The sequence below is a fragment of the Fulvia fulva genome, chromosome 13 (genome assembly GCF_020509005.1).
Source record: "Fulvia fulva chromosome 13, complete sequence".
NCBI classification, from domain to species: Eukaryota; Fungi; Ascomycota; class Dothideomycetes; order Mycosphaerellales; family Mycosphaerellaceae; genus Fulvia; species Fulvia fulva.
Genome location: NC_063024.1, coordinates 1,936,203 through 2,006,057, shown reverse-complemented (window position 1 = coordinate 2,006,057; position 69,855 = coordinate 1,936,203). Strand labels below are relative to the sequence as shown.

At 47.8% G+C, this 69,855-nt stretch overlaps 12 protein-coding genes across 12 annotated transcripts in view; 7 read left to right on the top strand and 5 right to left on the bottom strand.

Moving 5' to 3' along the window:
• CLAFUR5_14608 (Mitochondrial intermembrane space cysteine motif-containing protein) overlaps positions 1-391 on the top strand; it is a gene marked incomplete at both ends in the record, with an annotated part of 538 nt that extends 147 nt beyond the window's left edge. The window contains 2 exons of the mRNA XM_047913756.1: positions 1-65; positions 121-391. The exon at positions 1-65 is cut by the window's left edge and continues 147 nt beyond it. Of these exons, the coding sequence (XP_047769593.1) occupies positions 1-65; positions 121-391 (336 nt within the window). The remainder of the gene's footprint in view (positions 66-120) is intronic.
• A 32,811-nt stretch (positions 392-33,202) lies between these two features.
• On the top strand, positions 33,203-33,866 carry CLAFUR5_14607 (uncharacterized protein; the record flags this gene model as incomplete). Its single annotated transcript, XM_047913755.1, has 3 exons — positions 33,203-33,460; positions 33,553-33,667; positions 33,739-33,866. 3 exons carry the CDS (start codon positions 33,203-33,205, stop codon positions 33,864-33,866), a joined length of 501 nt encoding a protein of 166 aa, XP_047769595.1.
• Positions 33,867-34,580: 714 nt separating this feature from the next.
• CLAFUR5_14606 (uncharacterized protein) lies at positions 34,581-44,032 on the bottom strand (the record flags this gene model as incomplete). Its single annotated transcript, XM_047913754.1, has 2 exons — positions 34,581-39,296; positions 39,671-44,032. The coding sequence occupies 2 exons, from the start codon at positions 44,030-44,032 to the stop codon at positions 34,581-34,583; spliced, it is 9,078 nt and encodes a 3,025-aa protein (XP_047769596.1).
• A 648-nt stretch (positions 44,033-44,680) lies between these two features.
• On the top strand, positions 44,681-45,730 carry CLAFUR5_14605 (Integral membrane protein sed5; the record flags this gene model as incomplete). The annotated part of the gene is made up of 1 exon (XM_047913753.1): positions 44,681-45,730. The coding sequence occupies one exon, from the start codon at positions 44,681-44,683 to the stop codon at positions 45,728-45,730; it is 1,050 nt and encodes a 349-aa protein (XP_047769594.1).
• Positions 45,731-48,069: 2,339 nt separating this feature from the next.
• Positions 48,070-49,089, top strand: CLAFUR5_14604 (uncharacterized protein; the record flags this gene model as incomplete). Its single annotated transcript, XM_047913752.1, has 2 exons — positions 48,070-48,635; positions 48,693-49,089. The coding sequence occupies 2 exons, from the start codon at positions 48,070-48,072 to the stop codon at positions 49,087-49,089; spliced, it is 963 nt and encodes a 320-aa protein (XP_047769643.1).
• Positions 49,090-50,008: 919 nt separating this feature from the next.
• On the top strand, positions 50,009-51,683 carry CLAFUR5_14603 (uncharacterized protein; the record flags this gene model as incomplete). The annotated part of the gene is made up of 4 exons (XM_047913751.1): positions 50,009-50,122; positions 50,174-50,399; positions 50,453-50,865; positions 50,937-51,683. The coding sequence occupies 4 exons, from the start codon at positions 50,009-50,011 to the stop codon at positions 51,681-51,683; spliced, it is 1,500 nt and encodes a 499-aa protein (XP_047769640.1).
• Positions 51,684-52,248: 565 nt separating this feature from the next.
• Positions 52,249-52,758, bottom strand: CLAFUR5_14602 (uncharacterized protein; the record flags this gene model as incomplete). The annotated part of the gene is made up of 2 exons (XM_047913750.1): positions 52,249-52,522; positions 52,592-52,758. The coding sequence occupies 2 exons, from the start codon at positions 52,756-52,758 to the stop codon at positions 52,249-52,251; spliced, it is 441 nt and encodes a 146-aa protein (XP_047769641.1).
• A 611-nt stretch (positions 52,759-53,369) lies between these two features.
• On the bottom strand, positions 53,370-54,218 carry CLAFUR5_20388 (uncharacterized protein; the record flags this gene model as incomplete). The annotated part of the gene is made up of 1 exon (XM_059463224.1): positions 53,370-54,218. The coding sequence occupies one exon, from the start codon at positions 54,216-54,218 to the stop codon at positions 53,370-53,372; it is 849 nt and encodes a 282-aa protein (XP_059319209.1).
• A 463-nt stretch (positions 54,219-54,681) lies between these two features.
• CLAFUR5_14601 (Glutathione S-transferase-like protein) lies at positions 54,682-55,541 on the bottom strand (the record flags this gene model as incomplete). The annotated part of the gene is made up of 3 exons (XM_047913749.1): positions 54,682-55,264; positions 55,321-55,402; positions 55,463-55,541. The coding sequence occupies 3 exons, from the start codon at positions 55,539-55,541 to the stop codon at positions 54,682-54,684; spliced, it is 744 nt and encodes a 247-aa protein (XP_047769389.1).
• Positions 55,542-56,113: 572 nt separating this feature from the next.
• CLAFUR5_14600 (uncharacterized protein) lies at positions 56,114-57,289 on the top strand (the record flags this gene model as incomplete). Its single annotated transcript, XM_047913748.1, has 1 exon — positions 56,114-57,289. One exon carries the CDS (start codon positions 56,114-56,116, stop codon positions 57,287-57,289), a length of 1,176 nt encoding a protein of 391 aa, XP_047769639.1.
• A 471-nt stretch (positions 57,290-57,760) lies between these two features.
• CLAFUR5_14599 (uncharacterized protein) lies at positions 57,761-58,043 on the bottom strand (the record flags this gene model as incomplete). The annotated part of the gene is given in 2 exon segments (XM_047913747.1): positions 57,761-58,006; positions 58,026-58,043. The coding sequence occupies 2 exon segments, from the start codon at positions 58,041-58,043 to the stop codon at positions 57,761-57,763; spliced, it is 264 nt and encodes an 87-aa protein (XP_047769506.1).
• A 2,184-nt stretch (positions 58,044-60,227) lies between these two features.
• Positions 60,228-61,319, top strand: CLAFUR5_14598 (2-oxoglutarate-dependent dioxygenase; the record flags this gene model as incomplete). The annotated part of the gene is made up of 4 exons (XM_047913746.1): positions 60,228-60,350; positions 60,441-60,605; positions 60,658-60,888; positions 60,939-61,319. The coding sequence occupies 4 exons, from the start codon at positions 60,228-60,230 to the stop codon at positions 61,317-61,319; spliced, it is 900 nt and encodes a 299-aa protein (XP_047769507.1).
• Between the last annotated feature and the right edge of the window lie 8,536 nt (positions 61,320-69,855).

The window sequence follows — 69,855 nt, the reverse complement described above, 5'->3', positions numbered from 1 at the left end:
CAGGCACCACCCCAGCAAACCAGCGGCGGCAGCGGTCTCTTCGGCCAGATGGCCAGCACAGCAGCGTAAGTCACATCCCCCCATCCCTTTCCCACAACTCCTGCTAACCCATCGTCTCAGCGGTGTCGCAGTCGGATCCTCCATCGGCCACGCAGTCGGCGGCTGGTTCGGCGGCGGCAGCTCCGCGCCAGCCCAGCAAGAGGCCGCACCGATGCAGGCGGCAGATCAATCCCAGTACGGTGCTGCGCAGATGAACAGTACTCCAAGCGTGTGTGGGAATGAGGTGCAGGGTTTCAAGAGGTGTATGGATGAGAACCAGGGCAATTTGACCATTTGTGGGTGGTATATGGATCAGCTGAAGGCGTGTCAGCAGGCGGCCAGTCAGTACTAGATGGAGAAGAGCGTGGAGAGAAGGGAGTGGAAGGTGGAAGGTGGAAGGTGGAAAGTGTACATATTCGCATGAGGGGGAGTTGCGATGGGAGGGGTTCTGGGAAGATGATAAGGTCGACCTGGGGTGCATAGATTGAGCAATACAGCCATCTCTCCTCTGGCCGCTTGGGCAATTTTCGCGTTCTCACAGCGTGATGTCTACCGAGCAACACGTAGGGCACCAATACGGCAAGTGAAGCTGCGCACATCAACCCGGCGGGCACAAATACGGCAAGTGAAGCTGGAAATCTCAAGCAGGTGTACTTCGCGCCAGCCTACACCCCGCTTCGCCCCTACCACAGCCGACCATGGCACCTGCGGCGCACGCCATCAATCGAAGAAGCGACATTGCACCGCAGAGGGCTCTTGTTTACGCCATTCGAAGTCGTCGAGACTTGCATCTTTCTTCCGACTTTCTTGTTCCCTTCTTTACACCATCCATCAACATACAACTCCAACATCCAGCATCCAGCATTCAGCATCACCACCAACAATCCATACAAGATATCACCCACAGCCGACATCTCACGCGACAGGCTTGGACTCATCATTCACCGGCCGTGTTCACCATGAAGCTCGCGGTTCTCTTCCTCGGTGCGCTTGTCACTGGATCGAATGCTGGCCAGATGCGTTTCAGCTCCTTCTCCGCTACCGACTCCTCGCCAGACGAACACAATGTTAAATTCTTTGTTGAATACACGGATGAACCCTTCGAACCATCCTATGATTCCAGCTTCAGGCATTGCGAACTCTCTTGGTCTGGCAACAACCCTTCCTCCTGCTTCACGCGGTGCAGCGACATACCCCTTTCTGGCTTTACGTGGCAAGCCCGGGTGACGCCTGGATCTTGGAAGAGTGCGAGAGACTTCAAGCTGGACCTGCAAGAGCTTCACAATGCTACGCTCAGTGAGATCACGAATTTCGTTATCAACAAAGGTTCGCCCGTACTATCGAACGCCATTGTTTTAACCCTAATCGTATTAAGCCCGAGTACCTTATTACTTAGGGGGGCCTAATTAGATAGAGCTACGAAGCCTATAGGCGTGGATAACTCCGGCCGGTTATAGTAAAAGTCTATAATAGCGGCGGCCGCGTGTTTAAATATGTTCTTAGCCGGTTACTAGGTCTTACTATCCTCCTTATTCTAATATCTAAGCTATTTTACCTTATACTAAGTGTCTACTTTACGCTTCTGCTCCTTCTTCACTTTACCTACTCGCTTACGGGTATATATATCTAAGATCTTCTCTACCTTATATATCTATATATATAGGTATTACGACTATATTAGCGACTATATCGGCTTCGATAGTATCGGGCTCGATAGTTATCGGCGGTAGTAGTACTAGATACTAGCCTTCGAGTAGTAGGAAGTCGGGATGATCGGCTCGCTAAAGTAACGAGGTATAAAAGCAGTTATCGAGTCCTACTATAGCGTCCGATAATCTTAGTTTATATAAGAGCTTAGCTAGTATAACTTCTATAATCTAGTACGGGCTAGCGTACCTTCTATCGAGCTTCTTAGATAGTCGAGTCGTACGGATGTTCTTAGTACTTAGGTATACCTAGCCGCCTACTTTATAGTCTAGCGGGATGCTTCGGTAGCGGTTTACTACTTTAGCTTAGAGAGCTTATAATATCCGTATATTTCCTTAAAGGTGCTTATAAAGGTCGCAAATCCGGCGTATAAAGGCTTTAGCCGATCGCGTATCTAGTCGCTAGAGAGTAGTTAGTCCTCCCTCTTTTCTAGCGCTTAGGTCTACGCGCTCTATAAACTTAGGGTTATAGCCTAAAGTAGCGTAGAATAGCGACATACTAGTAGTTTTAGAAAGGTGGTTATTAATCGCAAACTAAGCTAGACAAAGCTATTCTACCTAGTCATCTTGTACCTCGTAAGTAAATATATAGAGATACTATTCTATTACTTAGTTAGTACGTTCCGACTGTCTATTAGTTTCTAGGTAGTATAAAGAACTTAGCTTACGACTTATACGAAGCATCTTATAAAGTTTCTTCTAGAAGGTAGCAACCTATTATTTGCCGCGGTCTAAAGTAATAGTATTAGGAAATCCGCGTCGGGAGAATATATACTTAAGGAAAAGTCTTGCCGTACTCTATATAGTTATCGCTCCGATCGGAATCAGCTCGACTTCCTTCGTTAGCCTATCTATTACGGTTATAATATTGTTATAGGTTATACTATCGAGGGTACTATTAGGAAGTCCGACTACGAAGTCTACCGCGATATACCTCTAAGGTCGGTCCGGTACTAAAAGTAGGTATAATAATCTAGGTAGCTAGGAGTATAGAGATTTCGTCGTACGGTATATACGGTAATTCGCGGTATATCTACGTACTAATCTTACTAAGCTAGGCCAGTAGAATTCTCGTACTACGAGTTTATAGGTTCGAGCTCGTCCTAGATGTCCTACTACTAGAGCGTTATAATTTATTCTAATAAGCCGAGTCCGTAGGGCCTAGTTATCGGGTACCTATAGGCTCTAACTATCGTACTAGTCTCGTATATATAACATATTACTATCTACCTTATAGTACGTAGGGTGTATCTTCGCCTTCTATAAGAGTAGAGGGATAGTACTATCTTTCCGTAGTATCTCAATTGCCGCCTTAAGTTCTTAGTCTAGGGCGTAAGTAGTCGTTATACGGTACTCGAGTTTAGCTTCGACTTCGGCTTTATTCGTAGTCTATACTTCCTAAGCTAGTACTAGCTATGTTTATAGTACCTGTTCTAGTTCTAGAATAAACTCGATTGCTTTAGGATTTAGGGGAGTCGTCTCTTCTTCTTCGGGCGTATCTTGGATAGTAGCTCGTATAGAGTCGATCTTAAGGAATCGCTCTAGGGAAAGTAATATCTAATACTAGTACTAATTTCTCGGATCGTCCACCCTCTATAGAAGGTCCTAGCTACGTCTCGTTAGGCTGTCTAGCTTCGTTCCTTATATACCTAGGCGGTATATAATCTAGAAGTTAAATTGTAATAGAAATTCTACCTATCGCGCTTATCGGCGATTTAGCTACTTCGTAGTTATAAAATACTCGAGGTTCTTATAGTCTATAAACACTTTGACTAGATTGCCGTCCTCGTCTACTTTATAAGTAAGCTCCGGACGCTACTCTTCGAATACTTTAATAATCGCGAGGAGTTCCTTATCGTAGATCTTATTAAACGTGTACGAGTTACGTAGTAGTAGAAGACGGCGGATTATACGAACGACGAAGAAGGACCTAATAGGATAGCGTGTATCTATATATAGTATCGCTAGTGTTAGTAGAGGTAGATGCTAGGTATCCGGATGTTTGCTAGCCTATAGGCTAGCAAACCCTAGTTACGTAATCTAGTTATATAATATACCTACACCTATATACTTGTCCTACGGCCTATATGTTCTCAACACTCCTACTTAGGCTATATAGTCTCCTAAAATCCCTTTACGTAAGCTAGAGCTACCTTATAAAGTTTTAGAACTACTAGCTATTAAGGGGCTTTATTAACCTATTAGTAGCTATATCCTTTCTATAGTAGTAGTCCACTATAATCTTTATCTACCACTAGAGATGTCTAACAGGGTTATATATAACATCAATATGCTTTGACCTTTTATATATATAGGTATCTTTAACAAGCGTTAAAGCGGCTTAGTTATTACCTATAAGCTTAACTAGCCTTAGCTCGTCAATAGTACCCTTGCTTGCCCTTACACTCGGCTAGAAAGAGCTCTTTCCTACTAGTTCTAGGCACCCCATTTCCCTAAGGACAGTAGCAAGAAATTGTGACTACTTTACGGCTATGTTTATAGCTATAAACTTAGCTTCTATTATTAATATTATAATAGACTTCTACTTCCTACTTATCTAGGACATAGGTGATCTATAAAGGAACTATACGTATCCTAGAATTGAGACTCTATCCACTTTGTCTATAGCGTAGTCAGAGTCCGAGTATCCCTAGAGATTGCCCCCTCCCTTTCTATATATAAGACCTAGGTCTAGGTACGACCGTAGGTATCGGGAGAGCTTCTTTAAAGTCTTTATATACTACTACGAGGGATCAGTAACATATAAGCTAACTCTTCTAAGGGGGAATACTAAGTCTAGCCTTGTTATTGTTATTAGCTATATCTAGGTACTATTATAGCTCTAGTAATCCTGTTTGTTATACCTCTTATCTATAGGAGCCGTAGGCACTAAATACTCGTAGCTCTCTATAGGTAAGTAGGTTAGCGTAGCCTTCTCTCTAGCTATGTTTATCTTAGCTAAGTTAGCGTAGATATAGTGTCCTTAATTAAGCTTTAAAGTGCCTTAGGACCTGTCTCTTATAATCCTTATTCTAAGGATCTTTGTAGGTTCACTAAGATCTTTAAATCTTAAACACTTTTCTAAGCTTAGCCTTAAACCACTAAACATCTAATAGCTTCGGAGCTGTAATAGGTATATCATCTATATAGGTAAGGACTATAAGGTCTCTATCCGTATAGATAAGTAGACATAGATCTACCTAGGACTAGGTAAATCTAATCTTCTCTAGCTTTGTAACACAGAGCTTATTCTAGTCTCTAGCTGCTGACTTAAGCCTATAAAGGCTTCGTAGGACCTTAAACACTATGTTTAGAGGTACTTTAACTCCTAGGGGTGGGATTATATAGATGTCTTTAAGAAGGCTACTTTAGGTAAAAGCATTATTTATATCTACTAGGTGCATCTCGAGATCTCTCTTATACACTACTGCCATAAATACTCGGAGAGTATTATGTCTAACAGTAGGTGTAAAGGTCTCTTCGAAGTCAACCCTATATTTCTATAAAAACCCTCTTATAACTAGTCTTGCCTTAAACTTCTTAATAGCTCTACTAATCATTCTTTTTACATTAAAGACCTACCTAGAAGTAATTAGATTCGCACCCTTTAGCGGTACAACTGCTTCCTAGGTATTGTTGCTTACTAAGGTAATAAGTTCGTTCTCGATTGCCTCTCTCTATATATGTCCCTATTTAGGGTCTCCTACGGCTACCTTATAGGACTTTAGGATTAGTACTTCCTACTAATAGGCTATGGCCTGCCTAACAGTAGCAAATATATATTCTTCTACGTCGTTTAGAATCTCCTCTACCTAGCTTATTGTAGTGTCTAGATAGAACATCTAGGCGATAAGAGCCTTATAGTGTTTAGCCTTATACTCTTTATAGTTATTATCTCCGTCCCCCCTTAACCTCTTATTACCTACAACCTAAGGTAGCGCTAGGTGTTTAGATAGGTCGAACTAAACGACATCTTCTTTTTCTTTTATTAGAGTACCCTGATCTCTAAACTTCTAGTATTCCCTAATGTCCTTTAGAGGAGGGGGAAGTTATATAAATAGCGGTTACTATAGTGTTAATGACTTTGGTAGGTTCTGTATAGATCTACCGTTATCGGCCTTCGACAGTATTAAATCCGCCTTAATATTTTCTCCTAGCCTTCGTAACGGTGTCTTTGATAATCCCCTATCGGAAAATTTCGCCCTAAAGGGCTTCCTCCTAACAGGATTGCGCTATAGCGCTCGACTCGGCTAGTTAGTAAAGGTGATACTAAGATCTATATCTCCCCCCTTCTTATTCTTAAACTAGTCGACGTGACTATATGCTTTTATAGCTTTTATATCGGGATCCTAGAACAGCTATTGTTTTGTAGTGTTTTCTAAGTAGCCTATAAACACGGCTTCTTTTCCTCGGTTTATCAACTTGTCTCTCCTTAAGCCTTAAGGTTAGGCTCTTAGGTCTATATAGACTATAGCTTTATATCCCTAGACGCGGAAATAGTCGACTGACGGTACTTAGCTAGTAAAGGCTTCTTCTAGTAAAAGAGCAATACTATTAATAATCGGACTATTAGGCAGTCTGTTTCTAATTATAGTCTATACTTATAAAGCTTCTAGCCAGAACTTGACTAGTATACTAGAGTCTTTAAGTATAGCCCGGACTGTGTTCTTAGAGGCTTGAATTAACCTTTCTATAGGTCTATTTTGAAGAGAGTTATAGGGATCAGTTATGTCTATCTAAGTGCTAAACTCCTTCTCCTACTCTTTTAGTAAGGCGAGAATTTCCTTTATACTATTACTACGGATCGTAGACAGAAAGCACCTTGACTACCGTTCTGCCTAGACCTTCTAATCCCGTAGGGCTATAGGAGCGTCGCTCCTAGCCTTTAAAGGGATTACCTACTTCTTCCTAGAGAAGTTGTCTACAATCTTAAGCTAATATTTGTATCCTAGCCTAGAGACTACGCCCTAAAAAGGCCTATAGATGTCAATAGAGATGAGGACTAGCCTCTCCCCTTTCCTCTCTATAGTAGGTCCTTTGAACTTCCTTATTTTTATAAGGGAGCAGACCTTACAATTCTAGTGTTTAGAAGGAATAGGAATAGGATCTTTCTTATTAGTAACTCTATATAGGTTTCTTAGCAGTCCCTTACTAAGGTGTATATATCTTCTATACTATAGCTCCTACTAATCTTCGGACTTAGTGTTAGCTATAGCGGTACCGTCACGTTCTTAAGAGAGTATACTAGTATACTATAGCTTAAGAATTTCCGAGATCGAGTAGATAAACGGTACTCCTCCTCGAAGTTTAGTCTAGACAACGGGTTTACTAGACAAGAATTTTAGGGTGAAACTGGGTAGTTAGACAGCAAACTGTTAGCTAAACTAATTCCACAAAACAAGACTAACTCTAAGGCTAGGAACAAATAGGACATTTTCTAAGACAATTTGCTTTTTAGAAGGACTACCTATTACTACACTTCCTATATATATAGCTTGTAGATAGCCACCTCTAACCTTGATCCACTTCCTCTTTTAAAGAGGCTTTAGTGTCCTAAATAGTGAATCTTAGTCAGTTATATATAATGATGTATAAGAGTCAAGTAACTACTCGGACGAGGGGTACTTCCCTTTAGCTTCTATAGTAGAATAGGCAACCTTATTAACATCATTATCTTCTAATAGTATCTTAGAGTTTAATACGTCTTCCTAGGTTATATAGGCCCTTGTAGGCTTCTTACTAGAGGAGGACTTTGGCTTACAGCTCTCCTTTATCTACTTTATAAGGTCCGTTATTACCTTAAGGACATTACGAAGGTTTAGTAATAATGACCGCCTACGAAGTAGTGACGGTTATCTCTTAGTAGGGTAGGTAACCCTAGCTAGTTTATCCTTGTTCCTAATAGCCTACTAAGCTATAGAAAGGTATAGGCACTTGCTTATAAAATAGTCACTATTATAGAGATAGTACGTAAGCTTACCCTAGAAACCCTTCTTAGCGAATATAGCTGTCCCTTAATAAATTATTGATTCTTGCTTCTCCCTAAGAATTACAAGAATGTCTTATAGTAAGAGATTTACCTAGGTATCAATTATATTGCGAATTGAGCCAAATGAGTCTAGTAGAGCTACTAAGAGTTACTAGATCTTTCTGTCCTTAGTCTTGATGTCTTAGAACTAGGACGAGATTAAAACAGCCCTCCTTACAATTAAGCTAAGCTCCTACTAGGCGTCATCTATTAACTAGTCCTCTATTATTACAAAATTAGTGTATTACTAAAGTAAACTTCTTCTAGTAGCGAGAAGTCTTCTCTTATATTTAGCTTTAGCCTATTCCTATAACGCCTTTATATACCGGATCTCGTATATTATCTCTTAGTTATCTGTCGACAGACAGATATACATCTTATATACTAACCCTAAGCTTAGCTACTATACCTAGTTTTGTTCTCTATTTTTGTAAGTTAAGGGACAGGTTAGCTACCCTTAGGTAAAAGGATGTATTCGGTCGTACGCGATCGGATCGAAATGGGATAAACCGAACGCGAGGTTAATAGCGGAGAGGATGGCTATCCGCCGGGAAGAGAAGGAAAGTCGGTCGGTAGGGATCGTGTTTCTAAGACACTATCTCGTATTAGTACTAAGACACTATAGCGTAACTCTCTTAGTAGAGGGGGTTTCTAAGACACTACGGCTCTCTTAGAATAAACAGTTAGTCGATACGAACGCGATGTCCGGAGAGCGACTCTTCTTAGTAAGCTCGCCTACTTATCTAAGGTATTAGTATAGGCTCCCTAACTCGGAGTCTAATAGTGCCTTACTAGGCTCTTTTACGTCTTATATATACCTATAGCACGGCTATAGCTTCCTATATAAGGCGGGTGCGGCCTCTAGTCTGCCTTCCTTTTGTTCTAAAGAGGAATAACTCTAATACGACTTTGTCGAGGGTAAAACACCGAGTTACTAACTCGGGCTTATAACCTATTAAATAGGTACGAGTTACGTAGTAGTAGAAGACGGCGGATCACACGAACGACGAAGAAGGACCTAATAGGATAGCGTGTATCTATATATAGTATCGCTAGTGTTAGTAGAGGTAGATACTAGGTGTCCGGATGTTTACTAGCCTATACACTAGTAAACCCTAGTTACGTGATCTAGTTATATAACACACCTACACCTATATACTTGCCCTACGGCCTATATATTCTTAACAGATCTCGTAATTATACTCCTAGGAGCTTAGCTTCTTCGAATAAAAAGCTATAGGATATAATACTCCCTACTCGTCGTATTATAAGAGTACACTTATATTAATAAAGTCTAAGGAGTTAGTCTCGACGACGGTCTACCTACCCGGTATATAGTATACTAGTATACCCGCCTTACTAAACGCTACTTTTAACGCCTCGAATGCCCTCTAGCAATTATTAGTCTAATTAATTCTACGGTTCTTATAATTACTAGGCCTATCTAACTTCGTTAGGTTAGTTAATAGGGATTTAATACGAGAGAAGGCCTCGATAAACCTGCGGTAGAAGTTCGCGAATCCTAGGAAGGCTTAGACATCCTTAAGATTAGTAAGTACTTCCTAGGTCTATATATATTCCAAGTTCTCCGGGTCTATCTCGATGCCCTAGGGTATAATAATAAGGCCTAGATATTTTATACGTTCCTAGTAGAACTCGGACTTATCGATATTAATAGTAAGCCCGGCATCTCGTAGCTTAATTAATACCTTTCGTACGTATTCGACGTGCTCCTCTAGAGTGTCGCTAAAGATAAGGACGTTATCTAGATATACTAACACAAAGTCATCTAGATGTTCTTATAGAACCTTATTAATATATAACTAAAAGGTTACGGGTCCGTTATAGAGGCCGAACGGTAATACGAGGCATTCGTATATACCGTAGCGTATTACGAAAGCTATTAGCTACTCGTGCCTTTCCGCGATACGTAACTTATTAAAGGCTACTATAATATCTAGTTTCGTAAAGTACTTCTTTCCCTATATACGGTTAAGCGTTTCCTATATCAATAGAATAGGATAGCGATTCTTAATAGTAATAGCGTTTAGCCTACGGTAGTTAATATATACTCGTAGCCCTCCTCTAGGCTTTCTTACTACTAATACCGGTACCGGTGACTAGCTTGTTTTCTAACCGGCCTTACGTACCTTGTCTTCTAAAGTCTCTTCGAGTAATTATTTCTTAACGGCTTTATTCTCCTTCTCGGCTAGTCCGTATAGCTTTCGATATAGCGGTTCTTAAGGTCTACCGGGTTTAATATAAATCTCGTAGTCGACACCTAGTCGGTAAGATAGGAGTCCCTCGTAGTCCTTTACTAAGAAAGCATCTATAATGTCGTAGTATATAGATAGATAGATTTGTCATTCCCCTGTTCTAGGACCCTATCCGGCCTATATAGGTATATATCTATTGTTATATACAAAGGGAAACCCGAATAGGTGAAAACCCTTCCCGCCCCCGACTACTCCTTGTCTAGATTAGCTTTCCCTCTGAACGTACGTAGTCTATGTCACTACCCCGTTAGCCCCCGCTCCTAGCCGGTCTCGTCGCGCTGCGTCGTGTCCTCTCTTCCTACACTGCTCCTACTAGGCGGTACTGTTCTAGCCAGCCCTTCTCTAGTATCTAGTTCGTAATACGCCGTAGGTCTTTAGCGTTGTTAAGAAGTGCCCCAATCGTCCGGTTCCTCGCCTTTGCTATCCACTCCCCCCTTCCTAGCGACTACCTCGGACAGACGAGGAGTGCGTACCGTACGTTCTAGGAGCGATAGCCGTAGGGGCAGCTAGTATTCGTGTATCCTAGAACCTTCCTCTATAATAGGTACCCCTAGAGGCCGATGTGTTCGCTTCGCAGTTGGGTTGCTATGCTACTCTATGCCCTCGTAAGGCGGTAGTGGATAAGCTTCGGGGGGTACTTGACCGCGGATTTTGTAGCTAACTATTCCTTAGGTTGTCCCGCTAGCTAAGGGCGTCTACTATGCCCTATAACCTGGTTGTTCTACCTCTCTTTCTATAGTTGCTCTATAAACGATTTCTTACCTTCCTATTATATTGCTAGCTGTTCGTCCCTTACCCGGTAGTTCGGCTCGTTTCCGGGTCGAATACCCTTATACGCTAGTACTGATTCGCGGGCCCTTACGACTATACTAGCGATGACCTTCTATACTAGGTACTGTGCCGACTTGCCTAAGTAGGAGGTCCGTAGTCCCTAGATGTATAGGTCGATCGGCGGTATAGCGGTCTCGTACTTAAGCATCCTCGTTAGTGTCGACTTATATGCCCCGGTGACCTTCCTTAGGCATTGGTTTTGGATCTTCGCTAGCGGCGCGACGAGTCCCTTCGATAGGTAGGCCCTCTCGCCTAAGGACTACACTTGGCTACTATAGGTAAGGACTGGCCGTATAATAGCCGTATATAGAAGTCGTGACTACCGGAAGTCCGCCCCCTATATAGACGTAGTGAGCCTCTAGTATGATGCTATATTCTGTTCAGCTTTCCGTAATATTGCCTATACGTGCTTCCTCTACCGTAGCGCCGGGTCCACCTATAGTCCGAGGATCCTAAGCTGATTTGCCGGGTTAGTCGTATGCCCCTATATCTAGATAGAAGCTTGTATATTGTGGAACCGTGGCCGGCGCGTAAAGTGTATCAGATTGTACTTTTCTAGGGCAAACCGAGCCCCGTGCCTCCTAGCCTAGTCCTCGCAGATCTTGTGCTTCTCTTCTAGTAGCCTATAGTTCTCCTTAGTCGAGGAAGACCACGCTAGGATGTTTGTGTCGTCTACGAAGCCGCTCGTAGCGGTGTTCTAGGATTCTAGGGCTGGGAGCAGCGTCGCTATAAAGAAGAGGAACAGAATAGGTACTAGCGTTAAGCCTTACGGGATTCTAGTATAGACTGCTTAAAATGGGCTTCTGTACTAGCCGACTAGGATCGACGTACTACGGTTTTAGAGGTAGGACCGTACGAAGTTAACAAGCCACTTAGGGAGTCCTTTCGACCTTAGGATGTAGAGAAGCCGCGGGTATGACACGTAGTCGAAGGCTCCCGATATGTCTAGTAAGGAAGGAATCGTATTTAGTAAGCTAGCTACGAGATAAGGTGACAAGTCTTAACCGCGCTTTCCTACTCATCTAGCACTACCGTGTAGCCTCGTTTCGAGAGGTTAGCCCGGAGCAAAAGCTTCCCTCTACGCCCTCCCTCCCTGTTTGCTCCTTAAGCCAATATCCACCTCTATAGGCCTAAGCCCTTTAGTGCTCTCTATTGACCGACATGCGCATCCGTCCTCTCGGGCTATATAGACAGTATTAGCCGTCGCTACTAGTGTATACTACGCCCTAGGTTTTGACGCCCTTCGCGTTACCGTAGCCTATCTCTAGAAAGCGGCCGTCTATGCCTCGCAGGTTTGCTCGGGGCATACACTACGCCGGGTAGCGTACTCCTTGCGTTTCCACCTACTAACCAATATGAAGTTCCTTATCACCCTGCCCTCGATCCTCCCCGATTATAGAACTAATCCACTTGTATTGTACGTCTTTTCCCCGTCCTAATAGCCGTCTTTTCCTTGCTCAGGCTATCGTCTTTTCCTCGTCGCAATCTACTATGTCAGACTAGGTACGTTGTGTAGCGGGACAGGCAGTGCCTTAGGCAAAACCCTCGTTCCTATACCGGGTGTTTAATAGGCCCTTATAGGCTTCGTCGCGTATCTACCTACCCACCGCATTGCCCGCTAGCAAACACTAGATTGTTTCGTAGTCCGCTCGACGCCGTTGCATAGTCCGCTTAGTTGTTGTTCTATAGTCCGCTCGTCTAATGTTCGTCGCTTAGCCCGCTCGGTTTGCGGTCTCCGGAGGTGAAAATTCTATACTTATACTAGAGGTGTCCTGTCGAGCGTATAGGCCACGGTTCCGCGCCCTTCTTACACGTAGAAAGAAGAGGGACTCGCTCCCGACACGAGTACACGCTCGTCGGATGGTTTTTATACCCGTTTTGCTAGTAGTCCTCTGTTCGCCGCGGCTTCGCCTACGTTACGCGCCCGTCGCGCCTACGACGCTCTAGCGTGAGAATACTTGGCTCTCTCGTAGCTAGACGAGAGGTTCGTAGCCGACACCACGTACAGGTGATTCTCGTCGTCGACCTGTCGTAGTATATAGGCGGGAGCTTCTCTTTAGGATTGTAGTTAAACTACTTATTTAAGAACTGATCTAGGTCATTAGCTACTATCGCGCTTAGTTTGAGGCTATTATCGTTATTATCGTTATCCTCGCGCCCCGTAGGTATAATATAGAAGTACTCGGCCCTAGGCCGATACGCGTACATCTCCTATACGCGCTACGAGACTTCCTAGTAATCTACCTCTTTATCTACCTCTAGAGCGGATATATTTAGCTCCGCCCCTCCGGCTATAAATCCTACTAATTCGCTAGTAAAGGGCTTTAGTCTATATTTCGTTTACTAGGTTCTACCGATATAGTTTAGAGATTATACTATTGTCGATGTCTTATTATATAGATAGTGACCGAAGTAGTAGTCAGATCTAAACGCCACCTCGCTAGTTTTCTAGAAGATGTACGGGTTATACACGGAGAGCTACGGTAGTCTAAAGACAATATTGTATTCGAGGTCGGTAACGTAGTATAGTATTAACTCGTAATAACCGCTAATAACTACGTCTATAAGGGCTATATATATGATCTGACGCGCTATAGCCAATCTATCTCCTAGTTTTAATCGTCTATTCTTCGTTAAAGGGATTAAGGGGTTTATATATTTACGTATAAATTTCTAATTAAGAAAGAGAGAGGTAGAGGTAGAATCTATAAGGCCGCGAGCCTTTTTATATTATATTATTACGGGTAATACTATATAAGGGTATATAGCTAGTTATTGTTTATCTAGTATATATACCGATATCTTAAGCTCCTTACTATAGTCCGTCTCTTATATTCTATATCTCTTAATCTTATACTCTTTCTGTCTTAGAAAGTTCGGTTACTAACCGCTATCTACTACGCTTAGATAGCGGTCGTACTATTTCCCTGTTACTATAGGTCGGTAGTAAGGGAGCTAAGGTTCGGGTTAGCGTTCGCGTTGTTTCGTAGACGTAGAGGGCGGTAGTCGCCGTCGTAACTATATATCGGGCATTTGGGTTTCGTTAATATATACGAGCCTATACGGTAGCGGTAGTACTTACCCTACTTCTTAAGGTCCTTACGCTACTTACGGTTTAATAAAGGTAGGTTCTATAAGTGAACCGGTAGGTCCTCCTTCTTCTTTATACCTACGTATTATAGTAGTCGCTAGACGATTATAGCGGTTATACTAGTAGCTACGGCGCCTACGGCATTACTACCGCCCTATACGCCGTTATTGTTCGAATTAGGGTTGCTATATAGGCGCTCCTTCTATAGATATAGCCGGTCGGTCTCGTAGAAGCTCTTATCTAATACCGTGTATTCCTTAATAATATCCTATATATCGTATAAGCGTCTGTCTACTTCCCTATCGCCGAAAGTCTTAATAAAGTACTTACGGTTTAGGCGGTTACGAAACATTATTAGCTTAGTCTCGTCGGTCTACTCTATCTAAGTACGTAGCTTCGAGTAGCGAGCGTAGAAGGTAATAAAGGTCTCGCCCTACTCCTACTTATAGGTAGCGATATTAACTATAGCCTTAGTTCCTTCGTTACGGATACCGTACTAGCGCGTTATCTAATCTAGTAGTTCTTTACTAGTCTTGAACTCGTTAAATAAATATTGTCTAGGTACGGGGATCCTCGGCTTAATACTTCTCTAAGGGTCACCCTATGTCTATCTATATATAGAACGTAGGCCGTCTACCTCGGAGCGGAAAGTAGTTATAGTTAGCTTAAGAAGTACGCTACTATACTAACTGTCGAAGTTAGGGTCGTTATCGTTCTTAAAGTACTTTAGGTTAGGTACGCCCTTACTAACCTCGATACCGCGTATTAGAGTACGGTTAATAGTAAATAGGCGTTCTAAAAGTTCGGTTAGGGGAGTCTCTATACGGGTGTTACGCGCTCGAGCCTCGCGACCGTTATTATTATTAGGTTCTAGACGGTTTCTATTACGTCCTCGGTCATTATTACTATTACCGTTATTATTATCATTACTACCGCCTCCGCCGCCGCCGCCTCTACTAGTAGCTTTACGATACTTACGTATTAGCTACTCGAGTAAAGTCTCGCGCGGAGGTAAATAGGAGGGTCGGCGACTAGAGCGGCCCTTACCTCTATTCTATATAGTGTCTTTAGTAGCTTAGAGTCGAGTCTTTAGATCGTTAACCTCCTTCTATAGAGCCTAGTTCTTAGCTTTAGCATCCTATACCTTCTTCTTCTCCTTTTCGTAAATCTCGCTAAATTGCTTATATAGGTTGTTAGCCTCCCTATACTTCTTCTCTACCTCTTATAACTTTGCTAGGTTATAATCCTTCTTACTCTTTAGGTCTATAGCCATCTTCTATATTATAGCCTCCTCGCTTCGTAGTATCTTATATATACGGTTATACTCGGTATATAGCGTAGTATACTAGGTGTTCTAGAGGTTATTAGCTCGCTCTATTATATCGAGTTGTCTGCCTTTAGTGATCTCTATATTCACTACCTATAGTACGAAGTCGTAGGTAGTCTTCGGGTACTAGGATACGAGGGTCGTAAGTTTGTCTAGTATAATATTCTAGTATTCGGATACGAGAATATACTCTACCTCGTCGAGTAATAGGTACACCTCGTCTAGGTCGCCGCCTAGGTTCTCTTCGAGCTTAAACTCGAACAGTTCTATCAAGTCAATCTTACTACCTTCTTCTCGCTCGAAGGCTTTCTAGTAAGCTTTATCAATTTCCTATTATAGCGCGACACCGGTATCTACTATAACCCGCCGGTTATCGTCCTATATCTAACTCCGAGGAAAAGAGGAGAGGTCGGGGAAAAGAGATATACGCTACTTACCTTTACCCTTAGGCTTTAGTAGCGGTAGTATACCGCCGTTTGTCTATAAAGTTATATTGTCTAGGTTCGGGGGAGGCGTAACGATGCCTATTTCCTAACTGTCTACGAGCGCGCGACTACCTCCTAATAATGTCGCCGCGTTACGTTCTCTAGGCATTTACGCGCTATACGCCTTACCGTGTTCTATATTCTAATACGACTCTACGCGTTCTTCGAGTTCTATAGTTCTGTCTATTCCTATTATTACGCGTCCCTTACCTAGATCCGCGATCTAGGTAGGGTAGTAGAATAAACTATAAGGGCGCGCGTACCGTAGGGTCCGAATAAGAGAGTTGTTATTCTACGAAGCTACGAAAGAGGAGCGTAAGGCGCGGCGAAGTTATAAAGCAAAGCTAAGCCGCGCTAACCCGATACGGAAGGTCCGCGGTTCACCCGGGCCGACGTAGCTATAGTAAGGGGTCGCGGGCTACCCGTAATATTAGTATCGCTAGTATTAGTATAGGTAGATACTAGGTGTCCGGATGTTTACTAGCATATAGGCTAGTAAACCCTAGTTACGTAATCTAGTTATATAATATACCTATACCTATATCCTTGACCTACGGCCTATATATTCTTAATAGATCGGACTATTAGGCAGTCTGTTTCTAATTATAGTCTATACTTATAAAGCTTCTAGCTAGAACTTAACTAGTATACTAGAGTCTTTAAGTATAGCCCGGACTATGTTCTTAGAGGCTTGAATTGACCTTTCTATAGGTCTATTTTGAAGAGAGTTATAGGTATTAGTTATATCTATCTAAGTACTAAACTCCTTCTCCTACTCTTTTAGTAAGGCGAGAATTTCCCTTATACTATTACTACGGATCGTAGACAGAAAGTACCTTAACTACTATTCTACCTAGACCTTCTAATACGGGTCTAGGCTGCTCTCGGTAGGTGAAAGGGTGTCGTAGCTAAGTAATCGAATAAGTTCTACGGAGAAGAGAAGTTCTAGCTAAGGCGTATATCGAAGATAAGCGCGACGTTCGCCGAGCCGAGGCGTTACGTTATATTTACGAAGTTACGTAACCCGAAGGCCGTAGGCCGTAGGGCTATACCGTAACACTACCCCCCTTCTCAAATCGCCTTAAGCGCCTACGAGGCGGTATCTATTAATTCAAAATAAGTAACGCTCTATAGGGTATATCTATCTAACTCTATAATCTAAAACTCCGGTATATATAAAGATACGACTATAGACAAGCCTAAGCTACGAGTAAAGTAACGTTACTAGCGGTAGCGAGTCCTAGGCGTAGATCGTAGAAACGAAGTGACTGTTTATTATACCTTAGTTCGCCTTAGGTTATATTATAACGAGTACTTAGCGTCGGCGGTACCGGTCGCGTCGTTATTAGTATTGCTAGTACTGTCCGCCGAGTCTATTAGCTCGGTTATATTAGGCTCTAGTGCTTACTATCCGCGTAGAGGTCCTAGAGCGCGAGGGTTCTTATAATAGTAGTCTACTACAAGTTCGTCTATAGTGCCTTTTAAGTTAATATAAGGTTCTTTAGTATATAACCTATCTACCTATTTAATAGTATAGCTAATACTCTTCTTTACTTTTCTAGTCTAGCGACTATCTACTACTACTACGGTATCGTGCCATTCCTTAACTTCGCTATCGACTTCGGTAAGCGTAGGTTCGTACGTCTATAAAGGGAACGGGTCTTCGGCGGATAGTCGTAGTAGGTCGGTATAGAACACGTAGTATATTCTTATACTTATAGGTAGGTCGAGTTCGTAGACATCGGTCGCTACTTTCTTTATAATCGTAAAGGGGCCTACGTTCTTATAATTAAGCTTCTTCGCTAGTCGTTTAGTACGAATATTACGTAAATTGAGCTAAACCTTATCTCCTACCTTATATAACCGCGTAGGTCTCGGGCTATATTTCTAATAGTCGGCTTTAAGCTATACTTATATATACTTAAGTAGCAACACAATAGGAAGGTAAGAAATCGTTTGTAGAGCAACTATAGAAAGAGAGGTAGAACAACCAGGTTGTAGGGCATAGTAGACGCCCTTAGCTAGCGGGACAACCTAAGGAATAGTCAGCTACAAAATCCGCGGTCAAGCACCCCCCGAAGCTCATCTACTACCGCCTTACGAGGGTATAGAGTAGTATAGCAACCTAACTACGAAGCGAACACATCGGCCTCTAGGGGTACCTATTATAGAGGAAGGTTCTAGGATACACAAATACTAGCTGCCCCTACGGCTATCGCTCCTAGAACGTACGGTACGCACTCCTCGTCTATCCGAGGTAGTCGCTAGGAAGGGGGGAGTGGATAGTAAAGGCGAGGAACCGGACGATTAGGGCACTTCTTAACAACGCTAAGGACCTACGGCGCATTACGAACTAGATACTAGAGAAGGGCTAGCTAGAACAGTACCGCCTAGTAGGAACAGTATAGGAAGAGAGGACACGACGTAGCGCGACGAGACCGGCTAGGAGCGGGGGCTAACGGGGTAGTGATATAGACTACGTACGTTCAGAGGGAAAGCTAAACTAGATAAGGAGTAGTCGGGGGCGGGAAGGGTTTTCACCTATTCGGGTTTCCCTTTGTACATAACAATAGATATATACCTATATAGGCCGGATAGGGTCCTAGAACAGGGGAATAACAAATCTATCTATCTATCTATATATACTTAAGCTAGTTGATATAATGTGTATATAAACGGCTTATATAAGTTACGAAAGCGTCTATATCTTACTAGCTAATTTTCTACGTAGCTAGTAGTACGTCCGTACGGGTAGGTCTATTACGTTAGAAGTGTAGGAAGTTATTATACGGGCTTATATAGGGTGTTTCAAAAGCAGGTTGTGTATTATATATGTCTATCTAGAATAGACAAGTGTTGCTCTTAAAGAGGCTATAGGTGACTAATTAGTCACCTAATTCTTAGCGTACGTAGCCTTAAGTTTTGATAATAGGATGTTACCTATATATACGCTCGGATCGCGATACACCCCCTTAGCTCGTGCGCTAGAGTGAATGAGCTGATTCCTATATGATCGCGTACACCCTGTTATAACTACCCCCCCTACCTATAGTAGTAACGTTAGGCCCTCGGTATTACTACTACTATAGTAAGGGTAAGTCAGCTGTTTCAAGTGAAGTGAGCTAAGGTGAGTAAGGTGAGCTTTGTACCCCTTCCCTCATTCCTTACTTTCACTACTACTATTGTTACCTATATAATAAAGCATAGAATATATAACTATTACCGGTAAGATAGCTTAGGTAATAGTCCCGTTATACGGACTTTTACTTAAGTATACAATCATCTTACCTACCGGCAAATATTAGAGGTCCTAAGTTCAATCTAGGGGTAGCCTTAGTCCTATCGTATGCTTAAACATATATTGTCGTCCGCTTAACTTATTAAATTGTCCGATAATTGCTCTATACTAAGTCATTTTGCTCCGGCGAATAGTAAGAGAGCTCGCTCTGCCCCTAGGGAGTATAAGATACTAGTTAGTGGCGCAATATACTAGGCTGTCTACGATAGAGCTTGTACTATATAAGGTGTAATAGGGCTCTAATAGGTAATACCGGAGTAACGGTATCGGAAAGTTAAAAAGGTACCTTCGGGGTGCCTTACTTTCTACACTTTTAAAGGGTATATAAGGTGCGAAAGTAGCGGATAATGTAGTGACAAGGTGGTAGTATTGTTACTAGTAGCAAGTTAGAGGCGTTTCTCGCTTTCTAATTAGACGCGCTACTTTTATCGCGCGCGTACGCTACTACTAGTAATAGGGGTGTTTCTCGCCCTTACGCTATTAGCTAATAGGAGTCTAAGAAACACCTATTAATAATAGTACTAGGGCCATACCGGTGAATAGTAGATGCTTTGCCCTAGCTTCGTTATCGTCTATAGCATTAGTAGCTACTAGTAGCCGTGTTTTACGCCTACTAGCGCTTCTAGAGAGGTGTCCGTAAAGATAAAGCCGTTCGGTGTTCGTTTCGAGATAAGGTAAGGCCGCTACTACGGGCTTCTTAGGCGTCTATTAGCCCGTTACCTCCTAATACGGCTATAGAGGGCACTAAGGTGCGTAGGTCTACGCCTTCTTTAGCTATATTAAGTAGCTTAACGAAGTGCTTGTGCTTCTATAGTAGAAGCAGCTTAGTCAGCCCGTCTATAGGCATGTCGTTAGTACTAAGATACTTGATCTTAATGTCTCCGTGCTAGTCTCGCTATCGGAGCTAGTAGTAGTAGATGTTAACGTAGCGTAGCTTTGTATTAAGCTTTTGCCCTTATTAGTTAATAAGGCGGATGGTCTACGTGTTGTCGTAGTATAAGTAGGTACGCTAATTGAACTAAAGGTCTATCTTAGCAAAGACTCGTTCCTACTATATAAGCTCTAAGGCGGCTTACGAAAGCCCGAGTAGCTTAGCCTCTATTAAGGACTTAGTGATAGTGATTTGTTTAGATGCCTTATAATCTACTAGTCTACCGAACAGTATAAAGACCTAGCTATTTAAGCTAGTCCTGTTATTATTTATGCCGTAGGACGCGTCCGATACTCTAAAGAACTCGTAGTTACTACCGAGGTGCTCTAGTTAGCTATAAAGGCCAGTAATATGTTTACTAGCGCTATATATAAGGTAGAGGTTCTTAGTCTCTAGGAGATAGCGCAAGCACTAATCTATAAGCTTGAGGTGTGTCTCAGTTAGCTTAGTTAGATACTACGATAGTATAGATAAGGAAAAGGCAATGTTAGGCCGCGTATATATAGCGGCGAAGTTAAGGGATCCTTTACGTTATTAGTACGTAAGGATAGCGATAGAGGTGGGTTAATAACCCTCTAGAACGGTCTAATCAAGGTGTTGATCTACTAGTACTATCGTTTTGCGTACATTCGTAGATATACTAAATTTGGCGGCTAGCTTCTTAATATAGTCTTCTTAAGAGAGCTATAGTAAGCGCTTGTTTCTATCGCGCGTAACCTTGATTCCTAGGAACTAGGAGAGATTACCGAGCTCGTATATCTCGTACTTAGTAAGTAGCCGCTACTTAATGTTAGTAGTATAGGCCTTATACTTACGGTAGTAGAGTATAACTAGGTCGTTAACGTAAAAGAAGAACATAACCTTGTTGTTATAGTAGATATATTCGGAGTCCGATAGGGGTACTAGTCTAAGGGAGGCTAGCGTCTCGGTTAGGGAGTTGTACTATAATAAAGGGGACTCCTTTAGACCGTAGAGGGCCTTAACTAGCTTAAGGGCGTATCTATAGGATGGCCTATCGATTCTAGGAGGTGGTTATAGATATATAGTATATAGTAGGTCCGAGTTTAGGAAGGCGTTAATAACATCGAATTGTTCGGCTTCTAGGTCGAAGCTCGCGGCTATAGTATAGTAGAGGCGGAACATGCTTACTAGTAGTATAGCGGCGTATATGTCTAAGTATGTTCCTTACAAATCGCCTCTTACGTATAGCCTAGCCTTGAAGCTCTTTAGTATACCGTGCTCGTCTAGTTTATATTTATATACCTACTTAAACGGTAGTAGTAGCTAAAGTCCCTCCTCTTACTAAGTATCCTAATCCTTCTCTTCCTTTGTTACCTATCTAAATGTGCCTATTGCTAGGGCTTTAGCAAACTCCTTAGCTATAGCTTCGATCTACTATTAGGAGAAGCGGTGTTTTATAGCGGCTCGGTAGTTAGAAGGTTCGGGCGGAAGGTTATCGCGGTATATAGAGGTAGTGGTCTTAACACGCCTTAGAGGGCTGTTACCTCTTCGTGTAGGGCTTCGATTGCTCTTATCGCAATAGGCGCGTATTCTAGGTCGTATACCGGACATCTAGCCGATAATTATATTAGCGACTATAATCTAGTATAGTATATAGTAGAAGTAGGCCGTTCGTAGGCGCTTTCTATTCTCTATAACTATATAGTTAGACTCCTCTAGTGTGTAGAGCTCTAGCTCTAGGGGGAAGAGTAGTATATTAGACGCGTTATATATTAACGCGTCTTCTTGTAGTATAAATATGAATAGATATAGCTCGCGATTAGGGTCCGTGTTACCTATGATCTCCTTACGGTCTTCTACGGTAAGGGCATCTATTATCTACTGCTATAGGGTGTCGTAGTAGTTAGTAGTGTTAGGTACTAACTACTATATATTGTCTTGAGTTACGTGATCTATTACGTACTCGATTTACCGGTCTTTTTAGTTATATATTACTAACTCGCGGTGTTACGGCCAGTATAGTTCTTACCTAAGGAGCTTTTAGTAGGCGTCTCGAGGTTGTTAGGTATACGGCTACTAAGCCTATTCTTCCACCCCCTCGGCCTATACTATATCTTACTCGTAATAAGCGATATATAGGTCGTAGTATTATTTAGGCTCTTTAGCCGGTTCCGCTATTACGATATTCTCGATAGGGGTCGTGTACCCTACTATTAGGCGTAATAGGTTATAGAACGTAGTCTTATCGAAGAGGACGTCCTTGACTCGTATAACCCTATCTTTTAATAGGTCCTATACGCGGTAGATATTAGTAGAGTCGTATCCTATAAGGTAGCCTATAAGCGCTCTCTCTTAGAGTTTCTCGCTCTTACTAGGCTAATCTAGTCTATAGATAAACACGTATACAAGGGAGCTATACACTACTATATAACCTACGTTTAGAATTCGTCACGTTGCTAATTCGAATAGGGTCTTCTAGCCCTTTAACTAGATAGGGGATCGCTAGAGGATATATACCGCTACTATAGTACATTCTAGCTAAAGCTTTTCCGGCAATCGTACGTAGATACAAATAGTTCTACTTATAGTGATGATCAGAGCTCTAGCTCTTTCTACTAGGTCCTACGTAGGCGCGTATTCCGCGGTTACGTGCTATTTAATCTTGTTATTATTAATGACTAAGCGAAACACCTTCCTAATAGCGGGCTCGTTATCGCTATAGAAGTATACGAACCTACGACTAATAAAGTTGATAAAGCTTAGTAGGCTATTAAAGCAAGCTAATACCGATTACTAATCCCTGTTCTTAATAGTAAACTAGAAGTGTCTATAGGTATCTAGATCGTAGAAGTAGACGAGGTACCTATTACCGTTATAGGCGATAGTGAATTCTACTAAGTCTATAGCTATATAGCCGTATAGGGTCATTACCCTAATAGGCTAAGACCGATTATATACCTTATAAGCTTTACTAAGCCTATATGCTCTATAATATATAGTAAGGGGTGCGCTTGGACTATTGTTAATGATCACCCCCTTAACTCTAAGCGGCAACTACTTAATACGTTTAGCGCCAATATAACTAAAGATTTGATGCTACTAGCGGCTAGAGAGCTTTCGGTGTTTAATAGGCGTCCTACTAGACGTAGCTATACCTTAAGTACCCCTAGTACTGTTTATGACTACAAGAACGGTGCGGTTACTATCCTCTTAAGTAGTTAGAGATGCTACGCTATTAGTAGGTTCATCGCCGATGTTTGTACCCCTACTAATAGTACTAATGAAGTACGCGTTACGTATCTTTTTAGTGACCTTCGGTAGTACTAGGCCCTCTTTTATAGGCTATTAGTAAATGATAGGTGACTTAGGTGGTATAACCACCTTAAAGAAAGGGATTGTACTAGTAGTACGGTATAGGTCTATCAATTTAGTATCGTTATACTATATTGAATTGCTACGTCCGTGCTACTAGAGTCCGGCTCTTTCTATACGTATGTAAGAGATGACGTTTATATAAAAGCCTAGGCAGTAAGCCACATCTAGTAAGGTGAATAAATGGCCCTCAATTAATATATAAACACGCCCTAACGCTACAATTAGAAAGGTGGTTGTTCTAGCCTAGATTTCTAAGGTAGTAAGGCGCTCTACAATTAACTCTACACCCTCCTAGTCATAATGATTGATTATATAAGTGTCTAAACAGTTATTATATACCTAGCAATCCCTAAAGTTGACGCTTAACTTGCTAATTGAGCTAGAAAGAACAGTAAGGCCAACAAAGCCCTTATCGCTTAGTAATGCCTTCTTCGCATTAGTAATAGCCTTGTTACGTTCCTAGTCCTTGCGATTGTTACATTCAACACGCTAAGTAGACGCTCGCCGTCGTCGCTTAAGCAGTAGTTAATAAAGTTTTTCTAGTACTTCTTCTACTACTCTAAGCGCTAATCCTTTACTAGGCGCTTATCGGGTTTGATCATATCGTATAAGAACAGGCCCTTATAACAGGTGTCCTTAGGCTCGCCGGTAATGTTCTAGTAGCCGCTTGGCCTATTGTTGTCCTTATCCTTATTCTTATCGCCGCGGCTACTACTACGACCCTTATTACCGCGGCTATTACTACGGTTGTCACTACGGCTACTACCACGATCACCCTCCTTTTGACTAGCACCTATAGGTGCTGTTTCATCCTCTGCTTCTACTAAGGTATCTCCGGAGAAGGTTACGAAGACTAATCGACCGTTAGTTATTACTAGTATAGTGTCGCGTATCTATTCGAGGTAACGCTTAGTAAGCTTTTATAGTAACATTTTGTTACGCTTCTACTCGTTATATAGAGAAGCACCGTAGGCTAGAGCCTACTTCTACTAAATAGTAAGTAGGAAGTGTCTACTAAGGTCGTCGTACTCGGCGTAGTTATACTTAAGCATCTTAGTCTATAAAACTAACTAGTCTAAGTACTAGTTATCGATTCTACGTACGCTAGCCTTCTAAAGCCTAGACAGCTTAAGCGTAAGCTACCGCTTACGTAGTATATCGTCTAGACTATACTGATCCTTAAGAGCCTAGTATTTCGCTCTAAGGGTATTCTAGCCGTATATTAGCTCTTACCCTAGCTCTGTCGTCGTACGGATAAGGTAGGTAATAAGCTTTAATCGCGTAGTAGTAAAGATATCGTATATCCGTTGCCTTCGGTCTACGTCTATTTATCGTAGCTTAATAAGATCTCTTAATATAGCGTCTCCTACCGTGTACGCTTATTAGATTTCCGTAAACGTTAAGTAAGTAGGCTCTATTAGCTCGTTACTTAGTCAGTAAGGATCTATATACTTCTAGACATTCAAAGACTCTACGTAGAGCTCTAGCTAACGGTCAAACTTGTCCTATTAGTCATAGCTCTTTAGAACTACGGTACCCTAAGGTAGGGCACCGGTAGTTACCGGCGTCTCGGTAGTAGCCATAACTATAAAATAGGTTATAGGCTAGTAAAAGTTCTACGCGGGTTCACTAGGCCTAGAGGATACTACTGTACTAGTTGTAGTAGTAGTGCTATAACGATATAAACTCTGCTTTAGGGCTTCCTTATCGTAGCGAATATTAGTAAGCGCTAATCGGGCTTATAACTATCACGTTAGAAGTGTAGGAAGTTATTATACGGGCTTATATAGGGTGTTTTAAAAGTAGGTTATGTATTGTATATGTCTATCTAGAATGGACAAGTGTTGCTCTTAAAGAGGCTATAGGTGACTAATTAGTCACCTGATTCTTAGCGTACGTAGCCTCAAGTTTTGATAATAGGATGTTGCCTATATATACGCTCGGATCGCGACAAGGTCTACTAAGAACTTCTATTCTTAGGTTTCTACCTAAGGTTACGAAGAACGGTAATACGCCGGTAGTACTTTTTATGTTATTTAAAGTAAACTCCGCTATTAGTAGCTAGTCGTACTAGTTGTCTTAGGCGTAATTGATGTATATACGTAGGTACTACTCTATAACTTAGTTCGTACGTTTGGACTAACTATCGGTCTAAGGGTGCTATACCGTCGACATCTTATACTTAATGCCTAGGCGTTTATAAAGCGTCTTCTAGAAGCGACTCACCTACTACGAGCCGCGGTCTAAGTAGATAGAGCGGAACAGGCCTTAATCCTTAATAACGTAGCGGATAATTATATCTATAGCTATCTCGGGCTCTATGTCGACGACTAGTATAAGGTACTTGCGCTTTATAAGACGATATATTAAGGTAAGGATGTTGTTATACTTAACGCCCTCCGGGCTATAGCTGTCTAGAAGTACTACAATATAGTCTAGGGCTACTTCCTCGAATATACCGTTAGGTATTAGGATTTGCTTAAGGTTGCCCTAGTACGTATTATAGAAAGCCTTAGTTCTAGTATATATATAACAGTTCTTTATATATCGTACGATGTTAGCCTATATACTAGGCTAATAGTACGTACGAGTCATTAGCTCGTATATCTTCTCGCGCCCCGGGTAGCCGGCTATAGGGGCATTATAACAAGCGGCTATAAGTTCTTCGCGGATGTTACTACTATTAGGTACGTAGAGGCGGCCTTAAATATAAATCAGGTCGTGCTCTAGTTCGTACTCGCTAAGATTAATATACGTGTTTAATTTCTACGGTAGCCGACTATTACTAGCTTATAGGCCTTTCTTAATTACTACTACGAGCTCGTCCTAATCGTAGGCGTTCTCGATCTCTTCCTTAATAGACGCCTCGTTCGCGTTAAGTACGGTAAGCGCGAGCTAATATTAGTCGCGAGCGTTCGTATACGTTATTATTACTAACACTCTAAGAGACTCCTATACCTTAGGGGCGAGGTTACGTTCCTTTAAGACCGTTTGTTGTCTGTTCTTAACATCGTCTATTACGTCTATGTCCTAAGTACGGCGTATTAGGGCATTAGGCTTACCGCCTAGCTTACCTAGTCGGTATTCGATCTAGAAGTCGAACCCGGACAAGAATTTACTCTATCGTACTTATCGGCGATTTAGCTACTTAGTAATTATAAAGTATTATAGACCGCGGTGATTAGACAATACCCTAGTCTTACTACCTATTAGCTCTAGCCGCTATTCCTTAAAAGCTCGAACGATAGCTATAAGCTCCTTATCGTAGATCTTATAGTTATACTTAGCTAGATCTATCTACTACGAATAGTATATAACTAGGTAAAGCTGTCCGTCTTCTCCGATCTATAAAAGAACGCTACTAGTATATCTATTAGAGGCGTCGTATTCGATAACGTAAGGCTTGCTTAGGTCAAAGTGCTATAGTACTAGTTGCTTCGTAAACTCCGCCTTAAGCCTATTAAAAGCTTACTAGTACTCTAGTGTCTAGTTCTAAGTATATTTCGTAGGTCGCTTTGACTTATCCTTACTACCGACCCCCTTTGTAAGAGTAGTTATAGGTAGTACGATGTTCGAGAAGCCTTCTACGAACCTTTAATAGAAGTTTACGAGGCCGAGGAAGGAAAGGACGTCCTTTACGCTTCTAGGTATCTCCTATTCGAGGATCGTCTTGATCTTCTTTAGGTCTATCTTAATACCTTCGGTAGTAATAATTAGACTAAGGTACTTAACTACCTTCTAGAAAAACTTGCTCTTTGCGATGTCTAATAGTAGTTTAGTATCGATGAAGTAGTCTAGTACCTTAAGTATATATTCTATATACTCCTCTCTTATACTACTAAAGACGATCGTATTATTAAGGTATACGGTGACGAAGTCGTTAAGGTAAGGCCTTAGGGCTTTGTTAATATAGGCCTAGAAGACGCTAGGAGCGTTATATAATCCGAAGGGCACTACTAGGTACTTAAAGGTCCTATACCGTAAGGTGAATATAGTTATCTATTCGTCGTCTACTCGAATACGTAGTTTATTAAAGGTAGTAATAATATCGAGCACGGTGAAGTATTAGCACCCGCTTATTCGCTATAGTATCTCTCGAACCTACGGGATAGGGTATCGGTTCTTAATCGTAATAGCGTTGACTGCTCTATAGTCTACGTAGACGCGTAGTCTACTACCTAGCTTTCTAATAATAATGACTAGCGATATAATACGTAACGTACTTTCTCTAATTTTGCCTTTCGCCTTTAAGTCGTCGATATACTTCTTTACGACTTCGAGCTCCTATAGGCTTATTAGATATAGTCGAGCAAAAGGCAGCTTAGTACCTAGGTCAAAGTCGATAGCGAGGTCGTCTCCTTTACGATAAGGAGGTAAGGCATCGTCTCCTATACGTAGAACGAAGGCCTTACGTCGCGACTTAAATTTACGCGGAAGCGATATATCTAGGTCTACTTCGTCTTTGCCTTTTATATATTGTTAGAAGTCGGACGCTACTATAGCGCTAAGCTATATACTAACTTCTTCTATAGCCTCCTCCTTAGTTATAGGTAGCGCGTCGTTATTCTACTCCTAAATTAGGTAGCCTTCTTATAGTTATTAGCCCTCTTTAAGCTAATCTTCTAGACATTCTACGGCCTCCGTAGTACTTATAGACGAGATGTCAATGCCTATAATTACCGCTACGTCTGTCCGATCGGTACGCTATTCTTACCGAGCTTGTTTTTCTAGTTAAGAGCGTACCGTCGTTAGTATTCTTTCGTAATAGTCTCCGTAGTAAGACGTAAATATAACGGTGTTCGTCTAGTTCCCGAAGTCTAGTAGGTACTTCTATACCTACGGTATACTAAGAATGAAGTTATACTTAATGCCGGTAACAAAGTAGTTTAATTCTTCGACGTGACCGTTTAGGTCTAGAGTCGCTTTTACGTACTCCGTAGCTTCGTTCTTCTTAGACGGGTCTACTATACCGATTCTAAATAGAGTAGGTAGCTTTGTCCGATTATAATCCTTTATAAACTTCGTGCTACAAAAGATCGACTATACGCCTAGATCTACTAGGTATCTAGTAGGCTTGCCTTTAACGGTGCTATATATAATAAGACGATTACTACGTAGCGGGATGTCGACTTTAATTACTCCGACCTTTATAGTCTCGATATCTATAACCTTAGGTATATCTACCTCCGAAGTCTACCGCTATAGTAGGTTAACCTTTTTGTTTCGTTACTAGGGTATCGGCGTAGGTTCTAACATCCTTAGCGGGCCTTTGCCTAACGGATATATACTCGGTTCTTCTAATATAAGGTACTCGTAGATGTTCTTAGGAGGATCCTTACTAGGCGTAATGTTAGCTATAGTAACAATAGCTATACTCTAAACTATACGCCTTAGTCTAGAGTTGCCCCGTTTCTCTATTATTAGGGTTCGAAGTCGATAAGGTTCTAGTCGACCGTAGTAGCTACGTTACCTCTAGTATTACCCTTACGGAACTAGAACTATTCGTAAGATCGGTACTACTAGTTATAGTCCGGGCTCTTATATACGTAGTAGAACGTCTTGTCCTTCTAGTACGCTACTTTATCCTTCGTAAGCTTGCGATATATTAAGCTAGTACGCTTAGCGGCTACTATATCGTACTACTAGTATACCTTCTCGTCTATACGCTCGCTACGCGGCTTACCTATAGGTCCTCGACCGCCGCCGCCGCCTCTAGTACTACCGGAGGAACCTAGTCGCGCGTTATCTTAGCTACCGGTCTAGCCTCCTCTACTTAGCTTCTTACTAGGTAGTTACTACTACTAGCGTAGTATATCGTCGAGGTCGATCTCGATATTACGGAGAGTATCTTCTATCTCTATTAGGCTCCTAAACCGTATACCCGCGATCTTCGCGCGTAGACGTAGAAAAATCTTCTCCTTAAGGTTCTCTATTAGTTCTTCGCGCCCGTCCTTAGTAGTATATTTCCTAAGGTAGTACGTATACTCGGAAAACTTCGTATAGAAGAGGTTAAACTTCTTACCCTACTTCTGTTCGAGTTCGTAAAAGGTCTTACGGTAACGACGCTTCTCGAAGTAGTCGCTATACGATAAGTCGAGGATCTCGAGAGCCTTATTCTAATGCTTAATAGTGGGCTTATAAGGTCGGATACGGCCGAGAGCGTTCGTACCTACTAGGCCGTATAATATAATATATAATTCGGTATCCGATCGATTAGGTTCTATAAGTAGGTACTTGCTAACCTTCTTATACTACTTAATATAGCTGACCTTGTCTTCCTTTAGGTCGGCGTAGAAGACAGGTAGAACCTTAATAGGGTTCTTCTAAGATGTGTTAATAGACTTTATAGACTACGTACCTAGAGTTAGGGTAGGGGTAAAAGGACGCGCGTATAGATTAGGCGTATTATTAGCGTCGCCGAACCTACCGAGACCCCCTAACATAAACTAGTATAGAGTCGATGTGCGTATATTACGGATACTATCGTCGTAAGCGGTCTCGAAGTTATTAATACCTATAAATTCGACTTCTTACCTACGCCCGCCTAGCGCGCTAGCCGTACGTTATAGTAGCGTAGTTCCGAGCCCTCGTAGTAGGACTTTCCCTATATACGTATTGACGCGAACACCTAGAGTGTTTCCTACGTCCTTCTTTCGTAAATCTAGGAGGGCGTATAGCTTAGAGGGCTAGCGAGCTAGTGTCGTTAGTCTCTCCGGCTATTACTATTGCTTCTAAAGTGCTTCGAGCTCCTTAATACGCTACTTTAGACTCTTGACTAACCTACGCTAAGTGTTGTTATCCTCTTATAGGCTCTCGATTTCTGCTATAGCATCTTCCGTATCGCCGTCCTTAGTCTATACCTTAGCTTCTAGTTCTTGAATTCGCCTATCCTTTTCCTCGTTCTAAACGGTCAGACCTTTAATAATGTCCGCCGCTTCTTCCGAGTCCTCCTTTTCTTGTAAAGAGGTTGACTTTCTTACCCGTTAGGTTAACAACTCGGTCGCGAGAGTTCTTAAGTAAGGCCTTACTATAAGTATATATCTATATCCTAAAGTCGAGGACATCAAGCCAAGCTTCAGGTCTCTTTTTAAATAACGCCGCCAACTCTTCGTAGGTATATAGCTTGAATACTTATAGATCGTATTAGAACTGAGCGCCTTTGCTATCTTCTATAGGATCTAGGGGCATAGTATATAATAGGTCGAGCGGCGCGTACTAGCCTCCCTACCTATCTACTCTCGACGATGTACCCTATCCTCTATCTTGTTAGTAAATGCGCTTACGCCGGTCGTACTTAGTCTTAAGAGTCGTATACGTAATTTCCGTCTTCTACTATTAACCCGCCGTCGCTTATCGTATCTAGTAGGTCTGATCTTAGCTATTAACTACAGTCTAACTTCTATTATTCTATTAGGTCTACTACGGTTACGGTTCGTAATTATCGGTAGCTATAGTCGCGGCTATCTCGAATCCTCGACGGTTCGGCGGATATTAATATTGATCCTACGTGTCTCGACGAACTCCTACGAAAGTGTCTACGACTGACTATATCGTGTCCTCCTCTTCTATACACTTCCTACGTATATAGGACACCCGATTATACTACTATAATCTGCCTCGAACTCGGGGTCTTGTTTACTAACTCCTACTAAAGTGTTATAAACCGGTCGGTAATATTGCCGATAATACGCGTACTTACTATAGAGGGATTTAGAGTAGTAGAACTTAATAACACGGGTCTAGGCTACTCTCGGTAGGTAAAAGGGTGTCGTAGCTAAGTAATCGAATAAGTTCTACGGAGAAGAGAAGTTCTAGCTAAGGCGCGTATAGAAGATAAGCGCGACGTTTGCCGAGCCGAGGCGTTACGTTATGTTTACGAAGTTACGTAACCCGAAGGCCGTAGGCCGTAGGGCTATACCGTAATACCTTCTAATCCCGTAGGGCTATAGGAGCGTCGCTCCTAGCGTTTAAAGGGATTCCCTACTTCTTCCTAGAGAAGTTATCTATAATCTTAAGCTAATATTTATATCCTAGTGTCACGGCGGTACTTAGGGTAGTCTATTATCCGAAGTGAGCCTAGATAAGGCTCCGCTAGTATGAAGCTTACGAGCTTTACGACCTCGCCTTTTACCTATTTAGGTGAGCCGGTAGCGCGGGTCTAAGCGGGCCGCTTACGTAGCCGTAATACCTAGCCTAGAGACTACGCCCTAAAAAGGCCTATAGATATTAATAGAGATAAGGGCTAGCCTTTCTCCTTTTCTACCTATAGTAGGTCCCTTAAACTTCCTTATATTAGTAAGGAAGTATACCTTATAGCTTATGTATTTAGTTAGAATAGGGATAGGTTCTTTCTTATTAGTAACTCTATAAAGGTTTCTTAGTAGTCCCTTACTAAGGTGTACACATCTTCTATACTATAGCTCCTACTAATCTTCGGACTTAGTATTAGCTATAGCGGTACCGTTACGTTCTTAAGAGAGTATACTAGTATACTATAAAACAGGTTCGGATTGATAGTAGCGGAGTAGAGTAAGAGATCAATCTTTAACTAACTAATAGTACGAGTATATAGTCATATATTAGGAACTAATATATCAATTATATTAGATGTCTATCTAAGCTAGAGGGGAGAGAAGGTATCTCTCTATAAGCTAAGTTATCGTAGATACCTTAGGCTACTAGATTACTTCCTAATTATTAACTCCCTTTAAGATACTATATCTTAACACGGTATATAAAAGTACTAAAGAAGGTCTCGAGGTTCCTAAGGTCGTTTCCCGACCTAGGATTTATATTGAGGCGTAGCGGCGGTGTTCTAACCGGATACTTAGGCTCCGACTACGCGATAGATCGAGTAGATAGAGTCTTAATCCTAGGATATGTCTAGCTAGTATATAGCACCCCTATATCTTAGATAAGTAAGAAGTAGAAGTCTATAGTAACCTCGACTATAGAGGCAGAGTTTATAGTAATAAACGCTACTATAAAGTAGTCCTAATTCCTAGCGGCCGTTCTCCGAGAAATAAAATGCCTAGACTTAGTAGGAGACTACTCTTTCTAACTAATAGTCTTAGCTAATAAGAGTACCGTCAACGAACTACAGCTAGTACGTCTTATAGGGGACAATTAGGCGGCTCTAACCTTAGTTAAGGACGTCTATATCTACGAAAGATCTAAGTATATTATTAAATAGGTACGAGTTACGTAGTATTAGAAGACGGCGGATTATACGAAAGACGAAGAAGGACCTAATAGGATAGCGTATATCTATATATAGTATCGCTAGTATTAGTATAGGTAGATACTAGGTGTCCGGATGTTTACTAGCCTATAGGCTAGTAAACCCTAGTCACGTGATCTAGTTATATAATATACCTATACCTATATACTTGACCTACGAGAATGACTTGCTTGTTGATCAGACTGACGATCGACATTGACAGATGAAAACATCACCTGAGTGATGACATGAAGTGCAGGCCTTCACGCTCGCTATAAATACAGCCGAGTCGCTGGAATGCTCGACCCACCTTTGCCGGCCTCCTCCGACTGCACGGTAACACAGAACGATCATTGTGCTACCAGCACCTCGTGTTACGCCACTCACTACCATGATATGTCATCGCTGACAATGAAAGATCGTACTTGCAGTCGCACTATCGAGAATTTTCGACGCTACGCTTTGCAAGCTGACACTCCAGTACACGAACAGTAACATTCATGCATATCGCCTCTGCAGGTACAGCAATGCAAGTATAAAGTCATGCCTGCTCGCAAGTATCGAGGTATCCCATTAACCAGAACACAGCAGTACATCGCATCACACACCACACCAAACTCATCCAGCCTTCACAATGTTCACCTCCCTCCTCCTCACCTCCCTCATAGCAACCTCCGCCAACGCCCTCTACTTCCACTTCTCCCCCTTCGTCACCACCGACATCCGCATCCCATCAGAATCCCACGCCATCTCCTTCACCATCTCCAACCCCACCGCAAATTTCGAGCAAGGAGGCTCAGCACCGAGGAACTGCTCCATTAGCTGGTCTGGCTCTGAGGTCCCGACATGTTGGAAGGAGTGTGAGGGTGATGGATGGCCTCATTTCGCTAGGGTAGGTGTCCGACGAGGACCCGAGGGGGATCAGGGGGCCAGACGAGGAGAAACCGAGGAACCAAATGCTAACGGGACGATTGTGGTTACTAGGTAACTCCCAAGTCCTGGAGCAGCGCGGGGGACTTTGAGTTGGATGTGCAGAGGTATCATGTTTACCGGGCGCCGAGTGTGTTTAATGTCACTGGCGTGCCGATTGTTGAGGGTGGTGAGTCATCTCGTGCATTGAGCATCATGGAAGCAGCAGGAAGGGGGTTTGGAGCTAATTTACGATTTTAGCCCTCAATGGATACGCCTGCTCTCGCGGTGGACAGAGTACCGTCTGTACGTTCCAGAATACGGAGCAGGGGTTCAATGTTATGGTGGGGAATGGTGGTGAGCCCGTGGAGCCTACGCCGCAGTGTTAGACAGAGCGGGATGATGTGGCCTGGGGAGGGAGGGTGAAGATAGAGAGGGCGTGTCAATGATTGAAAACGGTGTTTGCTGGGAATGACACTGGAGGGCGGTGGCTTAGATAGATGAAATTCACGGTCCTTACATTTTGTCCTTCATGAATGCCCGTAGCGCATCTCTTCGTCGATGATCTTGAGACCCGTGTACTAGCCGGAAAGGTATCGAATTCAGACATTCACCGATTGGAAGACGGACGTCGACATGCTGCCACTTTCTCGCTTGGCGTGAAGACTACAGCCTTAACAACTCTCATAGACAGTCGCTATCACCGACCATCCAAGGCTCAGTGTCCCAATGGTAAGCGGGTGTCTTTCTTCGCTTATCGGCACTGCACCGCCGTATCGTCGACGTCAAGTTCGATATACTGGAAACATCGCACGTGAGTTCCCTGGCCAGTCGGCTCGCTGTAGAACCTTAGGTAGTCGAGCAATTCCTTTATGCAGATCAGGAGCGAGCGTCCTACACAAGTTAGAACTACTCGCCCCACGCACGCATCCTCATAACCACAACCATCAAACATCAAAACATCACACCCATTCCACATCTCTGCATATCCCCACCCTCACCTCACCCCAAATCCACGCCTCCCTCCCTCCCCACCTCCCTCTCAAACTCCCAAAACACCCCATCCATGCCCACCCCCCCCCTCCACAGATCACACATCCTGATTAATACGCCCCACCCCCAGCCCTCGGATCCCACTCCTGCCCCGGGTAACTAGCACCCCTCATAATCAACTCCTCCTCGCCCACCGTCGGATCATCTCTGCGTCCACTATACCCGCTCGAAGGCCATCTCCCACTACTCGGTGGTCTGCCTCCTCTGGTTCCCCCAAACGCTCGTGGTTGCGCGTGCGGATGATAAGATTGCTGCTGCTGCTGTTGTTGTTGTGGCTGGGCTGAAGCGTAGTAGCGGTTCTGCTGTGGTAACGATTGCTGGTTCGGTGGTAAAGACTGTAGAAGTTGTCGTTGTTGTTGTGGATTGTACTGTTGACCTGCGTACTGCGGATTTCGCGTTTGTGGTGGTGCGTATGCGCCCGGTGAGGAAGGATACGGGCCGTCTCCACCGATGTATTGTTGCCGGATTGGTTGTTCGTCTTCCCATGGGATCGGTCTTGGAGGGCCGAGTTGACCAGACGGTGTGTATGGTAATCGTGACTGTGGCTGTAAAGCTCTTGCTTGATGGTACTGTGGTGCTCTTCCTGACTCGAGCTGTGGTGCACCAGTAACGTCGTAGTCCTGCTCGACATTGTACTCAGCGCCGGACATTCGTCTTCCATCTTGTCGTGCGCGAGGCATATCGATAGACCACGGAGTCTGTTGATCATGGTACTCCTTCGCTGGACTCCGTGCCATCTCCTCCCCAAGAGAGCCAACCCGATTCTCACGCGGAACTCCATAGACCGGTCCAGTATCCCGAGTCTGAATCGGCGAGATAGCGATAGACCCATCCGACCCAAACGGCCTGGCCGTCTGTGGCGACATCTGCGACACCTCAGACCCAATCGACATCTGCCTCACTCGATTCGGATCCATCATACGCTCCATATACGCACTCGGCGTCGGCCCACTATACGCTCCCTGCCCACTAACAGGAATCTGCTCCTGTACATTCGAGCTCGAGAAATTCCTAAACGTCGGCGGCCGACTACCACCAGGCGGAGGACCAATAGGCTCGACAGATCGATTGAAGCTTGCATCAACAGGCCTGAAAGCTTCTGGGACTCTCGCAAGCGGCTGTCCTCGTCCTGGGCTGTTGCCAGAACTATGCAGTCTTCGAAACTCTGGTGGTAGTGGTGCACGAGGCTGTGGTGCTGAGCTTAGACCATACCGTCCTTCTGGAGGAGGCTGCACAGCACCGGTCGCACCGGGCGGTGGTCCTGGTGAGAACGTCCGTTCCTGCTGCTGAGCCGTCTCAGACACACTGCGCATGTGAGCGGCATTTGCTTGGAAAGCCGGCAGATCCTGTCTCCGCCTAGCTTCGTACGCTTCATAGCCTCGCACACTGCCTGTGACTGAGCTGCTGTTCGCTGGAGGTACATTCCTGACCACCGTGCCACTACCCTGGCGAAAAGTTGGAGGAGTCTGTGCTCGAAGACTGTCCTCTCTACTCGGCGGAGCGTTCTTCGTAAGGAGATTCGCCTTCTTGCTGTCACCAGCAGAAGTATTCGACCTCCCAAAGAGCGACCCAAGCCTCGAAAACCGCTTCTTCTTAGGATCAACACTAGATTCAGCGCGCTGGACCTTACGCAGCGTATTCGGCTTCGAAGTTTCTTCCGTAACTTGATACGACTGTTCAGCTTGCACCACATAGCTTGGTGGAAGTGGTGTCAAGGAGCTCTCTCTGCTAGAATCCACCTTATCAATCCTAGAAGACCGCCTTGAAGAAAGAGCTTCCCAAATGCCAGAGCGTCGTCGTGTCTGCTTCTGTTCCTGCTGCTGCTGATCATTCCTCTGAAGCTCAGAGCCCACAGTGCCATACTCATGCACATCCTCCAGGCCCATGAGCATGTGCTGATCCGTGACCTTACTAGGTGGCACAGACCCGCCAAAGACATCGCCACTCAGTTGTCTGCTGTGGCGAAGCCTCTCATACTCTGTCGGCTGGACGACAGCACTATTGCGGAACACCGGATGCTGCTGAAATGGAGGAGTCCCAGTTGGTGGCCCACTAAGTGCGCTGACATCAACCGGGATCTCAGGTTGTTGCTCAATCCCAGTGGAGATCTCCTCTTGTGGCACTCCGCTAGAATCCTTTGGCCCAGGCATATATGACAATGGACGCTCGCACAGGAACGGCCGCCGGTCTGCGTACTGTCGATTGGCAAATCGCTGCTGGAATTTCACAGGTGTCAAACCAGTCGACACAGGCTGTGTTTGCTGCGCAGCATCCACATCACTATTCGCAGGTTGACTCTGCGATGTCGTCAAAGATCCACTAATCGGTCCTGCCGGTACAGTCTGTGCTGACATGGCTGGTTGCTCCAAAGCCACTCCTCTGTCTTGTGCTCCTAGGCTCGACACAGACGAATGTCTGGAAGGGCTTGTAGTATTATGGTAGCTGTCCGGGTCGCCACCTTCTGCAGAAATCTCACTCCTGGCGTCATCGTCCTTAGCCTTCACCTTCATGGCTGCCACGGGTACCTCTGCAGCGGCAGGAGAAGCAGCAGCTTCTCGAATCTCGCGTTCCATCTTCTCGATCGCTTTCTCGTGGCCGGTACTCAAAGCGCGATGTACACCACTAATGTCATACTTATCGCCAGTTCCTGACCAAGGCACTCTTCCCGCAGCGGGCGACTTCTGCTGCAAAGGCGAAGCGACTTGTGGTTTCGCCGACGCAATCGTCACCGGACTGACTTGATACACATCTTCCCTCGCACTGACGCTTTCGCTGCTAGGTATCGTAAGCGGTGCGAGCGCCATACTGTCCGGCCTTCCGCCGTTAAACTCCGAGTTTCGCCGCTGGCTTGGCAAAAGCTCAATGTCACTAAATTTACGCTGGTGTGGTCCTGGTCGCGGCGATCCGCTCGCTGCAGCAATCACTCTGCCGAGACCAGCGTACTTTCGATGTCGATCAGCCGGACGGCTGTCATCTTCTTTGTCGCTGGGATAGTCTGTTCCTTCATACAAGGCTTGGGTCGATTCTTGCGCTAGGCTCGATGTTGTAGTTCCTTCCACTTGAGATTGTGGTTTTGCGGCCTGATCGACCGTCGACGCTGGCTTGTTTCCAGGACTGCCGAACACAACCTCATCAGGCTGCCCACTCCGTCCAGCCCTCTCCTCCTCACGACTATCAGCACTGGGCACAGGAAACAGTTCAACCCCAAACTCGCCGCTCTGCCTTCCCATAAACGGCGCAGCACTGCTTCGCCGCTTCGCCACTTCTAGCGACGCCCTTCTATCACCCTCAAACGTCGCCGTCGTAGGCGCAGGACTAGGCAGCACACCCAGCCTTCGCGGACTCTCCGCCTGCTCCTTCGTCGGCGTCTTGGGCGGGATCGTTGCGTCGGGTTCATTCCAGGCTTCCGTGCGATCTGGTGAGGCCATTGACATGACTCTCGACGTTCGAGTTCGCTGTGGGTTGGGGTCTGGTCGCTTCTGCTCCTCGTTGGCGGCTCTCTGCTCTGTGTCCGGGGCATTCACGCCAGAGTAGCTCGATTCCATATGCGTGTGGTCGCCCATGCCTGGCCGCACAGCGACGTCGGATAAGTCATTGAGCGCGAAGTCAGCAGTGGCGGTAGCGGAGCCATCTGGTGCGACTTGATCTTCATGTCTCTGTCCGACAAGATTCGGGTTGGAAAGAGCCAAACTAGCCGGTCGACTGCGAGCAGATCGGGTCGATGACCGACTCATGGATCTGGCCTTATCTTTGAGTCGTCCAAAAGCCTGACTAATCGGCCTTCCACTTGCCCCCGTACGAGTACTGGACGGAGTCTGCGATCGATCTCTCTTGCGAAACGGGCTCGAACGCGAGGTCTGCCGTGAGAGCGAGTGAGGTGTCGGCGACGTGAGGCCAGCGGGCAAAGTATTTGGGATAGACGGCGATACGAGCGTGGCTGACACCGCTGGGCTGCTCATGGTGGCGTTGCCGAAACCTTCAAACTCTGCGGCAGCCATCCGCGCGGGAGCCAATTCCGGACTTCGGGTCCTCGTCAGCGCGAGAGGTGCAGATTCCTGCAGAGGTGAGGTCCTCCCTGCATCGGGATCGTGCATTGCCGTGGATATATTAACGGGCTCATGTGCAATGTTCCTTGCTGCAGGAGAGCTTGTTCCAGCGTCGGCTTCTTGCGCAGATAATGAGTTTCTGGTAGCAGCCTGAATCGCGCGTGAGTCGTGAGTCGCATTTTGTTCCTCACCCACAGCATCGACGGGTACAGGACCGCTCACTACATGATCCTGCTCAGCACTCACGAAGCTGTCATCTCTCGATTCATCGTGGGCTACGAGGTCGTTCATCGGCGTGTCACGGCCACCAGCTCGAACACTAGCATCGCGCTGACTCCTTGATACCTCATTGCTGTGTGTTTCATCTTCGGTAGTTCGATGTTGCCTGGTCTCATTTGTCGATAAATCTGATGTGCCAGGCGCTGGAGGCGTACGAATTTCGGGAAGCTGAATTGTAGTGCTTGCTTGCACTTCTCCAGTGGCTGGTCGTGTCTCTGGCTGATCGAGATGCCCCGTAGCTGCTCTGGCCGATGTGGGATCCTTCGGTATAGCGTCCTGACGCATCGGTGTTGAGATGGGAACAACATTGCTATACGCAACCGCAGCTGGCACATCAGGTACCGTCGATGCAGCAGGCATCGACTGGCTCGACTGCTGCGTACGAGATTTGAGAGGCGACGCCTGAGCAGGAGTGCTCGACTTGACGAGGGGTGAAGAAGCCTGCACTTACCATAAGCTTGCATCTCTTTCATTCTCAAGAAACAGATCATGGGTCGGGGTATACGATGTGATCAATGTAGGGAAGAGGAACAGCAGGTGAAGTGTGTGTTTGCGCCAAGTCAGAGGAAGGCATTATGCTCAAAATATGATACACAGGAATGGTGAAAAAAGAGAGGCAATGTCGTAACACCATAAGGGAAAAAAGCCCCGCCAGTAACGCCTTCGCTCAGCTGTATGGTGTCCAGCACGAATATCAACCCTGAAGCAGTCTCAGCCAAAAGCCAAACCGCTTGTATGCCTCGTGTATGTGTGTGTGTGTGTGTGTGTGTGTGTATAGTGAGGGATGTTCGAGAAAGAGAAGGAACAGATCATACCTCGTTCTTGCCGCCGCGAACACTGCCACTTCCACTGGCAAGCCGGCTCTTGGACTTGTTGAACCAGCTTTTGGCGCCTTGACTGGCTTTGCCGCCGAGGACGTTGGCGTTCTTCATGAACTCTTTGCCTTTGGCTTTGACTTCTTCCATGTCGACGCCCTTGCCATCGCCCAGGGTGCTCCTTGTAGGCTTGCTGTCGGCTGCACTGGTGCCGTCTGTGCTGCCGATGGAGGTGCTTCTTTGTGCATCACCGCCCGCAAACTTGTTCTTGAAGTTGGCCAAGCTTGGGCTGGGTTTGTGGCCACGCTTGAATGTGTTTGTTCCGGGACTCTGGAGTGCTGGAGGCTTGAAACCAGTATGAGATGTAGACAGGTTCGCGTGCTCAGGATGCGTCTCGAGCATCTTGCTGAGCCAGTCATCGAGCCCAGTGTTCATGCCGGCGAATGTGTCTCGCGTCTCGTTATAAGTAGCAATGCGCTCTTCAGGTGTCTTCATGGCAAGGATGTTCCTGAATGGCGGTATCGGTGCGCTTCGTCTTGACGTTGAAGGCGAATCCGGACCTGGAGCCATCGACGAAGCATTTTCGTGACTCTTCTCCGGGACATGTGGTATCTCGCTACCGCTCGTATCATCGTCAGCACCAGCATAGTATGAAGGCAAGTTTCGAGAGTGAGGCTCGTCGTCTGTGATCGGCGACGGCGCCAGATCTTGCAGAGAGGGGTTGGTCTCAGTCGGCTGCAGGTTAGTCTCGGGTGATAAGAGCTCTTGAGTTCTGGTCATCGGTGAAACCAAATTGTCGTTTGTGCCAACAGGCGCAGCAGAATGCGTCAGATCATGCTCAGCTGCCGATGGTTCTTTGAGGACTGGAGCACTACCTTCTGCGGGAGAGTCGACTTGGTCTTCAGGATTCATGACGTGCAGAGCCTTGTCACGAGGACGCTCATACGCCATTTCAGGCTTGATCTTCGGGCTGCGAGGCTCTGGCTCTGGTATAGCCTTCTGGCTTGAGAAGACTCCGTTCCTGTTCTCCCAGCTGAACCTGGTGTCCAGAAGACCAGGGCGGGTAGAAGTGGCCTCCACAGCTGGGAGTGGTGTGTTGCCTTGTTCCATTCCGCGCTCGTTGCTTGGCGCGTCTAATGCGTCTTGCGTGCGTTCGACATCTTCGGTGATGCTCTCGCGTTTAAGCTCGTCCTTCTTCACCGGGTCAAGGCTGCGCACGATCTCATGGCGCAAGCGATCGCTGTCCATGTCGTCGCTGCCAGTATCGGTTGACAGTGTAGGTAGTACAGTCGGTCGTTGTGGGGAGAGAGATCCTTGCTGATTCTCCGGCGACGCCTCTCGCGATTGGAACCTCAGTGGCGCTACCGAGTTGAAGTATTCACCGCCAGCAGCAGCGCTGGAACCGGGCGCGGTTCGCCTGGGGGTATCCTTCGCGGGAGGCGTGGGTGCCACAGATGATGCTACACTTGTCGGTGCATTCGTGCTGTCACTGTCAAGGCGCATGAGATGTGGCCGATTGAAAATTGCCCCAGTTGGGGCCTTGGCTTGCGTTTCGGGTTGGTCAACAGGAGCTGCAGGGGCGGTCGATGCAAAGTCCCGCGTTTGATGGCCGACGCCATACTGTGAGATGAACGACGACCCGAGTTGATCGCCATGTTGCTTCAGCGTGGCAAAAGCTGCGGGTTGCGCTTCTGGCTCATAGTGTCTTGTAGGCGATAGGTCAACTACCTCGTCAGACGTCGCCCTCTGTAGTGTAGGGACCGCCTCCGATGAGGGCATGTTAGGTAACTCCCGAAGTTGATGCTTCTTAGTAGTCGGAGTCAGGTCGATGTTGTCGTCAGACGTTGCACGCTCGAGGCCTTGTGGCATCGTTGGCGTCAGTGGTGAAGTCTCATGCATCGCCCTAGCATCCGAGTTTGGCGGCGGGGTCTCGACAGAGGGAGTCGGTGCAGTACTGATCCACCCACCGGGCAGATCGGGTCTGAATGATTCTTCACGTCCGAACTCAGGCCGATGTGGCTGAGGCGCTGCGAACCCCACGGGTTCTCTCGCATCGTGATCGGCGACAGGGTTCTCAACAGCAAGCGCCGACTGCGATGTTCCCTGTCGTTTCAGCCTTGGTGCATCTGTGCTGAACTGACTCCAGCTTGACTTGTTCGAGCCGATACTCGCAGCCGAGTTGCGCCTGGAATGCTCGTGGATCTGGTGGAACTTGTGCGCAATCTCGCGAACGCGGCTGCGACTCTTCGCTGGACTATCTGCACGGCCTCCATGTGCAGGTGTGCCGGACAGTGGTGACCCAAGTCTAGCATTGGGTGAGCGCGGAGATGTCGGGTTTGGTGTGCCAGAGTGCGTCTCTAGAAATAGCTTCTGGCTGTCTCTCTGCGCCTCTGCGATTGCCGGCGAGGCAACACCTTTGTCCGACGAAGAGTTGACAGCCGCCGCAAGATCAGCCTCACGTTCACTGTAGTTGGTGTCGCTCCTGCCTCGAGTAGCTGTAGGAAGCGGTTTGTACGCTGCCGGTCCTCCGAGGTCGCGCACATCGCTTACCTCACTAGCTGGTGTCTCGGCAGGTTCGAGATGAGGGTCCGGCATCTCTGCAGCTTGGTCCGCCACGTCTGGTGCGTCATTGTCCGACATTGGAACTGCGGACAGGGGAGCGCTGAGTCGCTTGTTTGCAGTCGTCTCGAGCTCAGGCGTTCGTGCTGGCGATGTACCAGTACTCGGTGGATCCAGACTTCGTCGGTATCCAGGCTCGAAGCTTGAAGGACGTTCTCCGCTGGCAGTCCGGCTGTGAGCTCCCGGAGACGGCTTGCGAGAGATCCTGTGTTGGCCTTGAAGTCCAGGTCCAGGTCTCGAGGCTGTAGGCGTGTGAGCAGAAGTTGGTTCTTCCGCGATCGAGGGTACAGTCTCTTCCATACGCTGCTGTTGTTGGAACTTTGCAGTAGCTGCAGACGGCACTCTGCTCATGATAGGACTGATACCAGCTGTCGAGCTCGTGTCGCTCCTGTTGATACCAGTACTGCCGTGCCCCTCGGAATTGTCTCGCGACAGAGGCGTGGCTCCCTCGTGGTCGAAAGCTTGATGAACTGCCGACCTGAAGCCGGAGGAAGGCTGGTGCTGAAGCGCTGCTGAGTTTTGGTTGGCGATCGCATCTACGGATACATCGTGCTGACGTTCTGCTGCAACTTGTGCGGCGGGATCGGTACCGTATGGTGCTCGAGTAGCTGTGGGCGTGTTTTGCAGGGAGCTGAAAGTGGTCTGTGATCCAGACAGTCCAGCTGTGTTTAGTGATGTAATTGCCCTCGATGTATCTTCCGATCCAGCGTCAAGTATGCGTGCGAAGTCATCACCAAAGCCAGATACAGGCGCCAGCTGAGGTAACGTAGGGCTCGTGTCGCGATACTCGCGGGGAGTCAGCGTTGATCGTCCAGGCTGTGATGCCGAAGTTACAGCACCTGTGTGGAGAGTTGGAAGCTGGCCAGAGGCAGCATTATTGCTGGGCTGTCTGTTCTCAGTGTCCACATTTGGCACCTGATGATCCATGAACATCCTCGACTCCCTGCTTTCAGCAACGGGTTCGAGCCCAAGGGCTTGATTCGGTGACACCTCGCTGTTCAACGTATCCATTGATGGCCTGCCGCCTTCTTCAGCTTCGGATGCCCTTCGCTCAGCTATCCGCTTGTAAATGTCACTGGGCCTGATGATGGGCAGAGGCTTGTCAGGATTGTTCGCGTCGGCTGACACGGGCGGCTTTGTGACGCTCTCTGCAATAGCTCTTGCTTCGGCGGCTTGTGCGGCAGCTTCTGCCGTGCCACCTCTCATGCTGCTCTTTCTAGGAGGGAACCACTCGTTGGGTGTAGGCGAGGCATGCGGCATCGGCGGGGCACCGGGCCTCATAGACAGCGGTGGCGGGACTTGCTCTGGGTTGGTGAAGTCGCGCGGTCTGCTTCTGCTGCGCGGCATGTCATGACTGCCTCGCGCTCCGCTCGCTGCGCTTCGAGGTCCAGCTCCATAGTCGTGCGAGGGTCTGCGCGGCTCTTCATACACCGGAAAGGCCGAAGATGAAGCAGGAGCAGCAGGCGCACTGAACTGTCGCGCCTCGTCGCCACGATCGAAGCTGTTTGTCCGGTCTCGTGGGCGTCCTTGCTGATATGGAGCTTGCGCTTGGGCTTGTGCTTGTGGCTGAGGCGGTGGTGGTGGGTCATCGTAGCCGTAGTATCCATCATCGTACCCAGCCCATTCGTCGCCTTCGTAGTCGTATGTCGGCGCCTTTACCCACTTCTGTGTCTTGTGCCGCTGCGGATTGCTTTTGAACGAGACTGGCCCGCCGGGAATGTTGGGTTGCTGGTTGTGCGACATGTTCTCTGGTTGTTGTCGCCTCGAGGGCTCCCACACTGTCGGTAGCTATGTGGGCCGCAGCATGATCTGGCGATGTGTCGAAAGCGGTCGCGTTTCCTGCGGCGCAATGCCGCCTGGGTGTCTGGGTAGGCGGACTGCGGACCACGTAAGGCGAAGGCGAAGCTAGCACGCAGAGCCCAATGCAGTGGTGTTTCAGTGTTTCAGCGCGCGTCGGCGCTCAAGCACAGCCTGCTGCGTCGACCCTGCGATACCCGGTGAATGGGCCAGGCGATTCAGAAGTAGGTGACGGTTTGATGTCAGGCATCGTGCGTGGCGTGTGACATGCATGCATTCATCGATTGACACTCCCTCCTTTGCCCTACACATTTCCTGCCATACTACTGGCGCGCACTTCCTATGATCCTGCCACTGGCCGAGATCTACAATTCCACCCACACGCCTGAAACAGCGTCAATCGCGCAGTCGTGGTCCGGCGTTGGCGTGTCTTTGTGGTGCTGCCCTGCGCGTCCACTACCGGCTTTCCGAGCGGCATGGAAGCATCTTCTGGAATAGAAACCGCCTCCGACGCTGCATCGTTTCCTGCGACCGAGGCACCCGCCCGACCACATATAGACCCTACGCCTACCACTTCCCTCACGGCTCGCGCACATGTCCGCTCTCACCATGGCCACTCACGCTTCCATACAAGACCGCACGCCCGAGTTCCGCAGCATCCTCGCACAAGCACAGAAGTCCCTCGCGCGGCAACGGAAAGCAGGCGGTGCGCAAGCACAACCACGACTACAGCAACAAAATGGCCAAGCGACACCACCCACGAGGAAACAGCGCTCGGAATTCGCGCGCAATGCCGCAGCGATTGGACGTGGCATCTCCGCCACAATGGGCAAGCTACAGAGGCTGGGAGAGCTGGCGAAGCGGAAGACGCTGTTTGACGACCGGCCTGTCGAGATTGCGGAACTCACATACGTGGTTAAGCAAGATCTGGCGGGTCTGAACCAGCAGATCGGGCAATTGCAGCAAACGCAGAGGCAGACGAACCAAGGCAAGCAGGTGGATCAAGAAGGAGAACACAACAAGAACGTGGTCGTCCTACTACAAGGACGCCTAGCCGATGTTGGCGCGAACTTCAAAGAAGTGCTCGAAGTACGAACGAAGAACATCCAAGCGAGCAGAAGCCGACAAGACAACTTCGTCAGCAGCGTATCGCAGCAATCGCACCTCGGCGACGGGCCCGGCAGGACAGATTCCCCTTTATACGCAACACCACAACGAGGACCAAGTCCGAAGCCACCACAATCGAACGGCGCAGACGTCCTATCCCTCGACCCTTCCTCCGATCGTTCCGCGTTATACTCAAGTGGTGGAGGCCAAGCATCGCAGCAGCAACTGCAACTCATGGAAGAAGGCAGCTCCTCCAACACATACATCCAACAGCGAGGCGAAGCAATAGAAGCCATCGAACGCACAATCTCCGAACTCGGCGGCATCTTCGGACAACTCGCGCAAATGGTTAGCGAACAGGCCGAGCAAATCCAACGAATCGACGCCAATACCGACGATGTGGTGGATAACGTCGAAGGCGCACAACGAGAGTTGATGAAGTACTGGAGCAGAGTGCAAGGCAACAGGTGGCTGGTGGCCAAGATGTTTGGCGTGCTGATGATATTCTTCCTGCTTTGGGTTTTGATCGCTGGGTAGATGCATCTACCTCTGAGCATAGCGACGGCGTTCGAGGATGGGAACAAGATACAGATCGAAGCTTCAATGCATGTGCTTTGGCTTGCATACACGCAATGCTGGAATCGGGCGTGGGGCATTGTATAGACACTTACTGCTTCTCTGAGCACACTATAGTAATCACAGCGCCGGCCGATTTCGATCGAGGCCGCCTTTCCAGCGTACATGTCGCCAAGGCTCGAATATGCAAGTAGGTATCATCGCTAGAACTAAAGCACGTCAGGTCTGGATTGCGCCCGGGTGGCTTGCTCCGCCATGTTGCACTGCGGCTGACGGCGAGAGCGACCTGCGAAGGCGCTGCAGAGACGTGCCGTCATCTTTTTGTTTTGGAACTCACATCACACACACACACACACACACACACACACACACACACACACACACACACACACACACACACACACACACACACACACACACACACACATGGCAAGTAGCCGGAGCCGAGAGATCTCTGCAGATGCGATTCCTGGAGGTGGCTTCTTTCGCGAGTCGCGACGTGAGGCTGAAGCTGGTTGAGTTTTTTGGTGCGAATGTTCCGCGGTATATCATACTTTCTCATACCTGGACGGACGATGAAGTGCTTTTCGCCGATATAGCGGCTGGTACCGCGCAGCATAGACGTGCATTTCAGAAGATCTTGTTCGCGGTTGAGCAGACCCAACGAGATGGTTGGGAGTACTTGTGGGTAGACACCTGCTGCATCGATAAAAGCAGTAGTGCGGAGCTGCAGGAGGCTGTTGATTCCATGTTCACTTGGTATCGGAAGGCCGAGAGGTGCTACGCTTACCTCGACGATGTAGCCTCGTCTTCGGACATTCAACCAGCTTCTATCGCGAACCGCGCGGCAGCCCAGCCGTACTCCATGACCAACAAAGGACTTCAAGTCCGATTGCCGCTGCAGAAAGTCTCACATGGAGTGTACCTTGCCATGCTAGATTGCGACCCAATTGAAGGGCTCAGGACTTCGTTACCAGGAGTACTTCTGCGGAGGCTAGTCTCGCGATCGAACCAATTCGCCCGCATATGCTGCGACAAGGTTGTAAGATCCGATACGTTCGAAACGGCAGTTGCGGAAACATTCTTTGTCCGCCAGGAACCCGAGGCCGGCGGCTGGACCGATGTCCTCTTCCATGCCCGCAGGTCGCGTGTACTACCGTCGTCCTTACCCTTTGACGGAACAACACATTCTGTCCGTCTCCGCCTGAGCCAGAGTACCAAAGAGCGATTTCATGCAGTACGATACGCATTTTACGGCGATGGAGACTTCCGACTGCTGCAGGCCGACACAGATACTACCAGCAGCGACGCAGAGCCGCGGGTCCGTCACTTAAGCCGCACTAATTTTCATACCCACGTGAACACCGGCATGATGGTCTATGAGAAGCACACCAACAGATGCTTGGTCATACTGCTGGCTTCTCCCAGCCCGCCGTTCCTTCGATTTGGTGCCTTTCACCCTGACTTCTCACAGTGCCCAAATCTCGATCTTCATCTACAAGTTGCGGGGAAAGAGATGGTATACGCCGGCAACAACCTCCGCTATCAAGTTTCAATCACAGCACAGAGCCTCACGTCGTCCATCGATCAGGGACAAGTCACAGGGCCTGGACATGTCCTTCGTTGCAGATGTCCCATGGCCACGACGTGCTGCGATCGACATCGATGGCACGAGTTGACGCTGCACATCGAGCGCTACCAACATGACAAGAAAATCTTCCTTCCTGCGCCTACGGAACCGCTCGTGTGCATGGGTGCAGACCTCCTCGCGCGCTATGCGTTACCTACGCTGCCCAACTTCATCCCCTTGACGGAGGATTGTCCAGTACACACTGTGACAGGACTTGGTAGTCCTCTGCCGATATGAAGTGTGCAGTGCTTGATGCGCGGAAGCCTGCAATATATCAGCTGGATGTGCCTCTCATTCTTCGTATCTAAGCAGCCAAGCTTTTACTTGCTCAAGCTGGCACGCACAGCTCGCTGCTCATGCTGCCAAGCGAGCGAGTACCACGCGACAGATCACACTACACCAGCAAACTTGCTCATTGCGCTGTATATGTATGCGTTTCCAGGTGCGTTGTGTTCTTCACAATACTCACAGACGTCGCGAGTACTACGAGCCAAACACTATGGACCCTTCTTCTTCGAAAGCAGGACGCCGATCCTCGAGGTGTGGCTAGCACGTGGGACAATGCAGCTGGCCAATTGGGTTCATTGTCGCTGAAGGCACACAGATCTGGCGAAGCGGCGGAATATGGCAGGTCTGGTTGTCAATCAGTCGATACGACCACATTGTCTTCATGGCGAGTACAAAGCTGACATTCGAGACTGCACTGGCAACGGCTTCAACGGAATCCTCGCCTCAGCATATTATCAGAGACAATATGCTCTTCCGCAGGGCAGTATGGCTCTTTAGCATCACGGCTGCAACACTTCAGCTACAACCACAATGCGACGCTTCAACCAACGGCACGAGCTTCACTGGCGAAGAAGGCTCTGAGCTGAAGCTCAACAGCACGACCGTCCGCAAGATTGACGCTCAAGATGCCAATCAAGGTGTGGCGGTCGATCGCGACCACTTTTATTCCATCGACAACTTCTCCATCACCAAGCACAACAAGACCACCGGAGAGTCGCTGCTACAGTGGTATGGCGGGAAAACTGGACCAATCATCCATCTTGATGGCGGCGTCGTGATCGATGGCATCCTCTACGCGCCACACAGTAACTATCCACAAAGCCCCATCACCAGCAGTGTCGAGATGTGGAATGCGACAACACTCGAGCACATTGGCTCGCATGCCTTTGGCATCTATCGGGGTTCTTTGACTTGGATCGATCAAGATGCAAACGGGACGTGGTTTGGGTAAGACTCTGTCATGTTATACTCACTGCTCCACATCCAACTCACAGATCATCCCAGCACATTCGCAAACTACGACCGCATTCAATCCGGCCAAATGCTCCCCTACGGCCTCACAATGCGCACGCAGCTCGTCCAATTCAGCCCCGACTGGAGCGTTGCACGATCTTGGATATTCCCAGAGGCTCTTCACCAGTCCTTCAGCCCGATGTCGAATAGCGGCGGCAGCTTTGGTCCTGATGGGTGGCTTTACATTACTGGCCATGACGCAGCGGCGGTATATGTGATCAAGATACCGTCTGCTGGATCGGATCTCATCTGGGTGGCGACTATTGATGCTCCGGATATCGCTGGACAGGGTATTGCTTGGGATCGATCTGAGGGGAGGAATGGGATGAGGGGAGGAATGGGAGTCTTTATGGGATTTCGAGGGAGAGGAGTCAGGTTGTTGAGATGAAGGTGCCATTGCAGAATTGCAGCTGGGACATCCCGACTACGACTGGGGCAGTCCATCGACCTGGCGAGTTCGTGGACGTGAACTGAACCTTCTCCAAGTAACAGCAGCACGAGTTGTCGGCGACCTGCATCGTTTGGTTACACTCCTCGGCTCAAGACTTGGGACCTACTGCATGACCTGCAGGCTGGGCAGCGGCGCTGCGGTCTTGGCTCTGGGCCAAAGTTCACGCGAGCTACTTTGCTTTGCGGGCACAACTTTACAACCTTCCTGTTTGGGCTCTACTTCCGACCTATCGTATTCTCGAAGATTTTGAATAGGTAGGTGATTGGAGTGAGGCAGGGTGCACTGCTCTACCAAGGCCTTTGGTATCCGCACTACATCGTCGGCCTACGGATCATTTCACAACTACTCACGTTGCAGCTGTATCACAGAGATGAGACCAACGACTATATGAAATATTCCCCTGACATGGAGGTCAACGCACAGCACATCTTGCGTTTCGTCCAGCAAACACCAACGGCGAAGCCGAGCACCACGCACGCGGGCATCCTGCTCCCTTGGCAGGAACATCATCGCCAAGTCCCAATCATGCAGCACTCAACTGGTTCGCACGACATCCCAAGAAACTCCCAAGACGCCGCCCAGAAGCCTATGCTATACGACGAAGATGCTTGTGTGCAACTTCGAAGTTAATGATACTCTGTTAGGAAGGTATCATTGCAGTGGTAGTCGCTCTACTGGCCCACGTTTGTCACTAACAGTCAGTGCAGCAGGAACCAGGCATGCAATACGGACTGCAAATCGCCACTGGGAGGGGAGTAGCAGGTAGGTATAAAGTGCAGTGCGACCATCGAGATTTGGGGAGAGTAGCTGTGTCCAAGTTTCTTTTCGAACGAGAATATCGAAGTAAGCAGACAAGATGAAGTTCGCCACTGCCGCCGCAGCTGTGCTGCCGTTCGCTTCCGCCGCTATGTACACGAAGGAAGAGTACAAGTCTGGTGTGGTCATGGCCGAGATGAGGGCTGAGAAGGAGGTGAGAAGAAATAATGGCTAGAAAGTGTGACAGTATACTGACTCAGACTAGGCACAATGGGCTGTCCACCGTGCCCGTGGCGACTACGACTCCAAGAAGTGGAGCAACTTCGGTGGCAAGGGTCCCAAAGGAGACCGCGTCAAGTGCATCAACGGCAAGGCAGAAGCTGTCAAGGGCGATCCACTCCAGACGTTCAGATGCAAGGACATTGATATGTATGACTTCAAGTCTCATGCCGAGCTTGGGTCTGCTACTGGCGAGGGATCCGGCTCTTGGGGCGAGTACATTCCACGAAGCTTTCATGAAGTGCTCTCACTAACATCACCGTAGGCTGGACCGACAAGCACTCCCGCCGTGAATTCATCGCCATCGGCCAAGAAGACGGCACCGCCTTTGCAGAAGTCACAAAAGCCGGTAAGCTCGTCTACGTCGGCCGTCTCCCACAACAATCCTCCCCATCGATCTGGCGTGAGATCAAGGTCAATGGCGATTACCTCGTCGTCGGCTCTGAAGCGGTCGATCACCAAGTCCAGATCTTTGACATGCGGAAGCTCTTGAAGCTGGATCCAAAGAACCCGAAGACCTTCAGCACCCAGACCGATCTTACTGGACTGTTCACGGATATGCCGGTCGGAAGGTCGCATAATATAGTGGCCAACGAAGAGCTGAACTATGCCGTTGCTGTTGGCTCGGCGCCGAGGAATAGCAGCTGTGCTGCTGGTTTGATCTTCATTGACATGAAGGTAAGTCCCAAGATCAAGAGGCGTCCTCCGGGCCATTCAGGGCAAACACTAACACTCTTCCTCCCTCACAGGACCCATCCAAGCCCTTCTCACCAGGCTGCGCGCCTCAAGACGGCTACGTCCACGACGCCCAATGCATCGTCTACCGCGGCCCCGACAAGAAATACAACGGCCGCGACATCTGCTATGGCTACAACGAGGACACCCTCACCATCTACGATGTGACCAACAAGCAAGGCCCCAACGCCTCCACCATAATCTCCCGCACCCCCTACAAAGGCGCCTCATACACTCACCAAGGCTGGGTCCTGGACCCAATGTGGCAAACCCACCTCGTAATGGACGACGAACTCGACGAGGGCTCCGTCTCCCCAACCCGCGCAAACCCCGAATCCCCCGCCCTCGATGGTTTCCCCGTCACATACATCTGGGACATCACATCCCTCGAGGCACCCAAGAACACAGGTTTCTACAAATCTGGCGTGCGCAGCGTGGACCACAACCAATACGTCTACGACGGCTTAGCCTACCAGTCCAACTACGGCGCTGGCCTCCGCATTCTGGATGTCTCCACCATCCCTGAGAAGCCAGACGGCTCTGCTGTTGAGGAGATTGCCTTCTTTGACATCTACCCCGAAGATGATGCGATGCCCGGCGGAGGAGCTCCTTTGTATGCCGGAACTTGGAGCCATTACACGTTCCCCAGTGGATACGTAGTGGTGAACACGATTGAGAGGGGTCCATATGTGGTGAAGATGAGCAAGTTCGCAGGACGGGGCAAGGGGAGGAGGTATGTGAAGCGTGGACCGACAGTTTAGAGGGCTTGGATGTCTTTGAGATAGGGATCACAAATGCGCTGTACAGGGGATTATCATTAAGGCATGCAAGTCTTCAAAATGTGCCACCTTCAGTGATGCCGAAAATGCCGCTCGTCAATGCTGCCCTATGTGCAGAACGCTGTCCAGGTTGCCCATGTGGTCTCTACACTGGAATGTGCATGCTATATCGTACAAGGTCTTGGTGACTCGGGTTCGGGCAACTTTTCGCCTTTCGTCCTCGGGTTGGTCTTGATCGAGGAGGATAGTGATTGGTCGAAACGGCATGAAATATTCACTCTCAGCCAAGTCGCAGTTATGCATGCGAGCTGCAGCAGGTGGCGGGTTTTGAATGGTGAGAGTCTGCTGCTTCAGAAGCTTTCACAATGGCGACGATAGACCCGCCGTCGCCTGTAGCTCGATTTGTTGTGGCGATCTGCGGTGAAGGCACTGTGGTCTGCAAGCTTCTGTATGACTTCGGCAGTGGAATATAGCATGCTTCTGAAGTTCGGCCTTTCGCACAGTTTGTGGACTGGCAGATCGTCCGGACGGACATTCATCGTTCGCCTCAATCCATCCCGGGCACAATCTTCTGCTTCGTACACAACCAATCATACCCACCCTTCTCCGCGTTCCAATAACTCGCAAACACCAGCGTCAAACACATACTCCTCACAATCCGATCCGGCGTATGATAATGCTTCGCATTAATCAAAACTTCGATATTCGTAATCTGACCCTTGCCACCTCTCCTCGCAACATGCGGCATAACATCCACCGCCTCACATCTCCAGCCCGGATTCTTCTTGGAATTCTCCGTCAACTGCAACACAAGCTCCGCCCTGTTCAAACTTTTCGCCGAATAAAGCCACCCCGTACTCCGATGACACGGCGCCAGAAACGTGTCATACCGGTCCCATTCCTTGTTGTTCATAGCCTCGACCATCGTGAGCGGGATAGATTTGACATGTTCCAGAAGTTTGATCTCTTCGGGATCGTACACGAGAATTGTGTGAGAGTCGCTACCGCTGCTGCCAGCTTCGGAGGGGGGCGGTGTTAGTGGAGTCGGAGTGGCCATTGATCATGAGGATTGCGAGCGCCGCCGTTGTCCATCGCCAGGCTCGGCGAGGCGAGCGCGACCTGGTAGGTGGGAGGAGCACGGCAGATAAAGGAATCTGCCGTGTGGTTGAAGTGGATGTCGTGCAGGAAGATCGGAGGCGCCGGAGTAGAAGAGTGGAAAAGCCGCGGGCGCTAGGCTGAGATAAGAAAGGTAGTAGTGGCAGCTGGTGAAGCACGTGACTGTGAGACATGGGTCGGCATCTCATGATTATTGCCAAGGCGTCTGGAACTATACATTGCTGTGGTCTAGCCTTTACATGGTAGATGCTCCAATCCACATCGTGGCTTCGGATTCCACGCATGCCGAGATCTCGATGAGTATATTTTAAAGCGTCGAGGACACAAGAGGTGAGCGCCATGCTCTCGAAGACACATAGTGACACTAAGCGCTGCGGACCTGGCCTAGGCCCTTCAATGCTATCGAGCCGCTCGAGACAAGACGCTATAGTGCTCCTACTACTTTAGCAATTGCTGCGCTACAACTTCACTCCTGTAACGATCGCGAGATACCCCGCCTTATCTCCCCGACACCCCTTCGTTCAGCCCTCGGTCCCGTTCTAACCTTACATGTTACATGATTGCACACGTTCCTGCCTCCACCTTTCCTTCTACCTTCACCTTCCCTTCGACCGCAGCTATCTCTCTAGCTATCTCTTTACCAATCTGATTGGGCCTGAACCAGACCTGCTTGTGATAGGACCAAGCATCCGGACACGATGGCACCTCATCCGGTCGATTGACAGCAAGGAAGAAGTCGTCTCGGCAGCTCTTAGCGTGGCGCAGGACAGAGCTCCCAAGATCCGAAGGGCGGCACTTGAAGACAGCAGGGATCAGCTCGTAGATGTCAGTACTCAACTTGTGGGCAAGTGCGCCGATGCCTCTATCTTTCATGACTTCCCAGACACAGCCCTTGTACTTGCCAGACACCTGATACTGGAAGAATCTGGTGATGGCCCGCACGGTATATTCCGGTCTTATGTTTGCTCGATAGGATGGCTCGTGGACGTGGCCCCAGATGTAGTTGATAAGTCGACTCTTCTCTCGATCGTCCTGCGTTGGGTGGAGAAGGATACTGTGACATTCCAGGATCCAGTCGTTAATGCGCGCAAAGTATTGACGTTCTTCTTGCGAGAGACCTACCCTTGGCTTGACTTGGTAGTCGATACATGTAGCATATTCGACAAAGCTCCGGATCCGCTCCTCTCTGCTGTAGCTATCGTTGCTGAGTGTGGATCGTGTTGGCTTTGCAGTAACGCAGGACAAAACATTTTCAATAACAGCGTCTTCCCTCGAGGGTGTGCTCTCGTAGTTCGAGCCTTGACTGCTGCTGAGGCTCGGTCGGTTCTTTGCTTGGTCGCGCAAGATCTTCTCCAGAGAAGCCTGTGCCGTCGAGGCTTGGTGTGTCTGTCGTGCAATCATCGTCTCGATAAAGGCAGCGTTGATATTTGAGGGAGATTTTGAGGCGGCAGCGCGGTCTACTTGGCTAGACCTCTTCACCACTTCCAGTACTGTCTCCTCGGCGTCCTGCAGTCCTGCTAACACTGGTCTGCGATCGCCAGATTATGATACCGATGATAGTTGCCAGGGTTAAGATGATCAGAAGAGGGATCAGAATTCCGAGGTAAGCTGGCTTCATCGTGAGTGTTGAGATCGGAAGATAGGTGTGAAAGTGACGGGCTAGTTATATTAATCGCCTTGAGGATACAGTCTGCTAGTTGATGACTATCAGCTGAAATGAGGACATGCTTTGATTACCGTCCAGGACCTTTGGAGAGCATCGAATGTTTCCGCCAAGACATGTCATCGGAGCTAGAGGTGCCTTGTAGGCTCAAGCTTCGATTACTAGCATACCACACCTCATCTGGTGTAGGTCAATGTCCTCTCAAACGTCGTTGCGCTTGAGCCAAGGGCCACACGCCACAAAGAGGCTCTCGAATACTTTGTCAAACTCGAAGAATCTCTCCAAATTCCCACCACCCACACATCTCGCGAATTCCAACATTGCTGCGATGATGAAGTCGGCATAACTCGGTGTCGAGCCAAGACAGAATGGTCCACTTGGGTCTTCTTTGAGAACATCGACAAGCTGTTGCAAGCCAGGTGCAGCCTTCTCCCACGCTTGCTCGCCTCCAAACTTTGCCTCGTACTCTTCTAATGGCATGCCATACGTCTTGAGGCGAGCGTTGCGGTGAAACTGGATGTCGGTACCCGTCAAGACCTCGCGGGGCATTCGGGGTACGAGAATAGCTTGCAAGTACTTCATCGTAGCAAGTCGAGCCTGCTCAACACGAGCAAGGACGGGGACTTCAAGATGTGCTGATGGGTAGTCTGGTGGTGGATACGCCTCTTCGAGCGCCAATGCGATCTTCTTTGAATCCATTAGATGTCTTCCACCCGGGAAGGTCACGAACGGAATGGTGTGAGGCGCCAATGCTCCGAACGATGGGTCATGGGCCTCGATGCCTCTTCAGGTACATGTCAGTGCGTGAATCGGCTGTGGTACGGAGGACGTAGCCCGTACAAAGGTGCAGCTGTATCTGCGAATGGTCCGTGTATCCATTTCGTCTCGTACGGTATGCCTTTGAAGTTCAACAACAGGCGAGCTGTGATGGTGTCAGTTGGCTAGTGCTCCAGATCGCGCAAGACGTATTGGCAACACCGACTCTTCCAAGTGTTAGGACTCCACGTAGTACCAGTACCGAAGCGGCTCGGGCAGTCGTACAGGATGAGCGTTCCTGGCATTATCGTGAGATGTGTGTGGATGTTGGCGCTTTTCCATCCTCCATTGTGCTGTTGCCCCGCCGTCGGAGTAATAAGTGACGCTCGAGAATACTCGTAGCCGACGGCTGCATGGAAGGGCCAAACCTAACTTCAAGACACTCTCCAGATCTACAAAGAGACAGCAGTACGGCTTGGACGGCTCATGCGGTCGAAGAGAGCATCCTTCATCATGCTCAACCGCGTGGCATGTGCTGTCTCAAGGCTACGCATCCAAGCGGTCCCATACACATAGCCGTTGGTTGAGATGTTGCAACGACGAGATGGCATGCGAGAGTTGATGTTTGTGATGGAGCGAAAGGACATGGGAGGTAGAAGAAGATGATCGCCATGGAAGGTGCTTGCGGAGGAACTTCTGCCCGTTGAATATTGACGATGGCCTCACTAAGCTCTAGCTGGCAGATTGAAGGCCGTGAAACTCAAGCCTCTCCTTTCCCTGCTCTGCTGGTGTCGCTTCACTTCCACGGGACACGAACCTCGCTCGACATCGTCGATCTTGTCAACAATGTATGCGACAGCTTTGCAGATGCAAAGCCATGATTGTTCCCTTTCGTTCCTCAAACAGCCTTAGATCTCTCGTACTGCTGCTTCCTGTCCTCTCAATTGTCTACATTTTAACACTCCGTGTTATCCCAGCGTTCCACCACAATGTTCTGTCCACTGCGATACATCGCAAGGCAGTCTACCCTCCGACCACATACCTGGATCCGAACATCTCAGTCAACCTGGTGATCGCGTCACAAGCCAAGGACGACATATCCTGGACCAAGAAGCTTCCCATCCCGAACCTCAACATCATTCGATATGTTAGCGACGATCCGAATGCGCGATACCGTCCTCCAATCCTTAACAAAGGTCGCGAGGCCTTGATGTACCATACGTACATGTACGACTTCTACGATGACCTCCCGGACATCACGATCTTCACGCATTCTGAGGAGCACCCATGGCATATGGATGGGGTCTTGCAGCAGAGCATGTCTACTGCGCTGTCCAGGCTCAACCTGACTGCTGTGATGGAAAGAGGCTACTTCAATCTAAAGACCGGCTGGAAAGATGCGTGTCCTGCATGGATCAATACCACGAAGACACCAGACGACTGGAACGAGAGAGAAGAGCCATTCGTGGCATGGGCTTGGTCTGATAACTTCCGAGATGATCCTCCTGCTCCGGAGATCGTGGCAGGTCCCTGTTGCTCGCAGTTCGCAGTGACAAGAGACAAGATACGGAGCAGGGACAGAAGCCAGTATGAGTGGAGTCAGGAGTGGTTGAAGATGAGCGATTGGCACGATTACTTCACTGGCCGTGTCTGGGAGCACATGTGGCCGTGGCTCTTCCTGAGAGAGGCTGTCGATTGCGTTCCTGAGCAGGAGAGCTTGTGCAGGTTCTATGGGATCTGCTTCCAGGATGGTGAGACATTGGCGAAGTGGGAGCTGATGTGGGAAGGGAGGAAGAATGCGACGGAGAGCATGAGCTTTGTAAAGGAGGTGTGGAGCCCAATGGTAGTGAAAGAGCAGAGATTGCTGGTAGAGGAGCTCGGCAGATATCTCGACTTGGAAATGGACGATGCCATCAGACGAGGTAGCGACGAGAAGGTCAGGACAAGTCTTCTCACAGGTGCGACGACAATTGCAGATGACACCGTTTCGGGAATAGGCTCTGACGACGCTGGGATGTATCCGCACATTCACAACCATGCGGCTGGACATTGATAAGGCAGCAGCATTGCATGCCGTGTCATGCGCAAAAGACGAGCCAGCTTCTCGCTCTCGCCGGCAAGTGTGGATATCCAAGGCAACATTTGATCTCTTTGGTCATCACTGGTGTATCGACGTTGAGCTCAAGCTCTCATACCCAGACTCAGCTGGTTGGCACACTGAGGCTGTGCTGAGCACCCTGTCCAATCACGATCATCGAAGATCATCAGCGCTTCAGACCAACCATGACCCTGGTGGCATAGCAACCTGGAAGCTATCACACAGTCACTCATGACCTCGAATGTTGAAATACATAAAGGAGTGACCGCGCGGTACTTCCAGCGGGCAGCACGAAGGTCAACACCATCTTCGCCCTGCTGCGACACAACGACCCTCTGAAGCACAACTTTTACCTCCTCCAGGACGTGTCGCTGCACTACGATCCGACATTCTTATACAATAATCCTCGGACCTAACACATCTATCTCACGCTTCTGGGTCAAAGGACAACCTATCATCACGCTCCAAATTTGTCGCAGCTACACCACCGCCATGGAGCGATACACTATCAAGCCCGTGACTATCAGATATGTCAACACACGGCCCAAGTTCGAGGACTTGCTGCCATACGTGCAAGCGCTCGTGTTCGCGGTCTTGTGCCTTCTCTTCGTCTTCTAGCGAGGAAGGTCCTGGCAACTGCGACTCCGCGACATCGGCGTCTGGACTGCATGTCTGAGTCTCTGGTACTTACCGAAGCCGCTGTGGGCATTGAGTCGGGCCATAGGATACACGGTCTACACATGCCTCCCCGGGTCTTTCGACGCTCTCGAATTGCCAAGCCATGCGACATTCATGCGCGATTTGAAGACTGTTGAGCCTAGGGACGATGAAGAGTGCAGAACTTGCCTGGACAGCGAACATCCCGTTGCCAATCTGCCTCGGGGTCATCAATTCTGCATCGGCTGTCTGGATCTTCTGGGCAAGTTATACCAGAGAGCATGTCCAATTTGCCGCGTGCCATTGTTCAACTGCTACGACCGCCTTGACTATGCCGCTACGAAGGGGCTTTGCGCCATTCAGGCTGTCAATGCGGCACTATTCTTGTTCAAGGGCATCCCTGAGGCGCGGCAGCATGATTACATCGGCGCATCAGTGGATCTCACCTTTGTTTGTCTTCTGGCGTCTCCATTCGTGATAGAAGCATATATCACTTGGCTCGCGTATCATACCTTCGGAGACGACTGGTGGATGGCTTCGCCCAACGTAAGGCTATCGAGGAGTAGCGCCATAAGGAGTTGCCTCTCTTGTGCAAACGCTCTGTCTATCTTGTGGCAGGAGTTGTAGATGATCAATCGAATTCGCGCGACAATGTGGGCCAGGAACTGCGGTGGGTAGAGACCGATACGAGAACATCTCGAATGAGGCTTCAGTAAGGTACTCAGGACGAGCATTGGGCCCGTCGGCAAAAAAGGAGGCTCACAGAACACCTCAGCAACCACGATCATGGTTCAAAGCACCCTCTCTCTATCACTTTGCCAGTCTCTACACCGTGAAAAGCACGACAATCACCAATCACACTGCAATGGCAAAAATGCAATTGGATCCTAGCGCAAGCAAAAAGGGAGACCAAGCATGCGAACATGCCTCCATTCGGAGTCGAACCGAAGACCTCATCATTACTAGTGATGCGCTCTACCACCTGCGGGTTGTCAGTATGATCGCTCAACAGCACAACTCAACGTAGTACTGACTGAGCTATAGAGGCTTTGGCGTCCATTTGCTAGGATTTGAAGCCCGTAATAGGCCGACATGATGTTTCACTGTCTCTTTTTCCAATATGTCATCTCACAATGGGGCCGGCCGTACTGAGCAAAAAGAACACGAAACACCTACAGTGCGCTTTCGACATACACGACGGATAGCATCCAATCAGAGTACTGCCATGGCACAGAAAGTCGTGATAACCCGAGTGCCGGGTCTGAAAAATCTTGCTCGGCCACATCCCGGTGATTCACTCACCGCCGAAGCTCGGGCCACCCACAAGCAAGACTGCGACAAATAGAACAAAACATACAACACGAGGGATTCCCACATGGTCATCCACCGTAGTACTAGTCTCGCGGTACAGTGCTTGAAAACGGTATGGGAGCGAACGAATTGCCTTCGAGTGAGACAGACTGTAGTCGAGTGTCGGTCGTTCGTTCGTATTGCTGATCCTGCGTGTCTACGGAGCAGCAACTGTCCGATTGATTCTACTTGCGAGCTGCAGGTTTCGACATACAGTAGATCTTCCGTTATAGCGTTACTCCGAATAACGATATCTCCGTTGTAACGATACAATCTGGAAGTCCACGCAGGGGTCAACACCACCAATTTGGGCGCCCTGTAGAACGATATTTCCATTATAGCGATACATCGGCTCTGCCGCGGCGCATCATTATAACGGAGGTCTCACTGTACATCCTGAGTTCTAAGAAAGATCTCCGGGTTCTTAGCGCATATTCTTCCCCGGAATGCTACATGCACCACAACGCGGGACGGCTCTCAGCCCGAGAGCCTATGCATAGCTACGGCCAGGAATCTCTTGACAGACTGACCATTTGACATGATACTTCGTCGATTATGCAGTCCTTCTCAATAATCTTCTGAATCAGCGGCCAATCCCACTGTTTGACTCAATCTATAGGACTTTTCCCACGCTAGAAGCTGAGCATACCAGGTTACCTAACTGTTTCTGCATATATGGCTCGACGTACCTATGTTACCGCTCATGCTTCCTGGATCACCTTTGCATATTGATGTGGGATGTTTCACCTGCCTACCGTTCACTGACATCACTTGATCTCGGTGCGCTCAGGAATGTTCGAGATTTAAAAGTCCAATGGTCCAGGAGGCAATTTCCAGTGAGTCTCCATGCACAAGAGAATCATCACCTCGAGTCAAGATGCAAAGGATGGCCTGTGTTCAAGACGACCACATTGATACTCTGGATTTCTCGCGATACGCCCAGGGGACACCAGACGAGAAGGCTGCGTTTTCGGCTGAATTGGTTGCTAGCCTCCGCGTCACTGGATTCGTCAAATCGTGAGATCGACGAGCTCTTTGATTTGGTATGTTGTCCGACCTCAAGTACGAGATATAACGTAAAGCTCATCAGAAAGTTTAGACTCGTTGCTTTTTCCGCTTGAGCGATGTCCAGAAACTGTCGGCACCGCACCCGCAAGCTCCTTATCCTCACCGAGGATATAGCTATGTGGGCCAAGAATCGATCTCCGGGATCAGTGGCTTCGAAAAGGGCGTCTATCGGATGCCTGCAGTCAAAGACGTGAAGGTATCCAAGAGTTGTCATGCTCTGCCAGTGACATACAAGCTGACGAGGCTAGGAAACTTATGATATGGGGAGCACCGAGGACCACGAATTCCCGAACATTTGGCCATGTCCACAGTACTTGCCTGGCTTCCGGCCCATGATGGAAAGAGCGTTTGCACGACATCACGCATGCTTGAAGATTGTCCTTGAGTGCGTAGCCATGGGTCTTGGTGTTCCAAACGATCTCTTCGTCAAGAAGCATCACGGCCAGGAGCATGAGTTCCGCCTACTTCACTATCCTGAGGTCAGATTGATCTTTTGAAAGGGGGCGGTGGGAACGTCCGGATCGCTGAGCATAGCGATTTCGGTACTCTCACCTTTCTGCTGCAAGATGATGTAGGCGGATTGTATGTTGAAGATCAGCGAGAAGAGCGAGTCTTCCACCCTGTCGTCTCAAAGCCCCACGAAGTTATCCTCAATGTGGGTGATTGCTTACAACACTGGACCGGCGGGCTCCTCAAATCAGCAAATCACAAAGTTACTGCGCCGACACATTCGAACATCGGAGGCCCCCCAGATGCCGTCCCTGAGCGCTTTTCCATCGCATTCTTCGGTAAACCAGATCGGAAGGAACCAGTCTGCGTTCTGCCGGAGTTTGAGACCAAAAATTCTTTGCAATATGATGATGTCACAGCGGGGGAATATAACATGCAGAAGCTGGTGCGAACATATTGAGTGAACAGGGGTCGTTCATGTACTGCTGGAGGGCTGTTGTATTACCCTCAATCGTGAGCAAAATCGTTATTAGCGGCCTAGAAGACGCAGGTGTAGGTGCGAACGTAGATAGCTACAGATTTCTATAGCCAGATAAACGGCGTAGTTCGTAACAAAATTGTATCTTACACTGCTATCCTTTCTCAAGCTTAGGCGCTGCCTACAAGACTGTTAGGAGTAAAATGTGCTGTAGCGCGTGTTCGTGCTATCACGTTATTTGTGTGAGAAGTTATTGTACGGGCTCATATAGGGTGTTTCAAAAGCAGAGTGTGTATTGCATGTGTCTATCTAGAATGGACAGGTGTTGCTCTTGAAGAGGCTGTAGGTGACTAATCAGTCACCTGATTCTTAGCGTACGTGGCCTCAAGTTTTAATAATAGGCTATTGCCTATATATACGCTCGGATCGCGACACACCCCCTTAGCTCGTACGCTAGAGTAAATGAGCTAATTCCTATATAATCGCGTATACCCTATCATAAATACCCCCCTATCTATAACGTAAAGCACTAGTAAGCTAGGAACACTAGTAAGCTAGGAATTTTGTCTTGGCACGACTAACTCGCATTCTTTATTAATCGTTTTCACTACTATCAAATAGAGAACTAGTGAACTTAATACTCTTATACGATTCAGAATTATTCTCTTTTGTTAAATAGGTACGAGTTAGGTAGTAGTAGAAGGCGGTAAGTTATATAAGACGACGAAGAAGGACCTAGCTAGATAGCGTATATCTATATATAAGTATCGTAGGTATAATAATATTAAGGATATAGGTGTCTAGATGTTTCCTAGCCCGGGGCTAGGAAATATTAGTCACGTGCTTGATCACGTGCCCAGTCACGTGCTTGATCACGTGCCCAGTCACGTGATTATTAATCACGTGACTAAGTACGGGTCCACTTATAAGAACCTTAGCGAGTATAAATCTAAGATATAGAAAAGCTACCTAAGAAAACTCTAAATATAAAGCTAAGCGCTAAGCCGGCGGTATATTTAGATAAGAACGTCCTATACTCCCCTACTAGACCCTAATATACCTATATTAGCCTAAGGCGGCCAGCCTGATCGCCTATATACTTAAATCGATAATAAAAGAGATCCTATTAAATAGGTACGAGTTACGTAGTAGTAGAAGACGGCGGATTATACGAAAGACGAAGAAGGATATAATAGGATAGCGTGTATCTATATATAGATAGATGGATTTGTCATTCCCCTGTTCTAGGACCCTATCCGGCCTATATAGGTATATATCTATTGTTATGTACAAAGGGAAACCCGAATAGGTGAAAACCCTTCCCGCCCCCGACTACTCCTTATCTAGTTTAGCTTTCCCTCTAAACGTACGTAGTCTATGTCACTACCCCGTTAGCCCCCGCTCCTAGCCGGTCTCGTCGCGCTACGTCGTATCCTCTCTTCCTACACTGTTCCTACTAGGCGGTACTATTCTAGCTAGCCCTTCTCTAGTATCTAGTTCGTAATACGCCGTAGGTCCTTAGCGTTGTTAAGAAGTGCCCTAATCGTCCGGTTCCTCGCCTTTACTATCCACTCCCCCCTTCCTAGCGACTACCTCGGACAGACGAGGAGTACGTGCCGTACGTTCTAGGAGCGATAGCCGTAGGGGCAGCTAGTATTCGTATATCCTAGAACCTTCCTCTATAATAGGTACCCCTAGAGGCCGATATGTTCGCTTCGTAGTTAGGTTACTATACTACTCTATGCCCTCGTAAGGCGGTAGTAGATGAGCTTCGGGGGGTGCTTAACCGCGGATTTTGTAGCTAACTATTCCTTAGGTTATCCCGCTAGCTAAGGGCGTCTACTATACCCTATAACCTAGTTGTTCTACCTCTCTTTCTATAGTTGCTCTACAAACGATTTCTTACCTTCCTATTATGTTGCTAGCTGTTCGTCCCTTACCCGGTAGTTCGGCTCGTTTCCGGGTCGAATGCCCCTATACGCTAGTACTAATTCGCGGGCCCTTACGACTATACTAGCGATATCCTTCTATACTAGGTACTATGCCGACTTGCCTAAGTAGGAGGTCCGTAGTCCCTAGATATATAGGTCGATCGGCGGTATAGCGGTCTCGTGCTTAAGTATCCTCGTTAGTGTCGACTTATATACCCCGGTGACCTTCCTTAGGTATTAGTTTTGGATCTTCGCTAGCGGCGCGACGAGTCCCTTCGATAGGTAGGCCCTCTCGCCTAAGGACCACACTTGGCTGCTATAGGTAAGGACTGGCCGTATAATAGCCGTATATAGAAGTCGTGACTACCGGAAGTCCGCCCCCTATATAGACGTAGTGAGCCTCTAGTATAATGCTATATTCTGTTTAGCTTTCCGTAATATTGCCTATACGTGCTTCCTCTACCGTAGCGCCGGGTCCACCTATAGTCCGAGGATCCTAAGCTGATTTGCCGGGTTAGTCGTGTGCCCCTATATCTAGATAGAAGCTTATATATTGTAGAACCGTAGCCGGCGCGTAAAGTGTATTAGATTGTACTTTTCTAGGGCAAACCGAGCCCCGTGCCTCCTAGCCTAGTCCTCGTAGATCTTGTACTTCTCTTCTAGTAGCCTATAGTTCTCCTTAGTCGAGGAAGACTACGCTAGGATATTTGTGTCGTCTACGAAGCCGCTCGTAGCGGTGTTCTAGGATTCTAGGGCTGGGAGCAGCGTCGCTATAAAGAAGAGGAATAGAATAGGTACTAGCGTTAAGCCTTACGGGATTCTAGTGTAGACTACTTGAAATAGGCTTCTGTACTAGCCGACTAGGATCGACGTACTACGGTTTTGGAGGTAGGACCGTACGAAGTTGACAAGCCACTTAGGGAGTCCTTTCGACCTTAGGATATAGAGTAGCCGCGGGTATAACACGTAGTCGAAGGCTCCCGATATGTCTAGGCTAAGTAAGGAAGCCACCTTGTCCCTATTCTTATACTAGATGGCCTTTACCTAAGAGGTGATAAGTTCTATCGCGGATAGCGTCGATCGTTATAGGCGCGTACCTATCTAGGTGTCCGGGAGTAGGGAGTATTCCTCTACCGCCTCGGAGAGTCTCGTTATAACTAGCTTCTTAAGCGCCTTCCTAAGAGTATTAAGGAGCGCAATTGGGCGGTACGACTTTACCTACGTATAGTCTTCCTTCTACGGCTTGCGTAGGACCACTATCGTCGATTGTTTAAAAGCTATCGGGTGGTACCCGGTCTGTAGGCAGGCGTTAAAGATCGCTATAACTACTAGGGCTAGTTGATCTCTACACTTCTTTAGTAGCTCGTTTAGGATCCTATCCGGCCCCGGGGCTTTCTTCGCCGGTAACTTCCTTAGTACAGCGGCAACTTCTCCCTCGGACACCTCCTATTAGACCGCGATGCTAGGGGCTAGGGGAGTAGAGCTGTTTATATCGCTTAGATTAGCCTCGACTAGGGGCGGGAAGAACTTGCTAGCTAGTAGACGCGCCTTAGCCTCGGGGTCGCTAACCGGGCCACTAGGCGATTATAGCGCTAGGATAGAGAAGGAGGGGCCCTATATAGGGTCCTATCGGGCCCATTTCGCTAGCTTCTACATCCTCTCTAGCTTGCCGGCGATTTCTTCTACTATAGCCCTCTAGCCGACTACTTTCTCCCTTCGTATTATAGCTTTCTTCTATTAGTATGCCTCCCTATATACGTTCTAGGCCTCCTCGCTATAGCTACTCGTCTACACCCGGCGGGCTCTCCTTGCTTCTCTTACTACCGTAGTGTACTCCGGCGTCTAGTATAGTTTGGACTATATCGTTAGTTAGGCAAGCGGAACGTGAAGTAAGGTCGCTTTTCTTATTTCGTCTGTCAACCCCTAGACTGCTTCGTCTATCTCGTCTTTACTGTTATATTGCTACTACGCGATCTGGACTAGCCTCTTAGAGTCATCGAGGTACGCCTAGATATTGGCCTAGTAGGCCTTTCCCTAGTTTGGCTTAGGGGTTCCCGCTAGTGTACGTTATATCTGTGTCGTAATAGAGGTCCTAACTAGCATATAGTCTGACGACGCCTCGAGTTTATGTTCGATCCTATAGTAGGTTACCGTGTAGTAGTAGCTATCTAAGATCTAGGAGAGGTCGATCGTGCCTTAGAGTCCCCCTCTCTTCTAGGTGCCTAGGTCCTTCGGGGTATTAAGGGCAATTACGTTGCTCGCTATTAAGTCGAGTACTTCGTCGGCTATAGGGTGCGGCTGTATAAGGCTTTCCTAGGAAGGGTAGTGTATATTAAAGTCTCCTACTACGATGTAGCACCCTTGTCTCTTAAGCGCACTGTCTAGGTGTCTATAGACCCCTAGGTCGCGGCTAGACCTCGAGGCTAGCGGTTGTATATATAGGTTGTGTATCTAGGTGCTACCTACGTAGAGGGAGGTAATATCGCCCCCGCCTTCTTCGTCTACGTAGTACACTACCTCCTAGTCGGATTCTAGTATGTCCTTGCTAATATAGAAGCACGTACGGGGTCTGCCGTCGCCTCGTAGGTATGTCGTATAGCCTAGTAACTTATAGGTCGTTAGTCTCTTATAGTACGGGTTAATCTATAGCTCCTAGATTATAAGGACGTAGTAGACGCGCGGGTCCGCCTCGTGTAGGAAATGGTTCTAGACTATATCCTCGCTATAGTTGACGTTATACTAGATAATACTAAGCGTGTCGAGGCTAGTCATCGGCATCGACAATTATTTCCTCTATATCGTCCTATGTCCTACTGCCCTATACGTCCTAGTCTACGCCTATCGGCTATATACTAAAGGGGAGCCGGGCCTAGTTAGATTCCCTCGCCGTAGCTAGCAGAGCACGTGGCCTCCCGTACGCCCTAGGTTGCGTATCCTTTATATCGTTCTCGGCCCTAGGGCGCTTATACCCGACCGCCGCTAGTTAGTTCCGGTATAGGCTAGCCTTACGGTCGCCGTAGAATCTTAGGGCGACGGTTCTGTTTGTGATTGCCTTGTTTTTCGCTAGTTTCCGCTATAGGCATTCCGTACTATACGATAGGTAGTGCCCCGGACAGTTCGCGTACCGTCTCGTAGTCGATGTATAGTCCCTAGATATATAGTCTCCTATATAGTTCGAGTAGGCCTGCTTGTTTGTACACGTGTAGGTTTGGTGTCTATACTGTTAGCATTTGAAGCATTAGAGGACACGAAAGGATAAGGAGTGCTTTTCTACTATCTTAAGGCTATATTACTAGACTAGGCCTTGTTCTATCGCTAGATCCGCCGCTTTCGCGTCTTGTAGCTATACTATTAGCGCCGAGGCCTTCTTGCCTTCTAGCTATTTCCTATAGAGCCAAGTCGCCTTCTGGATTAGAGAGTTAAGAGTGACCGGGTTGTCCTCTTAGAGAGCGCGTAGGTGACCCTAGTTAGTTAGGTCAAACTCCTTAGGCATATCGTAGCAAGGAAGGAATCGTATTTAGTAAGCTAGCTACGAGATAAGGTGATAAGTCTTAACCGCGCTTTCCTACTTATCTAGCACTACCGTATAGCCTCGTTTCGAGAGGTTAGCCCGGAGCAAAAGCTTCCCTCTACGCCCTCCCTCCCTATTTACTCCTTAAGCCAATATCTACCTCTATAGGCCTAAGCCCTTTAGTGCTCTCTATTGACCGACATACGTATCCGTCCTCTCGGGCTATATAGACAGTGTTAGCCGTCGCTACTAGTGTATACTACGCCCTAGGTTTTAACGCCCTTCGCGTTACCGTAGCCTATCTCTAGAAAGCGGCCGTCTATACCTCGTAGGTTTGCTCGGGGCACACACTACGCCGGGCAGCGTACTCCTTACGTTTCTACCTACTAACTAATATAAAGTTCCTTATTACCCTGCCCTCGATCCTCCCCGATTATAGAACTAATCTACTTGTATTATACGTCTTTTCCCCGTCCTAATAGCCGTCTTTTCCTTGCTTAGGCTATCGTCTTTTCCTCGTCGCAATCTACTATGTCAGACTAGGTGCGTTATGTAGCGGGACAGGTAGTGCCTTAGGCAAAACCCTCGTTCCTATACCGGGTGTTTAATAGGCCCTTATAGGCTTCGTCGCGTGTCTACCTACCCACCGTATTGCCCGCTAGTAAACACTAGATTGTTTCGTAGTCCGCTCGACGCCGTTATATAGTCCGCTTAGTTGTTGTTCTATAGTCCGCTCGTCTAATGTTCGTCGCTTAGCCCGCTCGGTTTACGGTCTCCGGAGGTAAAAATTCTGTACTTATACTAGAGGTGTCCTATCGAGCGTATAGGCCACGGTTCCGCGCCCTTCTTATACGTAGAAAGAAGAGGGACTCGCTCCCGATACGAGTACACGCTCGTCGGATAGTTTTTATACCCGTTTTACTAGTAGTCCTCTATTCGCCGCGGCTTCGCCTACGCTACGCGCCCGTCGCGCCTACGACGCTCTAGCGTGAGAATACTTAGCTCTCTCGTAGCTAGACGAGAGGTTCGTAGCCGACACTACGTATAGGTGATTCTCGTCGTCGACCTATATCTATATATATGTCAGGGCGAGAGCCTGGCCTGTGAGATGCAAGGGTGAAAGCGAGAATGCAGGTGCGAAGTGCAGGTGCAAAAGGGTATGGTATGATTGCTACACAAAACAAAAGACGAAGAAAGCAAGAGAGGCCTGGGGAAGGCCAGATATTTATACGCGACCCTCGCTAGTGCGTGTCCCCCGCATCAACAGGGCTAACCCGTGCGAAGCCGCGCTTAGCAGCTTTGCTCAAAACCTTATTCCAACCTGCCCTACGTTCCGAGTCTTCCACGTGCTTCAAGGTTTGGTAGAGGGGTGAATTTGGAGGGCTGGGTCCCGTAGTGAATGTTGCGGGGCATGTGATTCTTGGCGCTCACACACCAAGCTGGACTGTCACTTCTTGACGACTTCTGAGCGCTCTGAGGCTCTTCTGTCCCCACCTTCTGTACACTCTGTGGGGAGACCATGACAGTAGCCCCCCCGAACAAAGCTGAGTTCCTACGAAGCCGTAGTAGTTCCACATATCGAGGATGTTCAGCTTCAGTACCAGGCCTAGGCCTGATGTCATGGTCGATACACCATTGGTAAGCCCCGTCGAAGAGCTCAGATTCGAAGAGCCTGCCGATGTTGACTTCTGGGCCGTCTGCGCGGGCGTGGTATTCTTCGATTGCTTGACGATTGAAGATGATATGTTGGATAGGTTCCCATGAGGTATCCCACTCAGGGCAACCTTGCCATTCGACTTCATACTTGATCGGCGGTAGTCCTTCAACGTCGTTAGGCTCTGCGCGGATTCCCCGGATCTTGCGGACGGCATAGTCGTCAGAAGGTAGGTTAATAGGCTCGTCGACTTCTACTTCATCGGGAGGACCTGGCATGTCTTGGTTTTGGTTCGGGAATGGGTCCTCAGCCGACGGCCGAAGGCGTACGGGATGGAAGACGTCGTGGATCTTTATGTTCGCAGGAAGAGCTAGACGGTAGGCGTGTGAACTGATACGCTCGGTGATCTCAAAAGGACCTAGGTTCTTCCAGTTCAGCTTCTTGGAGGGGCGGTCCGTCTTGATGTTCTTAGAGTTGAGGTAGACCATATCGCCTACTTGGTAGTCGGGAGCTGGCTGGCGACGACGATTGGCTTGATCCTCGTAGATTGCTTGTGCGTACACCATCTCGTCGTGAACTTCTTCATGGATCTGTGAGAGCATAGTAGCGAACGCGTCTGCTGCTTGCTCGTTTGCGTCTTCGGTAGGCGGGAGAGGTTCTTCTGGTTCCATGCCTGTACGAGGGTGGTAACCTCTCGTAGTATAGAAGGGAGAGTAGCCAGTAGTCTCCGAGTCCCAGTTACGAGTAGCGAACTCCACCGCAGGGATATGCTGAGGCCAATCCTTCTGGTGGTAGTCGACGAAGCAACGAAGGACCTGCTCGAGGATAGCGTTCGTAATTTCGGTCTGGCCGTCGGTCTGTGGCTGAAAACTGGTCGAGAGGTTATGCTTGATGCCCAGGATAGCACACAGACGCTTCCAGAAGTGCGAGATGAACTGGGTGCCTCTGTCAGAGGTGATGCTATCCGGGAGGCCTTGAAAGCGCCAGACGAATTCGTAGAACAAGCGAGCAGTCTCCTTTGCGGTCATGCTCCAGCACGGGATCATGTACCGGTCCTTGGAGTGACGGTCCACGATCACTAGAAGGGCCTTTGCTTTCACGCCGCTGAAGGTCTTGCCGTGAGGAAGATCGGTGATAAAGTCCATAGTGATGTGCTTCCACGGACGATCAGGAGCCGGGAGAGGGTGCAAGAGACCGTGGGGACGGTGGCGGTTAGCTTTGGCTCTTCGGCAAGTAGCGCAGTTCAGCACGTAGCGGCGGACGTCCTTCCAGGAATGCGGCCACCAGTAATACCTAGCGAGGAGCTTGTGGGTCTTGGCTACGCCTGGGTGACCCCCAGAGGCGGAGTCGTGGATGATTTGAAGAATCTCAGCTCGGATATTAGAGCCTTCGGGCTGCGGTACGTAAAGCTTCTTACGGAAG